We start from the raw sequence: 59,157 nt of genomic DNA on the forward strand, positions 1-59,157 counted from the left end.
ACATCTCTATATATCCTCACATGGCAGGAGGGACCTTTGGGAGGAAACTCGTCTCCTCAGGAGTTTAAAGGAACAGTTATTAAATCTTTTACTTTGGAATTTGACTCTAAACCTGTCAAATTCCACCGTGAAAGATTTAATAGCTGTTCCTTTAAATTTCTGAGATCAATTTCCTCCCAAAGGCTCCTTATAATCTGAACTTCCCTCATACTATTAGCCCCAATCTTCATTATTGCAAAAACTATACTACAAGTCTACAAAGTACTTCTGCTGTAATCATTACAACACTGTCTGCTAAACCAAGTGTACCGGGTTGGAACTTCTCGCTGTACTGCTCATTTTTTCCAAGATTTTCCAGACTTCTGTGCAGGAACTAAGCTCCACTAAGAATGTGTCCACCTCAAGGAACAATTATTGGCTTACTCCTGTTATGATAATATATTTCTGATATTATCTGTAACCACCAGGAATTGTAACATTAACACCAGGCTTTTGCCCACCTCTTACGGCTAAACAATCTGCCTGCCAATGCAGGAGACACAAGAGACACAGCTTTGATCCCTAGGTTGGGAAGATCTCCTGGAGGAGGAAATGGCAACCCACCCCAGTATTCTTTTGGGGCTTCTCTGAAGACTCAGATGGTAAAGAATCTGCCTGCAATGTGGGAGATCTGGGTTTGATCCTTCGGTTGGGAAGATCCTGTGGAGAAGGAAATGGCAACCCACTCCAGTATTCCTGCCTGGAGAATCCCATGAACAAAGGCTACAGTCCACAGGGTCGCAAAGAGTTCGATGCAACCGAGCAACTAACAACACTACACCCAAATTGTGTATGACTACCTACTCCAACAGCAAGAACAATACAATCAGAAAAGTAATCCAAGTTTTGCCTAATGCGCTGCTGTGGAAGCCCAACAAACCAGTTTAAATACACTAACCAGGGCTGTCATGGACAATCACAGTCTTTATAACCTCTTGGCAAGCCAAGGGATAGTTTGTATTTAGTTAATACTTACTGTTATCTCCATAAAAAGATCACCAGACAGGTGAGATCCTGGTGGTATTTGGTCAATGGGAATCACCAGTATAAGTCAAAGGTCTTCCTCTGAATGAGACACAAAGGCTTTATCTTCATACATAAAAGTAATAAATCCTATATTCTATACAAAAGTGCCTAACATTATCAATATTAACCTGAACAATATTAGTTACAGGAATTTTGTTAAAAATGTATGAATTTGCTGATATAAAAAGTGACAACCAACTTGTTAACTGAAAACTTTTTTTTGGCTGCACCATGAGGCTTATAGGATCTTAGTTCCCAGACCAGGGATTGAACTCCAGGCCACAGAAGTGAAGGCTCCTAGTACTAACCATTGAACTGCCAGGGAACTCCCCTGAAAAAACTTTTACTCTTAAGAAATACTAACTGAAAATAATTTCTCCATATGTAAAAATGTATAATGGATATGTTTTTCCAAAATCTCCAAATTATGATTTTCATTAATTATTCAGGCAAATTCCACTGTAAATATAAATGAAATTATAAATGCAATGTTTTTGGTATGCTATTGTGAATATGCTTTATTTTTAAGTAAAATATGAATCATAGCCCAAACAAACTGTTTTACCTCTTGAATATTTTAAGCTTAGGGGAAAAGAGTCATTAATGATGAACATGTTTTCATTTTTTAATGTTTTTAATTTTTATAAAGATCTTAATTAAACTTCATAGTCACTAAGCAGTTTTTAAACTTAGGCTTCATTGATCCTTTTGACTTCATGCTTTCATATAGTCATTATCTTCAAAACATGACAAATTTCAGAATCCATTAAAAATTATTTTATTCAAATTATGTTTTCCAAAAGAGAGGGTTCTGTGCTAGTCGTCTTTGAAAGTTTTCATACCTACAAAAGAAAAAACATCTTTATAAGAAATTTAATTAGACTCTTTCATAACCTAACAAATAACTCATCAAAAAGCAAATAACTTTACATGTTACTTCTAAAAAGCTAAGATTAAGAACCTAGAAAGTTAAAAAGTTAATTTGGGAGCTTAATTATTAATGTATAAGAAGACAGCAAGCATAGTGATTTAACTGGCTGTATCACAAAGCACACATCATAATACATTTTATTATCTTCAGCAAATCTGAGAGCTGGAAGTGACCTAAGAAAAAATGAAATCTAACTCCCCCACCCTCATTTCATAGATCAGAGTGATTTGCTCAAGGTCACATAGCTACATGATAACAAAGCTCAAATCTAATACATTCCAGACCAGTCTATTCTACATCATGCTACCACTTCTCAACAGTCTCCTTATGTATCTCCCTAACATCGGCATATTCTAAGTGAAAAGAAACATCTATAAAAGAGAAACAGAGAAAGGCTGAAGAAACAGATTTATCAGTCATTCATGTACAGGGTACAGTATAAACCACTCGGATGTCTTATACATGTTTATCAAGGCTTCCTAAATTTAGGGAAAAAAAGTTTTCATTGATATTTCAAGCCTCATATAGGGCACCTAAAATTCAAGCATATATATATATATATATATATATAAAAATATAAAAGATACAGACCTTAATTGTGGTCCCTAAAACATAAGCAACTATATTTCCTTATCTTTATAAACCCAAGATGGCTACTATATAACAGAATATTATTTGGGGCAGAAATTTTTCCTAATCTGAACTCTAAAGTACATACTATTTAATGGCATGCAAATGTTAATGTAGGCTGATATCCACTATAAAAGACAATGTTTAAACATCAAAGAAGAAATACATTCACAAGCAAAATATATATGGTTACTCAAAGCCTTAATATGAGAGCTACATAATGCCCCATACCATTTCAGAACCACATTTGCTGGAATGAACATTTCAGATGGACTTGGTGTCATCTGGGCCTGAGAGACAGCAAATGATGAAGCAAAATTGTAGAAGTTGTCCAGCATCTTTTGTGTGAACTAAAAGTTAATAATAAATAGATTAATGGGTTGTATTAAATACTGAAATATCTAATATTTTTAATTTGAAATGTTGTTGCAGGCACTTGGTTTAAGGACTAGGAGTTCTAAGTCTAATGCTGACCACTAAGGGAAGTCATAAAATGACACTAGGGCACAAAAGCCTAACCATCTGCCTTTAGTACCATCTCTATATCTCAAAGAATTTCTATGACTTTCAACTATTTTTAAGTTTCTAACAAATTCATTTTATTTAAAAAAAAAAGATAAATTTTTTTTTCCTTCAAAATATCTTCTTTTATCTCCACCTCTGGAGATTCCCCTCTCCTCAAATACCACCCTGGTCAAATTAACCTGTTTCCTCATTCAAAATACTAACCATATTTAAAAAGTCTTTTTCTCCCCAGAAAAATTTTTTAGAAGTATAAAAAAGGAGCAACTGGTTACTTGCCATCAATTACAAAGATGATACTATTCCACTTCTATCTCCTGGCCTGTTTGCTCTCACTGACCCTCAAATGGGCAAATCCACTAACACCCTCCAGGTCTCCTTGGTAGAAGCCAGAGCACATGGATTTACATTTCTTGAGCATCAAATGGGTTTAAGTACTAAACCCAAAATTAATGAACTACTAATAATAATACCTTTTATTCACTCAAAAATAATCTTCCGAACATCACTTTCTCAGATACTCAAAACTAGCCATGAAGATTCTTGCTGTCTCTTTTCTACATGAGAAGAAACATATTAACACGATTTTTATTTAATAATATAGAGATAATTTAACCCAAGAGACTCTGTTAAGGTACTTGAACCAATATGAGAGTTCAGTAAGAGCATGGACTAAAAGTTCAGTATCAAGAGAAAAAAAACCAACAGCAACCCTCCACACAAGCAACAAAAATTTTTTAATGTAACTTTAAGAAGGGCCAACTCATGACAGAAAGTCTGTAAGATACCTAGGGGAAATGCTAAGACAAGCTGACAGTAAGATATTTGTGGGAAATATTTTAAGAGTCTATTGACAGACAAGAAAGAAAACAAATGAAAGGACTTTACCATATTGAGTGGAAAGACACCATGTGTTCATGAATGGGAAGACACAATGTAATAAAGGCACATTAAAACCTATAAATCCAACGTTATTTTCAACTACATTCCAACAAGATATTTCACGGCACTTGACAAGCTGATGCTAAAATTATTATGAAAAATACTCAGGCCTGTTTTGATGATTAGGAGGAGGGTCTTGGCCTACCAGATATAACTGGCAAAGGGACAGGCAAATTAACTGGAATAAAATGGAGAGCCTAGAAACAAACTAAGTATATGTGACACATGACATACAACAAAGATGCTATTACTCAATTTAAAGAAAAGAAATGTATGTGGGGACTTCCCTGGAGGTCCATGGTAAGGAATCCGCCTTGCAATCCAAGAGACACAGGTTCAATCCCTGGTCAGGAAACTAAGATCCCAACGTGAAGCAATTAAGCCCACAAACCACGACTGCTGAGCCTTAAAGTCTCAATGGGAGATCCCACAGGGTTGCAAGGAAGATCCCACAGGCCACAACTAAGGCCAGACACAGCCAAATTAATTAATTTAAAAATAGGGACTGGGCTTCCCTGGTGGTTCAGTAGTAAAAAGGGTCCACCTGCCAATGCAGGAGACACGGGTTCAGTCCCTGATCCGGGAAGATGCCACATGCCACAGAGCAACTACACCGCAACCGAGCCCACAGTCTGCAACTACTGAAGTCTGCAAGTCCTAGAGCCTGTGCTCCGCAACGAGAGAGGCCACCACAATAAGAAGCCCATGAGCTGCAAGTACAGAAAAGCCTGCTTAGCAACGAAGATCCAGCACAGTCCAAGATGAATAAATAAAAAAAATTTTTTAAGATGTATTTGCTTTAAAATAAAGAGTTCCAAAAGGAATGTTTCCAAGACAAATTTTAAATTGCTATAAATATATATAAAGATAAGGGAATTTATACTTGGAAGAGTTTGGGCATAAATTATTAGAAATAGAAACACAGAAATCCATGCAAATGAAAAAATGAGGAATTTATTAACCAAGAAAAATAAAAAGTTATATACGACAAGAAATATAATCATAAACTCATAACACATGGCTCAGCTCTGAAAAATATTTACCAGGTCATAATACTGAAAATTTGGAATCTTGAAGATTTATATTGGAAAGGAGGGGAGAAAAGATACCTGTCTATGCTGGAGAGCAGAAGATTAAGAGAGCTAAACCATGTTGGGCTTGTGCTTATCCTCAGTCACTCAGTTGTATCCGACTCTGCAACCCCATGGACTGTAGCCCACCAGGCTCCTCTGTCCCTGGGATTCTCCAGGCAAGAATACTGGAATGGTTTGCCATTCCCTTCTCCAGGGGATCTTCCCAACCCCGGGATCAAATCCAGGTCTCCTGCATTACAGGCAGATTCTTTACCATCTGAGCTACCAGGGAAGCCCTTAAATCATGTTATGTATCTATAAGTCAATGGAAAATACCTATAACAAATAAATCAATAAAGACTCAACAAGTTTCTTCTGACACATGGACATGAATACAAGAAGAAAGAGAGGGAAAAAGTGGGACACTGAAAGTGACTGCTGCTGAGGAGCAGAATAAGAGCAGAATATTAAGAGGTACAACAGAGAACAACTATTTTGCATGTAAAACTGATTTTTTCAATCATGTGCTACTGATAAAAACTAAAGTCAAGTAAGAACAACTAAAGGCATAAATTACATACAAATTGTACTATACATATTTTGTGGGAAAAAAAAACAAAAATTTTTAAAGTACTGAAATACATAGGATACATAAAGTTAGAAGAGTAGCTACTTGAAGGGACAGAGAAAAAGAGAAGCACAGAGCAGTGGACTGTAACACTTTATATAACTCTTTAACTAGTATAAAATAGAGCAAAATGTAACAGTTAAATATAAGTGGAAGACTGTGTGCATGTGTGAGCGCTTAGTCCAGTTGGACTGTGACCCCATGGACTGTAGCCTGCCAGGCTCCTCTGTCCACTGGATTTCCCAGGCAAGAATACTGGAGTGGGTTGCCATTTCCATCTAAAGGGGATCTTCCCAACCCAGGTAAAGAACCTGGACCTGGGTCTGCTGCATTGCAGGCAGATTCTTTACCTTTTGAGCCATTAGGGAAGCCCAGGAAGATACATGGAAGTCTTCAAATATGCCCCACTATAAAGAGAGCCCTACAAGGTCAGGTACTATTTTATTTTGATACCTGTTTTTATCTATTTGTTTTTTAAAAATGCCTGGCACACAAAATGTACACAATAAATATCTGTGGGACATACTTTTCTGTATATTAAAATATTTCATAAAAAATACATGTTTAATAAAAAGGTCAAATAATTTACTATAGAGTTAAAATGTCTTCCTACCCCTCTCCAGGGATAACATCACTTTGGCATGTGTTTTCCAGACATTTTTCACATACAATCTATATGGAATAACTGTTGAGCAATGCTTCGTAACTTGCTTTTTTCAGCACAGTTTATTTTTAAATTACTGACAAAAATTTTAAAACCCAGACTCTGTCATTCTTAATTTGGCCCATTCTCCAGAGAGTGCATAACAAGTTGGCTCTTAAATTCACAGCCACAGTTCTCAAAAGTATGCTGTCCAGCAAGCCCAGAGGTTTCCCTAGTCCATTCATGCCCCTCCTCTCCTAGAGGACTTATTTAGCAATCCTTTTGGTTTAGATTGTACTGGTGTGGGTTTCCATGCCCTCCTCCAGGGGATCTTCCCAACCCAGGGACTGAAGCCAGGTCTCCGACACTGCAGGTGGATTTTTCACCATCTGAGCCAGCAGGGAAGCCCCTGGTTTACATTTCCAGTATTTCCTTCCCCCTCAATCTTAGCTGATGATCTTGCTTCCTATTTCACTAGAGAAGGAATCGAGAGAGAACCTGCACAAGTTCTCTTCAGCTCGTTTACTAACCTGCTGCATCTCTCTGTTCATACTGTAAACACTGCCCATTATCCTTTCTATTAATTCCTAATACAGTCTACTTCCTACTCAAGGATACCACTTTCACAAGTATCCCCACTCTCCTGCATCATCAATTTTTCCCTCACAAATGCTTTACTGCTGTCAAACATGATATAGTACCTATTAAAAACAGAAAAAAAAAATAAATTTCCTTGTCCCCACAGCCCTCAAGCAACCAGACCACCCGTCGGCTGTCCTTTGTAACAGCACTCACCAAGAGTCATCCATGGCCACTCTCTCCATTTCCTCTTCTCCAAGCCACTCAACCTCACTCCAAACTCCCTTTCCATCTCTGTGAATTCTTGTCGAAGTCTTTAATGACTTCTACCTTGCCAAGTCCAATAGTTAATTCTTAGCCTTCATTTACTTGATCCATAAGTAGTCAATACTACTGATCACTTCTTCCTTCTTAAAAACCAGTCTTGAAAATTGTATATATCTTGAGTTGGTTCACCGTGTTTTTCAGGTCTACTATATCCTTCTACTTCTCTGTATATTCATTCTATTAAGTTTTGAGTTTGATATTGAAACCCCAACTAAAAATCTTTTATCTACTTAAAAAAAATAACTAATATATAGTGGAAATATATATAACTTTATTTGTATTTTCCAAATCTCCTGTAAATGTGCTATCATATCTTAATAATTTAAAGAGGTAAAAAAAAAAAAAAAAGTACTTCTCTTCCAAAATACCATTTTGGGGTGGGGGGAGGTGTCTCCTCCTACTTTGGGTGTCCCTTTCATTCCTCCTGATCTCTTAAGCATCTCAACTTTGAAATGGCTCAAGCTCTGTCACTGGCCAATTTTTCTGTTTATAGTTATTTCTCAGTGATCACATTTCCTCTACAACTTTAAATACCACCTCTACACTGAGGGCACCCAAATTTTTCTCTCTCATGAACCTGCCACCTCCAGCTATCTATCTAATAGGCATCCCAAACACAGTACAACTGAAATTCAATTCCTGATTCTACTCCCAGCCCATACTTGTTCTTTGCACAACATTCCTGTGTTCCAGCTCCTGGAACCAGCATCCTTAGAGCCATAGTTGATGTCTCTATCTCAGACTTTACATGTGATTCACACTGTGAGACAGAACTGGCCCCATACTCAAATTATCTCCATAAAAGATATCAACTACTTTTCACCACCTCCATTTGTACTCCTCCATTAAACTCTCACCAAGATTTTCTCAAGAGACTCCTAACCACTCTTTCTCCGTCCATCTTAGCCTCATTACAGTTTCTCTCCAAAGATGCAAAAGTGATCCTTTAAAAACGTAAGTTAGATCATATCATTCCCCTGCTCAAAACTTTATGTATTGTCCTCCAAAAAGAACTTAAGCCAAAGTCCCTACAAAAGCCAATGGGATTCCATATAAGGAGTCTCATTATGGGGGAGCAGCTTCCCCATCACCTCCAACATCATCTCCCATCTCTCCCCCTCGCTCACTCTACTCCAGCCACAAAGTTTCACTTTATTTTTCAAACATGACAGACTTCTACCACTGGGACTTTGTATTAGCTATAACTCTGCCTCAATCATTCTCCCCTTCAGGCCTTTGCCTTATAGATTAAAAATCAACCCTTATGAAATTATGTGATTTTAAGCAACATGAGGACCAGAATCTTGCTTATTATCAGGTTCACAACTGTATACCCACAGCCATGCATATTAATTGTGAGAGGAAACGGGGGGAAAAGTTAATATTTAAACTCATTTAAAAAACCACTGAGCTATTTTATCACTGTAAAAACTAAGTATCATCAAAGCACTTATGAATTTTAAAATACCTATATAGAAGGGAGACAGACTGAAAATATTCATGGAAGCCAGTAATTTATGTCATATGTGTTCACCTTCATTTTTACATGAATTCTACCACAGGCTGTTTTATGAAGTATATAATGTGATTTGTAAACTATTTTAGAAAATGAAAGGTGCATTCCATTACCTGAGTGAATGAGTCAACTGAGGACACGGCAGCATTACCCACAGGAGTCTGCTGAGCCAGACTGTCCAACAATTCCACTGAAATCCCAATCTGAGCAACAGATGGAGTTCGGACAATATTCATGGTTCCGAACGGGTGTTGGCTTCCTTCTCCTGAAAGAAATTAACATGTGCCACATGTTTCAAACTTAACTTGTATATATATAAATTTCTTCCTAAAGATGTTAAGAACCGCTGGTTTATATGCACTAAGAAGTTCTGTCACATGAAAGTTTGTCTTTTCTCAGATAAATGTAAAAGGATGCCTCTGTGTGTTTGTGTGTGTGTGTTATTGTGTCTGACTCTTTGTAACCCCATGGATCGTGGACCAACACCAGGCTCCTCTGTCCATGGGATTCTCCAGGCAAGAATACTGGAGTGGGTTGCCATGCCCTCCTTCCAGGGATCTTCTCCACCTAGGGATAGAACCTGGGTCTCCTACACTGCAGGCAAATTCTTTACCATCCGGTCTACCAGGGAAGCCCAAAAGCCTAGTTCTTACCCTATTAAGAAAACTGAAATTTTCCCCACCAGAAAAATAGCTGTTATTTTTCTAAAAACTTATAAAATTATTACAGCTAGAAATGGAAATTAAGAGTAAGAAAAAAATAAATGAGAATTAGATAAAAGATTATCAATGCTGTGATGAAAGGATATCTTTAAAGATTTTTAGAATTAGTTTTACTATTTTCTGATTATACAAAGAAAGAGCTCTCAATTGCCATCAACAATGACATGGCATATTTTACTACATGTCATGACCCACCCCACTCAACATCTGAAGATCTATTATCAAATAGGCAATAAAGAAACTTGCAACTTATTCAGAAACTAATAATTTTCCACTTTACAATATATCATTTATAAGTATATATATATCAAAATACATAAAACAGATTACATGTGTATTTGATATACCTGATCCTCTAAGTGTCAGCTAACTTAAACATGAAAAAATATAGGTCAGTTTTGTTAATCCATATAAAACGATCATGAAAGAAAAAAATACAATGAATAGATTAGTGGTTTATCTGCTCTTTTAATAGGACTATAAAATGTCTAAACTAATACTACAGAACGAAAATCTGAGACAACATGCATTCCTAATAACCAGAACACTCACTTAAAGTATCAAATCTCTTCTTAAATTTTCAGGTATATGAATACAAAAACTTGCAACCATTTTGTTTCTGTGCTTTAAAAATACATACACACACTTCGCTAAATGTGACTGGTTTAGGATATTTTCAGTATTTTATTTAATTTCCTCATATTTGTACATTTTCCAGGTTGACTTCTGTTATTTCTATCAATGTGGTCTGAGAACATACTCTGCAATCTTTTAAAATATACTAAGATTTGTTTTGTGGCCTGATGTGTCAAGGAAATGTTCCATGGGCACTTGAGAAGAATGCCTATTCTGCTGCTATTGAACAGAACGTTCTGCTACGTCTAATCAAGTTTATAGTGTTGTTCAAGTCTTCTATTTCTTTGATGATCTTCTGTCTAGCTGTTCCGTCCATATTTAAAGTAAGGTACTGACGTTCTCAATTACTGCTGAACTGATTATTTCTCTTTTCCACTCTGTCAATACCTGACTTATGTATTCCAAGGCTGTTTTAAGTGCACACGTTTGCAACTGATACATCTTTTTGAAAGACTGACCCTTTTTGATTTCGGTTTGCATATATATTTTTTCATCCTTTACTTCCAACCCTTCTCTCTCTGAATCAATAGTTGAATCATGTCTTTTAATCCATTCTGCAAATCTCTGCCTTTTAATTGGAGAATTGAATTGTGTTAAATACTTGCTAGTATACCATTTTAACTTCTTTATCATAATTTTTATTATATTCTTTAAATGATTGCACTACAATTACAATTAACATCTTAATTTATAACAACTCCAATTTGGATTAATATCAATTTTAGTATACAAAATTTAAATTTCAGTATACAAAATAGTTTAATTTCAGTATACAAAATTCAGTACACAAAAACTCTGCTCCTATGTAACTGCTTCTCTTATGTTGTTTATTGTCACTAATTACATCTTCATACATAGTATGACTATGTTGTGGTGTTGTTAGTTGTTAAGTCATGTCCAACTCTTTTGTGACCCCAGGGACTACAGCCCATCAGGCTCCTCTGTCCATGAGATTTCCCAGGCAAGAATACTGGAGTAGGTTGTCATTTCCTTCTCCAGGGGATCTTCTCAACCCATGCATTCAATCTGCATTCTCCTGCACTGGCAGGCAGGTTCTTTACCACTGAGTTACCAGAGGAGCCCACTATATCAATAAGCAGACCATGTTTTATGTCACTGTCTTTTATATCAAATAGGAAGAGCAGAGTTACAAAGTATGTCTTAATACTGACTTTTATAATTATCTGTGTAGTTACCTTTACCTGTGTTTTTACTTAACATCTCATTTCAGCCGGAAGGACCCCCCTTTAGCATTTCCTGTAGGGTTAGTCCTCTAGTCATGATTCTCTCAATTTCTGTTTATCTGGGAATATCTTTATTTTGCCTTCATTTCTGATGGCTACAGAATTCTCGATCGACGTTTTTTCAGTACTTGTAATATGTCAGCATACTGCCTCTGGACTCAATGTTTCTGATGAGAAATCAGCTATAACTTAGTAAGGACCCTTGTACATGATGAGTTGCTTCTCTGGTCAGCTTAACATGTCCTAAAGCTAAGCCTACTTGAGTTTGTTGAGCTACTTAAGTGTAGATTAAAGTTTTCATCAAATTTGTTTTAGGGTAGGTATTTCTTCAAATATTCTTTCTACCCCTTCTGTCTCTCCTCCTCTGGGACTCCCAACACTGACATGCTTGACGGTGTCTCATGGGTCTCTAAAGCTCTGTTCATTCTTCATTCTTCTTTCAGCTCTTCAAACCTGATATTTTACCTATCTTCAAATTCACTGATTTTGGGGGGCCTACTCAAATCTGCTACTAAAACTCTCAATTTTTCATTTCCATTACTGTACTTTTCCACTCCATAGTTTATTTTACTTCCTTTAAATTTTTCAATTTTTACTTCCTTTTTCTGTTTGATGATATATCATCCTCCTGATTTCCTTTAGCTCTCTGAGCATGTCTGAGAAGTTCCTTTAAAGTCTTTGACTATTACGTCCAATGTCTCTTACTTTCCTAGGTAGTTTCTAGTCATTTTTTCTGTGAAAGGGGCTTGCTTCTTGTATGCTTCATAGCTTTTTGTTGAAAACTAGATATTGAATAATTGACAACTCCAGCAATTAGATGTTTCACCCCTTCTTATTGCCACTGTTTGTTGCAGCTGTTCTCTTGTTTAATGATTTTTCTGAACTAATACTAGAAAGTCTTTATTTTTTATCATTGTGACTACTAAAGTCCCTTATTAGCTTAATGATCAGCTAGTGAATGGAAAGAGATTGCCTTAGAAGCCTGGAACCAAATTCTCCCAATGTTTTGCAGGTGTGCTCCATGTGTTGAGACATGGCTTCAAAACTCATGCCTTCAAGGTCGGCCAGCAGTGAGACCACAGGACCTTCTTAGATCTTTCCCAAGCATGTGCATAGCCCTGGACACCCATGTGGTCATTTAGATTCCTAGGAATTCCCAGGTGAGAGAATTTTAAAGCCCTTGTTTCCTAAGTATCTTATTCACAGCCTTCCCTTCCAAACTTCTTGGTTAGTCTGATGTTTGCCCCAACTGTTGACACTTCCTCAGGCATCAATGACCTGTAAATATTTGTAATATATATGCAAATATTACATTTACCTGTAAACATTTTTGACAAGCCCTTGCAAGAAGTCACTTTAGCAGTGGAAGAGTTCCAAGTTAAATGACATAAAGGCAAACCTTTTGATTCTGTCTTTCAAAGAATCACACAACTAAATAATTACAATTAATTGTGAATGACGTCCACTGTGCTCCTTCTGGTATCAGTATCAATACCAAGAACATGGTCTGTTACTTTCAAGCCTTCCATTGAGCAGAGGAAAAAGGGTTGAGATCAGGGTGGATTAAAATACCACAAAGCTCACTGTTCTCAGAGATTTGGTGTTTTTTCTTAATAAATGTCCCTCTGGTTGTGACAAGCTTTTGGTTAGTTTCCAGGGGCCTGAAAAAGTTGATTCTGACAGTTTCTGCCAGTTTTTTGTTGTTATTGGTGTTGTTGCTTTTATGGAGGGATAATTTTGGAATCCCTTTCTCCATCATTTTAACTGTTTTAAGCTAAGAATCATGCTAAGTCCAGAAAATGCACTGCTATTTGTCTGTGTATCAGGCTAAGGAAATGACTCAATACACTTGCCTTAATTATAATCACCCAGGGAGTGATGTGCCCAAGCAGAAAGCCTTGTCATCTCTAATCTCCATCTTTTATCATATACAAGCTCTCAGCAAATGAGTGGGGTCCTAGGTAAAGCTGTCTATGATCCACTGTAAAAACTGGGGTTAAGGAAATATTCTGACTTTTTCATTTTAAAGCTCTCTGGAACCAAGACAATGTAAGGGGGAAAAATAAAACTCCAAATCTTCAATAATCTTTAATCAATATTTTCAAAGAAATCTACTGTGCAATTAAGCCATTCCTTTAGTCAATTTTATTCTCAAAACAGGTTTTGACACAGTAGTTGATACCCTCCAAGTAAAAAAATTCTTGTTTGCAAACCATAAAATAAAATACTGGGAAGAAACATTGGAACATAAAATACAAACTAACAGTGAGTGCTTAATTCTGTATATGAATTCCTGATAGCCAAAGTCAAAAGAAAAACATGATCAGTGACACTGAGTCTTATAATAAAAAATTAAAAAGCGAAAACAGCAGGGAAAGTAAAACATCTGGTCTTCAAAAAAAAAAAAAAAAATACATTGCATAAAGTCCTCAGTAACATTCCAACAGTAAAAGCAGCAGCAAATCTTTTAAGGCTGTTTCTCAAAGTATTCCTCCTCACTAACCTAACTAACAAGGCATAACTCAAGAGGAGAAATCATACAGGAAACTAGTGTTTTACGGTTAGTATACAAGGAAAAGCAGTCATCATCATTTACTATCTGGGTCTAACTGACTCTTAAAATATATATACATTTTAAGTCATTTCACAAAAAATGTTTGGAAGAATAGAGAGTAAAAAACAACTTTCTTGGCATTTTCAATGAGTAACAAAGCACAGCAAGCTCAAATACACACTCTAGATTTCCCACATGTGCCTGGTAGTTAAGTGACAATAAAACAAAATGAGCCACATTCTCTGAATACAACTGTTCATCAAGCATCACTAATAAATGTGGAATATACCCATTTTATAAGCCTGACTCCTGACTTTAAACACGTCTCCGTTAGGTTCAAGCTTATCATTACATCTGGTCCTTCTTCTAGTAGCTGTACTGTCAAAGCGCAATACTTGAAATTTTTAATGGCTCATAAATTGTTGAAGAACGGCCACCTTCTCTGATTTTTAATTTTCAAATCACTGTCATTTTTAGATTTATGAACATCTAGAATAATCAACCCAATTAACTTTTCATTTCTACATTACCTTCTCATCAGCTTTGCATTGCGTTGGCAAAAAAAATCCTTTAGATTTTTAAGTAAAGACAGATATATTTTTCATTTTCACCAAGAACTTTATTGAACCATGTATTCACTGTTTTGTCCCACTACCTTCCACCATTTTTCAGGCAACTTCATAATTCCATCTTCCTGAAATTTTTTATCTTTTTGAGCAAGGAACTATTCCAGATGCCTTTTACAGTCTTTCAGGGGCCTGAAATTTTTTCCATTAAGAGAATTTTGTAAAGATAGAAATAAATGGAAATCTGAAGGAGCAATGTCTGTGAGCACGGTGGATAAACCAGAACTTCCTAGCCAAGCTGTAATAGTTTTTGCCTGGTCAACAAAAAAAAAAATGAGGTCTTATTATCCTGATGGAAGATTATGCATCTTCTGTTGACAGATTCCATACACTTTCCATCCAGTGTTGTTTTCAGTTGTTCTAACTGGGAGCAGTACTCGTTGGAATTAATCGTTTGGTTCTTCTGAAGAAGCTCGTAATAGAGGACTCCATTCCAATCCCACCATATATACATCATCACCTCCTTTGGATGAAGGCAGGTCTTTGATGTGCTTGGTGGTGGTTCATTTCACTTGCCCCACAATCTCTTCTGTTCCACATTATTAAACAGTATCCACGTTTCATCGCTTGGCACAATTTGTTTAAGAACAGAACATTTTCATATGTCTCAGTAGAGAATCACATGCAAAAATATAGTCAAGAAGGTTTTTCTCACTTTACTTGTGTGGAACTCAAACGTCAAAGTGATTAACATAACCAAAGCAGGTGCAATGTCCACTTACAAGCTGTATTCAGTCAAATTTGGAGCCCAAAGGTAAGAGATGAAAGAATACCAGCACATATCCTTCAACCACACATCCAAGATTTTGTCACAAAATACTACATGATTAATTCCTCCTTGCTGAATGACTAAATGAGTAAGAATACCATATTTTCTTTTGGTCCTCAGAAATATACTGTTCAATCATCAATTTTTTGGTTAAGAAAATTCACTGAGATCATCATTCTTTTTTATTTACGAAGATTCAGTCCTGAGATTTTATTTACATGATCAACCACACCACCATCATAAGAGTCTAGAGTGCTGCTATTTGCCTCTTTGTATTTATTTTCCGATTCATGCAATAAATGTAAAATTTGTTCCTGTCAATTTTCTTCTTTGCCATTAAAAACATAAAAAATTATTAATTTCTAATTCTGTCCAATAAAAGCAGAAAGCAGACAATGAAGATGGTGTCTCCAGTCTCGGTTCATACTTCATAAAAGATGATGTAATTCTTTGGACAATACGACATGGAGACTGAGGGGTACTGCACTAGCAAAGTAAGGCCCATATGCAAGCCCAGCCCATCACCTGATGCAAGCTCTGGACGCGGAGGAGTTTTTACATGTTTAAAGGGCTGTTTAAAGAATATGTCACAGTGACCATCTGTAGCACACAAAGCCTAGAATATATACTATCTTAAGCTTTACAAAAATGTTTGCCAACCTCAGCTTCAAGAAATTCCACCATTCTTCCTTTTTATTATCATTTCAGCCTTTTCTCCCCCATAGTTGAGAATAACTAATGAATAATGAATTCCTTGGATGAAATAGCAAAATGTTTCAAAATATAGACAAAATAAGATCAGTAATATCTCCAAATGCATATTAGATTTATAAAATGATCCAATGGACTCATATGGTAACTGTAAGATAGAATGAACTTAAAAAACAGATTAAGTAAAATAAATGCTTTCTCTGTTCTTTGAAAGACCTCTACAAAAGAATAAAACTCATGAAATATCCATCTAAGAGTTACAAGTGTCCCCTAAAAGAAACTAAAAGTGAGTCCAGTAGTTAAGGTATTTTTGGTGTGCAAAGAAATGAGGACCAAAGAAAACTGTTATGGCAGAAATAAGCAAAAAAAAAAAAAAAATTAAAATTAAAAAAAAAAAAAAAAAAGAAAGAAGCAATTTACTATGAAGTGACATTTGAAATCTGACATATGCTAAAAAGCTACAGAAAAACAGCCTAATTATGCTTGTTGAAAATCCTTAGTATCAAATATAAATATTTAGAAATCACAAATATATATTCCTAAAACTTCTGCTTCATTTCTATGGATAGCTTGACAAGCCTGAAATACCATTTTTCCTGAATGCATATTTTAAGAGCTATGTGACTTCCAAAGGTTTATCAGCAATAAATCTCTTAAACCAGATAAACATGTTAATTTACCTGACACTGAAGCATGTCTAGAACCTGGATGTCTGAAATGTATTTAAACAATCACTATTTACCAAGTATCTAAAGTCCATCTCTGTGCTCTACACACTCAAAAGAACATAAGGTAAAAGATACAACATTCCCTACTCTCAAGGCACTTTCATTCTCATAAAGCAGTCACAATTACTTAACCTTTCTGAACAGGTTTCATTATCTGGGTGACTTTTAAGATACCTCCTAGAGCTGTCTTTCTATAATATAATAAAAATATAATAATCATTTCTTGAGCACCAACTATGTGCCAGACAGGCACTATTATGCATTATCTCTAATGTTCCCCAAAACACATGCACTGTAAGTATGATTATCCCCATTTTACCTGAATTCTCCTCTAAGGTTAAAGAACCTGGTCAAGACTACCCAGCTAGTAATGCACTGGGATTCAAAGAGGTCTAGTAAGCTCCAAGGCTGATGCTTATTTCTGTTAATTATCCTGTTTATACCAAATTCTGCAATATGAATTCTATACTGACCTTTACTCATTACTTACTTTACAATAAGCATTCAAGATACCAAGTCAAGAAGTAAAAGGTTCCCATTCTGGCTCTAGTTCCACTACATATGAATAGACTGATCCTAGTGGTATCATTGCAGAGAAGGCAGTGGCAACCCACTCCAGTACTCTTGCCTGGGAAATCCCATGGACGGAGGAGCCTGGCAGCCTTCGGTCCATGAGGTCACTAAGAGTCGGACATGACTGAGCAACTTCACTTTCTTTTTTCACTTTCATGCATTGGAGAAGGTAATGGTAACCCACTCCAGCGCTCTTGCCTGGAGAATCCCAGGGATGGCAGAGCCTGGTGGGCTGCCGTCTATGGGTTCGCACAGAGTCGGACATGACTGAAACAACTTAGCAGCTTAGCAGTGGTATCTTGAGGGGGCAGGGCGGGGTTGTCCTTTCTAATCCAATTTTCAATCCAATTTTAAAATGAAAACTAGAATCAGTTTAAACGTTTCTTCTTGGCAACTGAGCTAGATGCAAGAAGCCAAAGCGGTAACATTAAAATGCGGCAGCAAGCTCCAAAAGAGAACTATAAAAAAGAAAGTCAAATGATTTATTAAAAAACTCTAATTTTAACATTCCTTGAAAATTCTTTGGTGCTAAGCCTTTTTTCATGGATGTTCTTTGGTGCTAAGCCTAATTTCATGAAAGACAAAGGCTGAGCAACAGTGTAGAAGTGTGACAATTAAATGGACTGCATAACACTGACTAAACCCTACATAGAGGGAGGAGGAAAGTGCTATAAAGGGCATTACTGGGAAAACTAGCAAAACTTTAATGCAGAATACAGACAAGAGTACTGTATTAATGTTAAATTTGCTGAATTTGATCATTATACTGTGATTATAAAAGAATATCCTTGCTCTAGGAAACATATGCTGATGTATTTAAGAGTAAAGGGGTATGATATCTATAACATTTTCAAAATTTTCAGGGAAAAAATATCCAGAGAATCATAAATAAAATGTAACAAAATTAATGAATATGGCTCCTCTGTCCATGGAATTCTCCAGGCCAGAATACTAGAGTTGGTAGTTGTTTCCTTCTCCAGGGAATCTTCCCAATGCAGGATCACAACCAAGTCTCCTATACTGCAGGCAGATCTTTACTGTCTGAACCACCAGGGAAGCCCAAATGAATACAGAAGAAGAATGTAAAAAATTCTTTACACTATTCTTATAATTTTTCTCTAATTTTGAGATTATTTCAAAATACAGTTGGTTTAAATCTCTTACTGGAAATACCTATGGCTGATTCGTGTTGATGAATGGCACAAACCAACACAACATTGTAAAGCAATCATACTCCAATTAAAAATAAATTTTAAAAATCCCTACTGCAAAAAAAATGTTTTTAAGTATAAGAAATGATACTTCCAGAATATCATTCCAAACACTATCTCACAGCAGGGCCCTAGCCAAAAAAGAAAAAAGGTAAAGCCCCACCATCAGGTGCCTAGTTGAGGTGCATGAAACACAAAACACCAGCCTTCTCTCTCATCAGAGTATTCTAAAAAGCTCTACCACCTTCATTACTCTATTTTATTCCCATAAATATATAATTCCTCTTTATAGCACGGGTGAGTTAATCAGCAATTTCTTATTCTATTAAGTACAATCACATGTTAAAGTGCTAAAGACACAATATAAAACATTTCAGCTCCACGTCAGTGTTCTTGTTCTGTCTGACCTAGTGTCCTGCTCCCCACCTGCTCTTCCAATCTTGGCCTCTTCTGCTTCCCATTCTCCACATAATTCTCCACTGCAGATGCCACTGGGATTCTCCCTGACTGAGGCACTGAGCCACTTCCTCATTGTATCTTGAAACACTTTAAAATAGTTAACCTACAGAAAAAAGGAAGGTTTTAAGTTGAACTTAAGTATGTGTATGAAAGAATATGTAGACGTGACTTAAACAAACTTCAAATAGTATATGAACTCTACAAATATTTATCTTTGACAGACATATGCATATAAACACATATAAATATGCATAATATAAAATTTTTCAGTTACATATTTTCCACCTTCCAAGTTCAGAACTAAAATTTTAAATCTTAAAAGATAGTGTACTCATGTTCTTTATATAGCATGAATCAAAACTTCTTAAAGTCAACATTACATGGCATTTCATTATTCATATATTACAAGTTTTAACAAATGTTTACTACAAGTGAACACCAGCACTCAGTTGAATACTATATGAATGCTGAGGTTTTTAAGGTGCATCTTGCAGTTTAATAAGTGCTACTAAGGCTAGATACCAACTTCAGAACTCATGTAAGACATTTTAAGAAAAACCTTCCAAAAGTAATGTAAAAAATATTCAAAAAGTACTGTGAGATCTGATAATCATTATACTGTACAACTATAAATACTTACATGTATGTGGAAAGTAAATTTCTAATTCTAACTACAGATACCTTTTGGGTCAATGAGATGGACACAAATGACAAAGTAGTCCATCTCCCAAAAAACCTCATTAAGAAAATCAGAGATGCAGCCCAGTGAGAAAATCACCAGTACAACCTGGACCTGACCATGAAATGCTTCTCTGGACCAGATTCAGTCCAGAGCAAAGGTGAGCAGATAATCCTTTGTCTCTGTATTCAACTCTAAGGATGTGAAAATTCTGAATTTGGGGGAAAAAATATAATGTAGAGTATTTATAATAGATCTTTTGGCTTCCTATTATCCATATCTGACTCTCTCACATGCTACTAAGAGTTGCAATGGTGAACTTCAGTATGAAGATTATGAGAATGGAGGTAAATATCCTTAATTTAAAATAAATTACCAAAAAATAAAATAAAATAAAATAAATTACCAAAATGTGATTTTGCTTTTTCCAAAATGTGATCTTTGCCATAAAGCTTTTGTTGTCATATTCAGAATTTCACTAACTGGGCTAACATAGCAAGGAGAAGTAGAGATGACACCCTTAAAAAAATGACCAAATTCAGGTTCAGAGTTGTCAAATACAGATTTTATTTTGTCAGTATTAATTCATGGTACAGTGTAAAAACTTAACAACACGTATCATAATTCCTAGAGGAACCACTGAAAAAATACAAAGGTATAAACAAAAAATAGTGGAAGAAATATGAATTTTAAAAATACTCAATCCAAAAGACCTCCTTCCCTAAAAAGGAGGAAAAACAACTAGCAGATAAAAATTTAAACCTAACCATATCAGTAACATTAAGTACTGATGGTCTAACCACCTTATTTAAAACGCAGAGATAGTTAAGAGGTTAAAAAACAACCACACCTAACTATATACTATTTACAAGAGACAAAGATTTATGTCAAAGATAAAAATACAGAAAAACAGAGCATGTGAACACTAATCATAAGAAAGCTGGAGAAACTATATAAATTTTTGACAAAGTAGACATTAAGACATTACTTTAAGAAGTCTTTTTAAGAAGCATTACCAGAAAGACAGGGTACTTCATACTGATTAGAGGATCGATTATCAATCTTGGACACTCATAAAACAGTGGGAGGAAAAATAGAGAAGAGAGTTACGGCTTTTCTTTTTCTTGCCCCACTGCCCTCTTACTGCTCCTATTCAATATGGTGTTCAAAGGACTGGACGATGGAATAGCCAATAAAAACAAAGTGAAAGGCATAAAAACTAGAAAGCAGTAAAAAGTCTTTTTCATTGATGTTACGATTATCTATACTGAAAATTTTAGGAAACAACCAGAACTATTAATAAAGGGATTTTAGCAAGATACTCAATGTGCTACCCTTTCCTTCATCCTTCAGTATACAAAGTCAATAAACAAAAACCAATCCTATGACACCACCAAATGCTGGCAAGTATGTGGAGCAACAGGAACTCATATGCTGGTGGAAATGCTGGTGAAAATGAAAACTGGTACAGCCACGTGGAAGAGAATGTGGTAGTTTCTCATAAAACCAAACACACTCTTACCATAATATCCAGCATTCATGCTTCTTAGTATTCAAAGGAGTTGAAAATGTCTATATACACAAAAATATACACATGAATATTTATAGTAGCTTTATTCCTAACAGCCCAAATTTGAAAGCAATCAAAATAACATTCAGTAGGTGAAATGATAATCTACAGTACATCCAGACAAGGCAATATCGCATGCATGCTCAGTCATGTCTGACTCTCTGCAACCCCATGGACTGTGGCCCACCAAGCTCCTCTGTCTGCGGGACTCTCCAGGCAAGAACACTGGAGAGGGTAGCCCTGCCCTCTTCCAGGGGCTCTTCCCCACCCAGGGACTGAGCCTGCATCTCCTGCACAGGCAAGCTGATTATTTACCACTGAGCCACCTGGGAAGCCCGAATGCAGTATTACTTAGCACTAAAAAGAGAATAAGCTATCAAGTGATGAAAAGACATGAAAAAACTTTAAATGCCTATTACTAAGCAAAAGAAGCCAATCTGCATGAAAAGATTTCACTTGTATAATGCCAACTACATGACATTCTGAAACAGACAAACCTAGAGACAATTTTTAAAAAGTCAGTGGCTGCCAGTGGGGAGGCGAGGCAATATGGTACAGAGGCAGAGCACAAAAGATTTTTCAGAGCAGTGAAAATACTCTGTATGACATTATAATTATATATCTATATCCTTAAACACGTGTCCAAGCCTACAGAATGTACAGTACCAAGAGGGAACTCTAAGGTCAGCTGTGGACTTGAGGTGATTATGATGCATCAATGTAGCTTAGAAGAAAAAAAGCATTCTGGTTAATGATGCTGATAATAGGACAGACCTAAGCATGTGTGGGAGCAGGGGTCTATGAGAAATCTATGTAGCTCCCTGTCAATTTTGTTATAAACCTAAAACTGCTCTTTTAAAAAGCCTGCTTTTTTCCCTTCCTTTAAAAAAAAAAAAAAAAAACAATTGTACTTCTATGTATCAGTAATAAGGGCTTCCCTGATGGTTCAGCTGGTAAAGAATCCACCTGTAATGCAGCAGACCCTGGTTCAATTCCTGTGTTGGCAAGTTTCCCTGGAGAAGGAATAGGTCACCCACTCCAGCATTCCTGGGTTTCCCTGGTGGCTCAGACGGTAAAGAATCCACTTGCAATGTGGGAGACCTGGGTTTGATCCCTGGGTTGGGAAGATCCCCTGGGGGAGGGAATGGCAACCCACTCCAGTCTCCTTGTCTGGAGAATCCCATGGACAGAGGAGACTGGCAGGATACAGGCTAAAGCCCACGGGGTCGCAAAGAGTCAGACACAACTGAGTGACTAAGCACAGCACAGCATACCAGTAATCACTGAAAATTTAAAGTAATTTGAAGGACAAGAAAAAGCCAAAAAGGCAAACAATAAATAGATAAACTATAACCTATCAACAAAATTTAATTCTATACTACTATTTTAAACAATTAGTAAAAAAGGACCATACACTTCACATCCGTGTTTCTGAAAACCTTTTAATGCATATCATCTTTTGTTTTAAAACACATGAAAATCTCATCCTGTATTCCTACTTCAGCCCATCTAAAGACCAGTGTGTTTCTCACTCTACAGTACCTGACTGGTGGAAAAGGAGGGTTAAAAAAGAGAGAGAGAGGAGAAGATTAAACAGTAAATACTTTTTAACACATCAAAGTTTCATAAAAATTTTCCATATGAAATAATATTAAGTGAAAATGGCAGAAAATAGTAGTTATAAACATACGAACTATATATACATATGAAACAATGCATAGGAATGTGAATGTAGGATTCTCCTTAAATTTACTTTGGGAAGTGAAAAGATCTATATCATTTAGAATAGTGAATAAAAATCTGGGTATCTAGATTCTAATCCCTGCTCAATTTTAGAAACTCTCTGAAACTTTCTAGATCTCAAGTGTCTCAACAGTAAATTTAAGGGTTGGATGAAATTATTTCTAGGACCTTCTGTTCTAAAATTCCATGGCTTATTCTCTTATTATACTTGGCAAGGATATGCTGTTAGTTTTCTGTAGTACCAACTACCTTTCTTATGATTCTCTAACAACTGCCAAGACAATAATGATCCATTATCCACACTCAGTACATTTTTTCCAGGCCTCCTACACATTTATTTAAAAGGCCATTTTAATCCAGGAATTCAGTTCCACTTGTAGGTGTTTCTTCTACAGAATTACAGTGCTCAGAAATATGTACAAAAACATATGTAAGAATATTTATTGTAGCATTGCTATAAACAATTTTTTAAAAATGGAAATAATCCAAATTTCCATCAATGAGGATTCAGTTCAGTTCAGTCGCTCAGTTGTGTCCGACTCTTTGTGACCCCATGGACTGTGTAAGTAATCCTTTGATTAGTTAAATATTCATTTTGGTACTGCATAACATACAATTGTTTGAAAGAGGTACATCTACACAAACTGCCTAAAAGTTAACAATATTTCTAACTGAAATATTTAATTTCTCTGACATCCAGTCTCTTGAAAGCCAGAGGCTAATAATATCCACCTCTAAACGTTGTTGTTAAAGAATAACGAGATAATACACGTGAAAGCGTAGCACAATGCACTGTACGAGCAGATATTCAATGTTACCCTTTTCTTCATTCTTTCAACATCATAAAATCTTCCTAATTGGCTGCTCTGGCTCTAATCTCAACAAAATTTTCCAAGCCATCCCAGACAATGACTTGCCTAAAACACCATTTTTTAAAGTATCATTCTCCTGCTCAAACACTTGCCTACTGGAGGAAAAAAAAATGAAAACCCCACATGGTACAAGCATTGCAAAAGAGCTTCACTTTACCTGTAAACCTGACTCGCACCCCCATCTGAGACTTCCCAAATAGCAGTCTATCGTGCTACCTTAAAAGTCTCCTGCTCACTGTCACTTGAGGGTGTGGTGTGCACTACCGCTTGCATAACTTTGCTGACTTCCATAGGCAATCAACTTCCCATCCTCTCACCTCCATCCCAACCAAATCTAGTCATGCTTCAAGCTCATGCTCCAGGCTAATCTTCCACTGAGCCATTTTCAATTATCTCAGGTCACTAATCTGCTTCCTATGAACACTGTCTTGGAGTGGTTTCTAACATTCACACACAGATATGGAGACCCTAAACGAAAGCAGTCATCAATTTGAAGTGTATGTGCTAAGGATGAAGTAGATATACAACAAAGTTTTTACATAAGTATTTTTCTTCTGTAATTTAATGGAAATGTCTAAAGCAATTTCTAGTACACTTCCCAAGTTTTTAATAATTAAAAATTATAATACAGCAAAAGACCTATAGTGCCTATAGCTACCTACTTTTAAAAATCTAAGTTCAACACAAATTTTATGTTTGTCAATACTCCCTTTTATGTGCTGATCTGAGTTTGCATATAATTCCTATAAACCAAACAATTTCTTTATGTAATACTCCCAGTATTTCATAATTTTTACTAAATTTTTAATTCAATGTTTCTTCTACATTAAACACCAAGCACAGTGTATCTAAAGATAAAAACTGCAAGAGCGATTTAAACTTTCCCAATTTTCTAACCACCAAACTGTATTCCCAAAGCTTGTGCCTTTTATTTATTTACTATTTTAAGGATTTCTAGATCCCATGAAAGAAGAAAGAAGGGCAGTTTCTTCTCGTTTAATATCAAACCTTCCCTTCTACATTTTAATAGTCCCATACTAATTCTCAATCATTATCTCAGATTGTTCCAGCATCAGCCTAAAAAATGTATTCATTGTATAAACTCCTTTTCAGAACCCAAGAGTTACAAAGAATCTTCTATCAAAATAAAACTCACATTAACTGGTTTTAAGATCCCCTACCCACTGAAATTCTCTCAACAGAGCCCTCTGCTCCTCACCTTCTCCAACCAAAATCTTTCAATGCAAAATTAAGAAATCTGTTCATCATCCAGAAGAGAACCACAAACACTACCAAAGTTTAACATGAAATATGCTTCATTTGAACTATCCTCCCTACTCCAAAAAATTCTGCTATTTTCCCTAATAAATTCTCAGTTCAATCACAATTGCCTAAAGTTACTTCAGTAAGTCTCTCTTCCACCCTGCTGTGCTAATTAGCTAGATTTGCTCAATGTAATAAAGTTTATAAAAGACATCTCAAAGCATCAAAAAGAGAAATCCATTACAAGTCCACCTATTCTTAAATTGCAGTAATACACATTTCCCAAATATAAAAAGTCTAATCTTTTCTGCATAAATTAAGAATTCTAATATTTTAAACACCCAAAAAGTACTTTTCCAAACATACTAGCAAAGAACCACCACAGCATTTTATCATTTGTCTAATGCTAATAATCACTCAGTTCAGTTCAGTGACTCAGTCGTGTCTGATTCTGTGTGACCCCATGAACTGCAGCACGCCAGGATTCCCTGTCCATCACCAACTCCCGGAGTTTACCCAAACTCATGTCCATCTAGTCAGTGATGCCATCCAACCATTTCATCCTCTGATGCCCCCTTCTCCTCCCACCTTCAATCTTTCCTAGCGTCAGGGTCTTTTCAAATGAGTCAGTTCTTCACATCAGGTGCCCGAAGTATTGGAGTTTCAGCTTCAACATCAGTCCTTTCAATGAATATTCAGGACTGATTTCCTTTAGGATAGATTGGCTGGATCTCTTTGCAGGCCAAGGGACTCTCAAGAGTCTTCTCCAATACCAGAGTTCAAAAGCATCAATTCTTTGGGGCTCAGCTTTTTTTACCGTCCAACTCTCACGTCCATACATGACTACTGGAAAAACAATAGCCTTGACTAGACGGACCAAAGTAATGTCTCTGCTTTTTAATATACTGTGTAGGTTGGTCATAGCTTTTCTTCCAAGGAGCAAGTGTGTTTTCCTTTCATGGCTGCAGTCACAGTCTGCCGTCAGTTTGGAGCCCAAGAAAATAGTCTTTTCTCACTGTTTTCATTGTTTCCCCATCTATTTGCCAAGTGATGGGACTGATGCCATGACCTTAGTTTTCTGAATGTTGAGTTTTAAGCTAACTTTTTCACTCTCCTCTTTCACTTTCATCAAGAGGCTCTTTAGTTCTTCACTTTCTGCCATAAAGGTGGTATCATCTGCATATCTGAGGTTATTGATATTTCTCCCAGCAATCTTGAATCCAGCTTGTGCTTCATCCAGCCCAGCATTCTGCATGATGTACTCTGCAAATAAGTTAAATAAGCAGGGTGACAATATACAGCCTTTGATGTACTCCTTTCCGGTACAGTTGGAATCAGCCTGTTGTTCCATGTCCAGTTCTAACTGTTCCTTCTTGACCTGCATACAAATTTCTCAGGAGGCATGTCACGTGGTCTGGTATTTCCATCTCTTTAAGAATTTTCCAGCTTGTTGTGATCCACACAGTCAAAGGTTTTGGCGTAGTCAGTAAAGCAAAAGTAGTTGTTTCTCTGGAACTCTCCTTGCTTTTTCGATTATCCAACGGATGTCGGCAATTTGACCTCTGGTTCCTCTGCCTTTTCTAAATCCAGCTTGAACACCTGGAAGTTCACAGTTCATGTACTGTTGAAGCTTGTTCATGTACTGGCTTGGACAATTTTGAGCATTACTTTGCTAGTGTGTGAGATGAGTGCAATTGTGCGATAGTTTGAACATTCTTTGGCATTGCCTTTCTTTGGGATTGGATGAAGACTGACCTTTCCACAAGAGACTGCCCCAAACTTGCCCGTGTGTCCAGGAGTCTCTGGTGGAGGCGTGGGTCAGCGGTGGCCGCTGCAGGGTCGGGGCACTGAGTGCAGCAGTGTGTGCATGGGACCTTTTGAATGAGGTCGCCATGATCTTCATCACCTCCACCATATTTGGTCTCAAGTCAAACAACAGGGAGGGAACACAGCCCCACTCATGAACAGAAAATTGGATTAAAGATTTACTGAGCATGGCCCCGCCAGTCAGAACAAGACCCAGTTTCCCCCAGTCAGTCTCTCCCATCAGGAAGCTTCCATAAGCCTCTTATCCTTCTCCATCAGAGGGCAGACACAATGAAAACCACAATCACAGAAAACTAACCAAACTGATCACAGTGACCACAGCCTTGTCTAACTCAATGAAACTATAATAATCACTAAGTATATATTTTAAGTTGCTTTATTTCTCTTTAATAAAGCATTCTGCTTTACTCAGTACAAATATTGCCTTGAAATTTCATTCTGTTTTCATAACTAAAACTATCAAAAGCCATGTTATAGTTTTGGAAATGATGAGAAATAATTTATTTTTTAAAAGACAGGAGAGTAAAAGAACTATTTTTATTATCAAAATGGAAATAAATCCATTTTCCTGAAATGGATTAGGTATTAATTTCAGATTGTGCTACCAGTCCATTCTGAAGGAGATCAGCCCTGGGATTTCTTTGGAAGGAATGATGCTAAAACTGAAACTCCAGTACTTTGGCCACCTCATGCGAAGAGTTGACTCATTGGAAAAGACTCTGATGCTGGGAGGGACTGGTGGCAGGAGGAGAAGGGGACGACCGAGGAGGAGATGGCTGGATGGCATCACGGACTCGATGGACGTGAATCTGAGTGAACTCCGGGAGTTGGTGATGGACAGGGAGGCCCGGCGTGCTGCGATTCATGGGGTCGCAAAGAGTCGGACAGGACTGAGAGACTGAACTGAACTGTATTTTGGACTGTTTAATTTCACAAGAGAAATCATAATGTCACTAATTACTATTGTTAAGGTTTTGGTTAAAGCAATTATATTAACTAATTTTTGATTGCTGGATTTTCTCTAGACTGGATGAGATAGCACAATAAGGAAATGTCTGGGTTTTTATGATCTCTGAATATATGTCCCCTGCCCCTCAAACTTTTGTGTGTCACAAGAGAAAAGGGGGAAAGATAGCCGAAGGCAATAAAAGCATGAGAGGAGAAAGCAATTTTCACTATTCGCAAGGCATCTCCTTCAGGGAATATAGTGATGATCATAAATGAAAGAGACACTGAACCCCTTTCCAACTCAAAATGCTGGCACAGAGCAAAGAGAAGCAAGGGTAAGGTGACGACAACCGACCATTTATTAATAATTAGTATCTCTTCAAAACCAACCATGGATCCTGGTGTACTAGATGATGGCCAATGTTAACCTTAGGCAATGCGTGAATCTGGGTACAAAGTCAGTCTGCATTTTCCAGCTATGCCAAGGTTAACAGTCGGTTGACTACTAGCCTATTGCTATACAAACAAACCCCGCCTCTTTATTTAAGGCATTGCTACCATGTAGGAAATGGCAACCCACTCCTATATTCTTGCCTGGGAAATCCCATGGACAAAGGGGCCTGGGAGGCTACAGTCCCTGGGGCCATAAAAAGCTGTACACACCTGACGCGCACACACACATGCACGCGCACACACACGCACGCACGCACAGACACACACACACACACACGCACCAAGTTCCAAAGGCTCTTCACACCCAAACCAAAACTGTTCTCTCTCTCTTGCCCCAAGTTAGCTGCTTCTCCCCTTAGGCTGCTTATTACTATTAACATTTACCAGTATCCATGTAATCTTCTAGCATGTTTTCCAACTAGTGATTTGTTTAAACAAACGATATAATAGTATCTATTTCCATTTCTCTTTCCTTTTTAAATCAATACATATTTGTACAAACAAATATAAATATTCACTAGTTTATGCTTTACTTTAAAATGGAGCAGTTTGAGAGCTCCCAAGTGAGACGAATGCAGAAAAATGTCATTACTTCCTCTTTTTAACAAAAGGCGTTGGAATGGTTAGATATGCACTTGCAAAAAAAAAAATTGAACTTCAATCTGTACTTTCCACTAAATACAGAAATTTATTCAAGTTGAATCCCAGATATAAACGTAAAATCTAAAACTAAAAACATCTAGGAAAAAATTTTTATAACCTCACATTAGGCAAAGATTTCTTAGAGGCAACACCAAAACCACAATCCAGAAAAGAAAAAATTGAAAAACTTTACCAAAATTAAAAACATGATGCTCTATGTAAATCAATTATACTTCAATCAAGTAAATCTTTTAAAAAGATGCAAAGGAACAAATCATTAAATATCTGTAAACAAAACAAACGAAAAAACAACTTATGCTGTAAAGAGATAAACCAAAACCAGGAAAAAAATTTCAACTCATATCTCATAAATAACTTGTGTCAAGAATATACACAGAACTCTCAAAACTCAATAATATGAAAACCCATCTAAAAAAAGACAAAAACAGATTTGAACAAACACTTCAAGGAAGATAGAGAGCGAGCAAATAAGCACTTGAAAAAATGCTCATATCACCAGTCATCAAGGAAATGCAAACTTAAAACCTAACAGGATACCATTATACAACTATTCAGTTCAGTTCAGTTCAGTCACTCAGTAGTGTCCAACCCTGTGCAACCCCATGAATCGCAGCATGCCAGGCCTCCCTGTCCATACCAACTCCCGGAGTTTACCCAAACTCATGTCCATGGAGTTGGGTGCTGCCATCCAGCCATCTCATCCTCCGTCGTCCCCTTCTCCTCCTGGCCCCAGTCCCTCCCAGCATCAGAGTCTTTTCCAATGAGTCAACTCTTCTCATGAGATGGCCAAATCATTGTAGTTTCAGCTTCAGCATCAGTCCTTCCAATGAACACCCAGGACTGATCTCCTTTAGGATGGACTGGTTGGATCTCCTTGCAGTCCAAGGGACTCTCAAGAGTCTTCTCCAACACCACAGTTCAAAAGCATCAATTCTTCAGCGCTCAGCTTTCTTCACAGTCCAACTCTCACATCCATACACGACCAGTGGAAAAACCATAGCCTTGACTAGCTGGACCTTTGTTGGCAAAGTAATGTCTCTGCTTTTTAATATGCTATCTAGGTTGGTCATAACTTTCCTTCCAAGGAGTAAGCGTCTTTTAATTTCATGGCTGCGATCACCATCTGCAGTGATTTTGGAGCCCAAAAAAATAGAAGGCCTAACAGTGATCATGTGTGGGCAAGGCCAGGGATGAACTAGAACTTTCAAACACTACAGACTGAAATGTTGCAAAACAGTCTGGCAGTTTCTTAAAAGGTTAGCACAGAAGTACCCTATGATCCAGTCATTCCACTCCTAGGTATTTATCTGTATTGTATTGTGTGTACACACTCAGTTGTGTCCAACTCTTTGCCACCCCATAGACTGTAGCCCACCAGGCTCCTCTCTCCATGGAATTCTTCAGTCAAGAATATCAGAGTGGGTTGCCATTTCCTATTCCAAGGGATCTTCCTGACCCAAGGATCGAACCTGCACCTCTTGCATCTCTGGCACTGGCAGGCAGATTCTTTACCACTGAGCCACCTGGCTAACAGAAATGAATCCATATGTCCATACAGACATACACAAATGTTCACAGCAGTTTTACTTTTATGAGCCAAAAACTGAAACAATCCAAATGTCCATCAACAAGTGAATGGATACACAATGGTGGTATGCCACACAACTACCCAGCAATAAATAGCAATGAATTACTATTGTGGCGAGTTACTCCATAACGTGGATGACTGAAAAAGTCATTGTCCTGACTTAAAGAAGTCTAGAAAATGCAAACATTACAGTGACAGAAAGCAGATCAGTAGTTTCCTGGGGTAGTGGGGGAGATAGGAGGGGATTACAAAGGAGCACTAAGAAACTTTTAGGGGTGATGGATATATTCATTACCTTGATTGTGGTAATGGTTTTACAGGTGTAAACATATCAAAATTGATCAAAAGGTACACTTTAAATATGCAGGTTAGCTTAACTGTGTGTGTGCTCAATCACATCCAACACTTAGCACCCCCCCAGACTGTAATCCGCCAGGCTTCTCTGTCCATGGGATTCTCCTGGCAAGAATACTGAAGTGCTTTTATACATCTTAAATTTGCCATAATGACAAGTTTTAAAAATAAAGATACCTTACTGAATTTACTTTGTAACTTTCATATGTACATAGATATAAATATCCAAATAAATAAACTAGCTTAGGCCAAATTTCCTCTTTTATATTTTCCTCATCCCTTTTGATAAAGAGGTTATATTAGCTTCAAAATCTAAACTGGGTGACTCTACCTCTTTTCCTATTCTCTCACACATTTATATAAGATATAAACAATCTGTTTCATAAAGGTGTAACTGAACTTTTTAACCCTTTCAGTCCGAGAGTGGTATGTAGAAGGGAAAGGTATATTTTTAATTTCTTTTTTGATATTTTATCTCATCATGATTTAAATTTGAGTCAGTTTTGTTTAGTGTATTTTTCTAGAATATAGCCAATTTTATATGTTCCTTTGCTGTTCTCAAATGTACTGGCATAAAATTTCTTGTAAATTTTACTAAACTGTATTACAGTTATAGTTATGTCTCCATTTTCACATTTTCAAAAACACTGTGTGTTCTTTTTCCTAAATATACCTTTCAGTAGCTCATTATTTGTCTTTTCAAAGGATCCAATTTTTATTTCATTAAGTCCCTCCACTGTTCCTTTGCTTTCTGTTATTAATTTCTGTTCTTTAGCATTACCACTTTTGCATCTACTTCCTTAGTTTGCTTAAATACTTAGCCCACTCATTTCCATCTCTTTTCAAATACACCCATTTAAGCCTATGAGTTCATCTTTTCAGTATTACCTTGAAGAAGAAGGACTCACCCAGTTATGTCCGACTCTTTGTGACCCCATAGACTATACAGTCTGTGGAATTCTCCAGGCCAGAATACTGGAGTGGGTAGCCATTCCCTTCTCCAGGGGATCTTCCCAACCCAGGGATTGAACCCAGGTCTCTCGCATTGCAGGCGGATTCTTCACCAGCTGAGCCACAAGGGATGTGATGTTTTATTCTGTAGAGGCCTGGCATGCTACAATCCATGGGGTTGCAAAGAGTCGGACACAACAGAGCGACTGAACTGACTGTATAATTTTAATTTCCACAGTTATTTCTTCTGCAACCCACTTAACTACTTTAAAATATTTTTAAATTTCTAAACATGACAATGCTTTATCTTTTGATTTGTAATTAGACTGCACTGTGGGCTGCACAGTGATAATCTCCCATTAGCTACAATCATGACTTGCTATAAGGTCAAATTTCATAAACGTTCTGTGTACTTAAAAAATGTGTATGATCTAATTATTAGTTTCAGGGTTCTACAGCATCCCAAGATTGTTAATTCTTTATTTAAATTTTCATTCCTTACTATTTTATTTACTTGATGTATTAATTATTGAGAAGTGTGTTAAAAATACTGATTATAAAGTTCTCTATATTTGAGGTTATCTTTTATATTATACACAAATTCATGACATTTACCTTTTCCTAGAAATATTTGTCTTCCTAGTGATAATCTCATTCTTAAGGAATGAACCTCTTATTCCTTGATAATGCTTTTGCATTAGTCTCATTTTTCTTAAACACATCTATGACAGCTTCAGGGAAGTAGGGGTCCTTGCATTAGAATGTTTTAGATGCATTATTGATAAACATCACTATAATTATCTGTTTGCTATCTTTAAGAGAAATCCCATCCCAGAGTCTCCATGCTTTCTCTGGTAAGTTTATTCTGTTTACATTTATTTTGATAACTGATATATATGAAATAATTCCCACAGCTTTGTTTTCAATATACCATGCATTTTCTTTTTCTTTCCTTTTTTTAAGTTTTCCTTACAATTTTAACAGAACTACTTAAAAGTAGAATCAATTTTATTACTCTTTCTAAACAATAGGACCTCAGAAAGCTTACTCAGACTACTATCTCCTTCAATTCTTATGCATTTATTTACTGTATTGTTTTATATAATCAAACTGTCCCAATTTGTCTATATGTTTACCAATTTCTTTGCTAACTTTGAGTCTTTCATCCTCTTCTACACTCTGGATTCAGCTCCCTTCCATCAAAGTTCAGCTACCTTCGGCAGTTCTTTCAGCAACAGTCTGTCAGTAGCAAACTCTCCATCTCCACCTGAAAACATTCATTTCTCCTTCACTGTACACTGACAATAACCAATGAGGGTTATGTCATTTTTCCTCGGCACTTTGAAATACTAGAGATTTTTTACATTCATTCATGCTGTTGATAAATCTGCTAAACTAACTGCTGTTCAGTTACAAGTGACTTGTCTTCTCTCTCTGGTTCCTTTATTAGTTTCTCTATATATTTACCATCCAGTGATTTCACTACAGAGTACTAAGTTGTCCATATTTTTTCCTACTTATAGAGTGTCTATTTTTAGGCACAGTCACAGAGGGTGATTTTAGAAAGACCATTTTCTTAATTTTCCCAAAGAGTTTTCAAAATCAATACCACACTATAAGAGGCATTAATTTACTACGTACAGTGGATGTCCTAGGACAATGACTGTCAAACTTTAGAAGGCAACAGAAACACCTAGGACACCTACTGAAAAACTTGGACTCCAGCCAAGTCTTCTGATTCGGTAAGTCTGGGGTCCTACCACGTATCCCCATTTCCAACAAGTTTCCAGGCTGATGCTGCTGGTAAGGGAATCATGCTTTAAGAACCACTTCCTTAGGGATTAGGAATAATTATCTCAGAGAACTCTCACTCAGAAGGACTGCAGGAATTTGCTGTTTCTTAAATCTAGAGGATAGTCTTTACCGTCAATCTAAACCATGTTTAGCTGTAAATATTACCATTTCCCATTTATCCTCATAGAAATTCAACTATATAAATAACAGCAGCTAACAGTTCATCATCTGACCAGAAATGCTCCAGTTCATTATTCATAGTCCTCAAGGTAAAAACAGAATTTGACCCTATCATTCCCCTACTCAATTGTTTACTGGCTCCTCTACAACTACAGGGACAAGCCTTTATGAGGGAGAGACACATGGGCTTCAGAATACATGCAAATTTTTTAGTGTTTACACTATGCTTATATTACACATACTTTTTTGACACTATTCAATAGGTCTATGATCAAAGCATGTTAAAACTCGCTAACCTATTAAATTCAAATGAGTCAGTGTGATTCAAAAGCTTTTCAGCCTTTCATGACCCATGCCTGCAGCCTATGCCCCATGCCTTGTGCCATTCTGAGCACACCACGATTTCAAACTTTTATCATTATATCCATATTACCTCCACCTAGAAAAGAATGCCCAATAGGCCTCTCATAGGCCTGACAAACACCTACTCATCTTCTCAAAAGGTTTATTATCACCTCCGCCCAGAAATTTTCCCCAACCTACTAAGGGTTGCCTACTTAGTTGCTCCCTTTACCGATTCTCTCAGGACTTTGTACAAACATACACAACTACTTTTCAACCTTCTAAATAATGGTCCAAACATGTTGTCTAAAATGCGACTTTTCCTTAGACTCTATAGACTATTTCTAGAAGAAGATATATTTATAATCTAAGACTTTCCATGTTCCTTTTCATCTAGACTTTCAAAGGAACTAGACATCCATTGGGAGTAAATGTACCTAGTTCTATTTTCAGTTTCTATACAAAATACCTCAAGCATGTAAATAAGATTTGTCCCTCTAAGATCTAGCATCTGTAATGTCAATAAAACCAACACAACATTGAAGGAGTAATCAAATCTAAGAATTCAAAAATCTTCATAGAAAAAAAGGACTCTCATATTTCCTACACAAGTCTACTCGGTTTACCTGTTTAAACACTGATGTATATATACTACAAATTTGAGAAGATTCCTCTCATTATTCATTAAACACCCTCTCGTTCAAAAATATCTCTTTATAAAGGTATACACCATATAAAAAGAATCACAGTGACTGGTTCTCTCCAGGGACAAAGGATGAGAGTATGAGGTCCCTTCACTTACCATTTCTCAAATGTATATCATCCGATTTTTTTTTTAAACAATGTTACATATTACCTTAACAATCAGAAAAATATAATGAAAAGTGAAAAAAGCCATATTCTATGCTATGCTATTTAAGAAAAAAGTTTAACTATGAAACTATTTTAATATATTATTCTTACCAGATTTAAGACCTGAAATTTTGAAGATGGCACTTGGTTTCCCATTCGTGACAAATCCTAGGAGTTGCCATACTGGCATTCCATTTGAATCAGGATAGGAAAAGTAGACTGAGCCTCCCATTCCTTCAGGAAATGGGATTGTTCCCAGCATAAAAACCACAACATGGTTGATATTTTCATAATCAGGCAAGTCAAAAACAAATTTATCCTCTGCCACTTGCTGTGCAGCTGTTTGCACCTAGAAAATAAGAAACTCACCTTAGTGCAATAGTTTGATAAGTTACTAAAGCCCTTTTAGTGTTGCTGTAAGCTCTGTTAAAAGATACAGTTGACTACTGTCATCATGTCATGCCTAACACAGGGTGAATCTGATACCCTAATTATGGAATTACCAAATACACCAGAGAGTGCTAACTTTAATAGAAAACCTAAAAACATGTATCTAGGCTGAAAATGATTTAATGAATGCAATCTTTTAAAAACATGACTAAATTATTTGAGAAGTGCCCAAGAAAAGACTTTACTTACATAATAAATCACTACAGCTTCAAAATGTTATAAAAATAAAACACCACACCATGAAAGCCTTATCTTCTAGTCTGAAGGTAAAGAAACTCCAGGTAATTAAAATGAGTAAGCAATCCAGAAGTTGTTACTGTCAATCCTCATTATTTGCAGATTCCCTATTTGTCATTTTGCCTACTCACTAAAATATATTTGTAACCCCCAAATTACTAACCTTCAGTTTAAATACAGAGAATAAAACAAAGGAAGAAAGAACATAAACCCAACTGCCCATATTAGTATTAAATTCAACTTTATCGGGTTTTGGCATGCACACAATCTTAAAGGCATGTAAAATCATGGTATGTACAAATCCTCAAGCAAAATAAACATTCCTTAATGTCAGTTCTGTCAAAAGCACCAGACATTCTGTTAATTTGTACTGTGACACTCCTCAACCCGAGGTAAAAAAGGACCTCTTTTACTTAAGAAAAGTTTTCAAGGAATGAAAATTGACTTCCTAGTTTTAGATTAGATGGACTTTTTAGTAAAATAATATTGTTAAGTACTGAGGTACTCTAGGTCTCTCTGCCCTTTATTTCTATTAACATGTTCAAATACTGCAGAATTAAGAGTCAAACGCTGTGAAAAAATGTTGCCATCAACGAACCCCTCCTGGATATCCATTACAGAGATGAGGTATTAGGTAAATAGACAAAGGCAGTGCTGTAACTAAATTCCCTGCAAATTAGTTAACAACACGAATTCCATAGGGCCTTTCTATTCTTCAGAAAAACACATTTTAAAAGTCATTCATTAATGAAATTCATCTGAGTTCCGCGGGTGGGCATGTCATTTTTCCTATCAGGGGCAGGTGCAATCCAAACTTCTCACCAGTATTATCTACTACCAGCGCCAAAAGGCACCTCTCAGCCATTTAAGGGACAGAAAAATGTTCTGATAGCCATCTCCAATTTATCTCTCTAGTTCCTTACACTGTGTACAGACTACACTGTTTAAAACAAATTGATGAAAAACTTAACAGAGAAGCTGCAACATTTAACAAAGCAGGGAGAAAACATAAAAAGAACTCTTGGTTAAAAAAGAATCAGGTCTGAAATGAATCTGAATGGTTTCTACGGAGGCAAGCAAGATTCACCCTCCAGATTCCCCCTCAACAATTCCAGGTACTTATCTTATTTACCTAACAATTCATCAAGGAAGGCACTGTCTCTCTCTCTCTTTTTGGGGTAATCTCTTTTTTAACCTATAAGGAAACTCGCTGCTCACATCATTTTGGAGTCATCACAGGCACGGCTCCCGATTAAGTTTCACGAATTTCTACCAATCAACTTCAAATTACGTTAAGCCTATTTTTATTAGAGCCCTTCCAAAGGGACCCAGAAGTTAAGCACTGACCGAGCATCTTAACCTTCGACAGGCTGCATGCTACAGGCTACATGCTACAGATCAAATGCCAGTATTTACCTCGAATTCCCTTTCTGAGCTCAGGCGAGTATTTATACTGCAAAATGAAAATGAGAAGCACCACCTCACGAGTTACGGCTTAAGTTTGCGGTGCCAAACAAGCGCTACGAAGAAGGCTGAGATGAAGCGCAGTGAACAAAAGGCGTGCGCTGCCTAGGGTAAGGCACACTCACGAAGCGGCAGTGAATACTGGGACTACCATCAAGAGCGCTGGGGGCAAAGAAGAGCGCAAACCCAGCCCCCACGCTCACGCTCTCCGCCGGAAAGCAGACGGAAGGGGTCTTCCCCGAACCCGGCGCACTCGCCCCCACTCCCCGTGGCCTCGCCCTTGGGGTGTCGCCCCCTTCCTAAGACCATCCGACCCTTTCCTCACCAGCCTCCCCGCCACCAAGCAGCCGAACATGGCGGCGGCGACTCCGCTCGGCCGGCAGGGACCCGAGGCCGAGGACTAAAAGTTCTGGGGCTACTGCCGTGGTCGAGCCCAAGAACCTTCCAGAACGTGGAGTAGGCCTCCTGCACCTCCACTACATAGTGACGAGACGAGAGGCAGGAACGCCTTCTGCCTCCGCGACCTCTGACCCCCGCTTCCTAACCAGCGCGCCTCTCAGGCGACGAGTACTTCCGGGGCGTTAGGCAGGTGGGCCGTTTCCAGCTAAGACTACAAGTCCCGGAAAGCCCTGCGTGGGCTTCCAGGAAGGGAGAGCGGAGGATTTGCCCTTCGGATTGGTAGTCCGCACTCAAATGACCGGTTGCAAAGCAGGCTGGAGGTGTTGCTCACTTTTGTATAACATTTCAGCGATTACATTGCGCTTTTACAATCATTTCCCTGGATCTTTACAAAAACCGTGTGAGTTGGTTATTATTATCTGCATTTTGTGGGCGAGGAAATTGCCCAGAGTGACCAGCCCCAAATCTTCACACAGTACTCAGGGATGGAGTTTAAATCCAAGTCCTGATTCAAATCCGAGTTTCTGCTATCAGTCAGTCAGTTCAGTTGCTCAGTTGTGTCCGACTCTTTGCCACCCCATAGACTGCAGCACATCAGGACTCCCTGTCCATCACCAACTCCCGGAGCTTACACAAACTCAGGTCCATCGAGTCGGTGATGCCATCCAACCATCTCATCCTGTGTCATCCCCTTCTCCCACCTTCATTCTTTCCCAGCATCAGGGTCTTTTCCAATGCGTCAGTTCTTCTCATCAAGCGGCCAAAGTATTGGAGTTTCAGCTTCAGCATCAGTCCTTCCAATGAATATTCAAGACTGATTTCCTTTAGGATGGACTGGTTGGATCTCCTTGCAATCCAAGGGACTCTCGAGAGTCTTCTCCAACACCACAGTTCAAAAGCATCGATTCTTCGGGGCTCAGCTTTCTTTATAGTCTAACTCTCACATCCATACATGATTACTGGAAAACCATAGCTTTGACTAGAAGGACCATTGTTGGCAACCTCTTGATAAATCTTTCTGCTATATGTTAGCCGAAAATTACTGGGTTTTAATCAGCTGTTTTGAACTTACTGACAATTTTATTGTAATTCTTTACAACTTCACTTGGCTCCTCCATTTATTTGCTGTAAAAAAAAAATTGTAAGCAAGTTGTATAGTAATAATCCTTGTACTTTAATGGCATCTTTGTAAAATAAGAATAATTGTGTCTGTCTCCTAGGGTTGCTGTGAGGGTTAAATGAATTTAAGCCCTTAGAACTTGGCAGTACTTAGCTAAAGGCTGTTTTGTTGTAAAATGTCTTGTTTTGTTTTGTTTTGTCTGTGCATTTGCAGAAAAGGTTCATAGCCAGAAGAACTGGTGTCAAGTACTGACTGCCCCCAATACTGTTCCTGCGTTTCACAGCTTCAGTTCCCTTCCTCTCTGATAGGAAAATAAAATATCCCCGTTGCAAAGGTCTCTGCTCAACTTGAAATATCTGAGCTTAGTCCACCAGGCACCACCAAGTCTATCCCAGGTTGTATGTGGAGGCTCAGAGTTTTTGGAACAGTAGTCCTCTGGTCTCCACTCCAGCACCATAGACCTGGACCATGTATCTTTGTCCAGATACTCCTTTGAATAGCCAAGCCAAAGATTAATAGATAGAAGAGGATCTTTCTACCAGTGTCTCCAGCTTTCTACCTAAGAAGTCCCAGAATCTTCAGAATAAGAAGGCCATTCATATGAGACTATTTCATGACAGGCAGATAAACTGTCTGGACTCAGAGCCCATCTCTGTCATTAATTAGTTTATAATCTTAGGCCAGCTAACCTAACACTACCTTTTCCTCCTTTTCACCAGGTATAGAATGTGATAGTAATAAGGTTCTTATAAAGGTTATTACATGTAAAGTAGTAGAGTAGTAGCCAGATTATTTGTTGTTGTTCAGTTGCCAAGTTGTGTCTGACTCTTTGCAGTCCCATGAACTGCAGCATGCCATGTTTCGCTGCCTTTCACTATCTTGCAGTGTTTGTTCAAACCCATGTTCCTTGAGTGGGTGATGCCATCCAACCACCTCATCCTCTGTCACCCCCTTCTCCGGCCCTCAGTATTTTCCAGCATCAGGGTCTTTTCCAATAAATCAGCTCTTTGCATCAGGTGGCCAAAGTACTGGAGCTTCAGCTTCAGCATCAGTCCTTCCAATGAATATTCAGGGTTGATTTCCTTTAGGATTGACTAGTTTGATCTCCTTGCAGTCCAAGGGACTCTAAAGAGTCTTCTCTAGTACCACATCCAGAATCAGTTATTACTTTTCTTAATTTTTCATGTATTAATATCCATCTTGTACCCTTTGAAATAATAAATCAATATATTGGTCTCTGCTTTCTGTTTCCTACACAGGGCACCTATAATTCCCAAGTAATGAGTGCTAGGAGCATCTTTTTTTCTAATGAAGGACTCTGGGTAGGTTCCTGGGTGGCTCCTAGATGATGGTTCATCACCAGAAACATGAAGCCTGATTAGAAGCTGGGAATTTTCAGCCCCTCCCCCCATTCTATAGAAAGGGGAGAGGGTTTGGAAATAGAATTAATGGATCATGCTGACATGAGGAAGCCTCCACAAAATTCCAGTAGTATGGTGTTTGGAGAACTTCCAGGTTGATGAATATGTCCATGTACCAGGATGCTATACCCCAACTCCACCAGGACAGAAGATCCTGTACTCCCCAAACCTTGCCTTAGGCATCTATTCACCTGGCCATTCATCTTTATCCTTTATCATAACTGTTAGTAAATTGGTAAACATAAGTAAGTGTTTCCCTGAGTTCTGTGAGTTGTTCCAGTCAATAATCAAATTCAAGGGGAGGAAGGTATGGAAACCGTTTTTGTGTTTTTTGTAGCCATGTTGGACAGAAGTTGTGGGTAACCTGGGAATAACTACTTGTGATTGGCATCTGAAGGGGGGTACTGAGGGGCTGAGCCCTTAACCTGTGGGATTTGATGCTATCTCCAGGTGAGTCAGGATTGGGTTGAATGGTAGGACTGGGCTGGTGTCACAGAATTGCCTGATGTAGGAAAAACAGTGTGGTTGTAGTGTGAAAGTAAAGAAGCAGCATGGGAGGAAAGCCAGGTTTTTTCTTTTACATACTGTGACTATGTGTTCTGTGCATTTTGCTTCTCTTAACCACTTGCAGTTTTTAACCTTTATGTGCTTATGCAACTTGTTTTATAATACTTCCTTGGAAATTTCTTACGGACCCTTCCAATTGGCTCAAATATTTTCTTCAGAAACCTTTCTATGACTCACCTGTAATTAGTCATTCCTTCTCTTACATGCCAATCTTATCTAATTGATTGAGAACTAGTTATATTTTTGTAAACCACAGTTGCTGTTTGTTAATTGGCCCAACCTTTGTTATCTGGGATTTGAGCTTTTTCTCCATTTTGCTAATGAACTGTCTACTTCTAGGTTGGACAAAGAATTAGAGACAATGAGTTCAGTATCCTTTCTCCAGACTATGAAAATCAGCCTTCTGTTCACCATACTATCTTATTTTCATTTGTTATGTTTTGGGTCACAACTGCGCAGCCTGTGGGTATTTTAGTTCCTGCAGCAGGGGTGGAAGCCATGCCCCCTAGAATAGAGGCACTGAGTCTTAACCACTAGACCACCAGGGAAATCCCTTGTTTTTTAAATACAACAGTCCTTGGTAACTAAAGAGAGCAGAAGTAGATGCAGTGTATGGAAGTGAAGAAAAGTGTTTCAGAGGAAAAAAAAAATCTTTCCAATAACCAGAACTCTCTGAGATATGAATAGGCAGGCATGGGATATTCATGTGAATTCTCCCATTCACATTTATATTTTAACCAATGCTGATATCCACTTATATTGTTAAGGAGATTCATAGAAAACTTGGGAAAACTGATCTAGAACCTCAAAGGTACCTACCAGCTTTCAGACTACATGTGCTTCTGTGGACTAAGAACAAATCATAATTGAGTGTTGGCCAGGGAGTCGGGAACTGAATTCTGGTTTTACCTTTTCCATTAACTAGCCTAGGGATGAGGTAATTTATCTTTTTAGGTGATAGGTTTCCATACTTCTAGAATGAGGACATTGAATTCTGATTGAACTAAGAGATATGTGTAACTCCAAGTCACAAAGATATCAGTGGAAAGACAAGTAACTTAGCAAAGCAAAAGGTCAAACTCAAGTACCTATAGAGAAAGATAATAAATACCAAAGAAGTTCGGGAACTGTAGATACCAAAGGCCACAGAAGGCAATGGTAAGGCAGTAGACTGAAACACATAGATTGCTTAAAATCGACATCGGGTTTTATATCTGACCCTCTTCAACACCTCAGCCATTGGTATGAAATCTCTGGAATAAATTGAATCAGAGAGGCCCCAGGCACTAGGAAACCAGATACTGGGGAAAAAAAAAGATTGTGGGGCAAGGCTGCCTTGTACAGATTAGGTCTTGAAATAGAGTATCCCATGAAAGAGGACCACTTAGCTCACACTAATGTAAGATTGCCACCCAGAGTGGAGGTGGCTTTCCAAAACATCCAGTTGGAGGATGTGGGAGTGCCTTTTTCTATATCATCCATGCAGAGAGGGGTAACTCTTACTAAGTCATCCATATAGGGTGACTTTAAAAATTTATGAAACAATCCGAAACCCTTTCATGATTAAAATAAAAATTCATAAAACTTTTAGGAATAAAGGACAGCTTCCTCAAGCCGATAAAGAGCTTGAAATCCCACAGCTAACATCATACTTAATGGTTAATGTTGAATGCTTTCCTCCAAAGATCAGGAACAAAACAAAGATGGCTTCTCCAGCCATGTCTGTTCAACACTGTATTGGAGGCTCTAGCTAAAGCAATGAGGCAAGAAAAAGAAATAAAAGGCATCCAGACTGGGAATTAAGAAATAAAATTACCTCGATTTATGACATGATTTTGTACATAGAAAATCCTAAGGAATCTACTAAAAAACAATTAGATGTAACAAGCAAGTTAAACAAAGTTGTAAGATATAAGATCAATATACAAAATTCAATATTTATAAACACTTGCAATGAACAATCCAAACATAAAAATAAGACAGTTCCACTTACACTAGCATCAAAAAGAGTAACACATTCCAGAAGCTATCTAAAAAACAAAATAAGAAATTAAATATCTAAGTAAATGGAAACATCCCATTTTCATGGATCTGCAGACTTAATATTATTAAAATGGCAATATTCCCTAAATTGGTCTATAGATTCAATGCAGTCTCTATCAGAATCTCAGCTATTTTTTTAGAAGTTAGCAATTTGATTCTAAAATTTATAAAAAATTGCAAGAGACCCAGAATAGCCTGAACTATCTTGAAAAAAGAACAAACTAGGAAGATTAATGGCTTTCTAGATGGCAATAATGGTAAAGAATCCACCTGCCAATTCAGGAGACATAAGATATGCAGGCTTGATCTCTGTGTCAGGAAGATCCCTGGAGAAGAAAATGGCAACCCACTCCAGTATTCTTGCCTGGAGAATCTCATGGAGAGAGGAGCCTGGTGGGTTATAGTCCATGGGGTCGCAAAGAGTCAGACACGACTGAGCATCTGAGCAAGGAGAATTAACACTTTCCAATTTCATAAGTTTTGGCAAAACAATGATAATGGAGACAGTGCAGTATTGGGACAAAAATCAGTGTGTTAAACAATGGAATAGAATTGAGCATCCAGAAATAAACAGTTTTGTCTGTGGTCCACTGATTTTCAACAGAAATGCCAAGATCATTCTGTTGGGGAAGGAAAGGTCTTTTCAACAAAGATTCTGGCACAACTGGACAGTCACATGCAAAATAATGAAATTGAACCCTTTGCTAATGCCATATTTAAAAATTAACTCAAAATAGATCAAAGATCTAAATGTAAAAACTAAAACTATCAAACTCTTTGAAGAAAACAGGGGTAAATCTTCATTAATTTGGGTTTGGCAAAGAATTCTTAGATATAACACCAAAAGTAAGAGCAAAAAGCCAAAGAAATAGATCATCTGAATTTCATAAAAATTAAGTTAATTTAAAAAATTAAAACTCTGGTGCTTCCAAGGAAATCATCAAAAATGTGAAACAACCACCACAGAATTGGAGAAAGTATTTGCAAACTGTATATCTGATAAGGGACTTGTATCTAGATCAGATAAAGGACTTTTACAGTTTAAAAATACAACCCAATTTTTAAATGGACAAAGGATCTTGTATTAATTTTCTATGGCTGCCATAAAATATTACCACAAGATAGGTAACTTAAAGCAACAGAAATGTATTCTCTTATAATTCTGGTGTCTAAAAGTCATGATGGGTGTCAAGAGAGCCACATGCCCTGTGGAGGCTTGAGGAAGAATCAGTTCCACGCCTCTCTTCTAACTTCTAGTGGTTGCCAGCAGTGGTGGTTGTAGTTTAGTCGCTAAGTCTTGTCTGACTCTTGCAACCCCAGGAACTGTAGCCTGCCAGGCTCCTCTGTCCTCAGGATTCTCCAGGCAAGAATACTGGAGTAGGTTGCCATTTCCTTCTCCAGGGGATCCCCCCGACCCAGGAATCAAATCCAGGTCTCCTGCGTTGCAGGTAGACTCTACCTACTGAGCTTTAAACAAAGCCCAAGTAGTTGCCACTAGTCCTGGGCATTCCTTGATTTAAGACCCTTCATTCCAAACTCTGCCTCCATTTCATATTGTGTTTCTCCTTCTGTGTCTTTGTGTCTCTTCTTATACAGACCTCATTCATTATATTTAGAATCCTCCCTAATCCAGTATGGCCTTAACTTAAATTGATTACATCTGCAAAGACCATAGTTCCAAAAAGATCACATTCACTGTTACCAGACTGACATATATTCAGGGGTGGGGTGGGGGGACTCTATTCAATTCGCTATAGACATCTGAATAGACATTTCTCCAAGAAGATATACAAATGGCCAGTGAGCATATGAAAAGATGCTGGACTCCACTCGTAATTAGAGTAATGCAAATAAAAACCACAGGAGATACACTTCACACACTCTGAAAGTCTAGAATCAGAAAGTCAGAAGCACAGATCTGGAACCCTTATACACTGCTAGTGGGAATGTGAAATGGTGCAGCTGCTTTAGGAAACAGATTGCAGTTCCTCAAATGATTAAACATAGAGCCACCATATAACCTGTAATTCTGCTCCTAGGTGTATACTCAAGAGAAGTGAAAACAGATGTTTACACAATAACTTGTATGTGAATGCTTATAGCAACATTATTCATGATACCCAAAAGGTAAAAACAAATGTCGACCAATGACTAAACAGATAAGCAGAATGTGGTATGTTGTACAACGGAAAATTATTCATATAGTAAATGTGATTCCACCCATACGAAGTATGTAGAGAAATCTACAAAGACAGTATATTAGCAATTCCTTTTGGCTGGGGTAGGTGTGGATGTGGAGATGGTTGCGAATAGCTAAGCCTTATGGGTTTGTTGCTCAGTAGTGTGCAACTCTTTGTGATCCCATGGACTGGAAATCTTAGCAGGTTCCTCCGTCCGTGGAATATTCCTGGCAAGAGGACTGGAGTGGGTTGCCATGCCCTTCTCCAGGGGATTTTTCTGACCTGGAGATCGAACCCAGGTCTCTGGCATTGCAGGCAGACGCTTTATCCTCTGTGTCACCAGGAAACAGTCGTAACTATTTTTAAGCGTACAGTACAGTAGTATTCGGAGAAGGCAATGGCACCCCACTCCAGTACTCTTGCCTGGAAAATCCCACGGATGGAGGAGCTTGGAAGGCTGCAGTCCATGGGGTCGCTAAGAGTCGGACACAACTGAGCGACTTCACTTTCACTTTTCACTTCCATGCACTGGAGAAGGAAATGGCAACTGCTGGGGTCCAGCCCCGGTGGATCCAGGGAATTTGAAGGTGGGGACGGCATCGGCGTCCTTGGAAAAATACATATTTAATTACAGATATATAGAGAGATTAGAAATGGATAGTGTAGTAGGAGAATTAGTGGAGAAAAGGAGGCTGAATCTAGATGGAAATTCAGCCAGAGAAACGGGAGCAAGAAAGAAACGACATGGGGGAGTCAGTCTTTCCGGAAACTGATCCGATTTCTTTATTTTGGGGTTTGCTTATATACCTTTTGTTACACGTAGGGATGAATAGAGTCACGCGGGGGTCAGCAGTCCTGACCTTTATCAAAATCAGGTACTTCACATAAATGTATAAAAAAAAAAGGTCTTAGGGATATTACATCATCTTCTGGCCATGAGTGAGACCTGCTGACATTTTATGATCCTTTCTTTCTGATAACCAAAAAACTTATTTTTTCCAAGGGTGTTTTTTCTTAAACCAGGCACCACCCTCCAAATAAAGTTACATTCCTATAGGGTGAGGGTGTAGTGAGTTACAATCAAGAAAGGAATTTATTTAACCCAAGGTTAACATGATTAATCTTAAAGGTTAATACTTATTTCTCCTATATGTTAGTTATATTCATTATAAGGGCAAGGAATATGGAGATTTAGCAGCAAACATCAGCCCAACAAATGAAAATCTTTTCACCAATGTTCCCCTTAAGATCTATTTAGTCTTAAGATAGTGATAAAGTTACATTTTTACATAGCAAGGACACAGTGATTTAGAACAAAGTACAGTGATCTATTACAAAAGAGAAAATTCATTAACTCAAAAAGTCTAGTATTGCTAACCTTAAAAACTACTATATTTCCTTTTCTATATTCCAAATACAGTCATTAATATATTCCCAGGTGCCTAAGGATATGGAGGCCTGGCGGCAATCATTGACTCAACAATGAGAAAAGCCCTATGCTAATTAAGACTTTCAAAATACTCCAAAACTCTCTGTGCTGTTTATGGTTAAGAGGTAGTAAACAATCATGTGGCAGGAGTATGGATAATCCTGTCACACAAGCTAGTCTGTCAGCAGAGAGGTTTGACCGAAAACATCCTTGTCCCACCTAGGGCAGGGAATTAGCAGCAATTATTGGCACAACAAATGAAAAACCCTTCACCAATATAATTCCTAACCAACCCACTATACTAATAATTTCTAACTGCCCAAAAGAATTTGCCTTTAGTAAGTCTAAAACACCTCGTGCCTCTCAGATTGGGAGGCTGTAAACAATCACATGTGGCCTATACAGGACGAACATATACAGGCGGGCTAGATAACCTTCAGAGGAGTCCGTAAGCTGAAACACTCTTGTCATGCCCAGGAATTTTTATTGACTTGGAGCTGAAAGTTAACTCCTTCTCTGAGAGAAATGGTTATGGGGGAGAGCCCCCCGTAAAGTCAGAGGTGTAGGTGAGAGCATAAAATAGACTCTGGTTTGGGGGTACATGCTCGGGAACAGGGGGTTTCCTGAGGCTTGATCACGCCTTTGCGTATGCCAAGCCTCCTTCCTCATGACCTTTGCCATGGGCGGAGTTCCTCACGCTGGCCCTCAGCAGGCAACCCACTCCAGTGTTCTTGCCTGGAGAATCCCAGGGACGGGGGAGCCTGGTGGGCTGCCGTCTACGGGGTCGCACAGAGTTGGACACGACTGAAGTGACTTAGCAGTAGCAGCAGCAACAGTAGTATTAACTGACAACCTTGCCCTGCAGCAGATCTGTAGAATTTTCTCATCTCGCAAAACTAGAACACTGTGCCTGTTGAACAACTGCCCTGTTCACCCTCCCCTGGACTTCTTGAGGTGATGAAAATGATCTGTTAATAAAATCGACACTAGTGATTTTTGCATATATCTGTGAATATACTAAAGACCATTGAATTATACTTTTTTTCTTTTAAAGAAACTCCTCTTTATTAAACCACTGTTTGTTGGATAAAATGGATCTGTTTTTTGTTTCTGACCCCATTACTCTGCTTGTGAAATCTTAGTTCCCCGTCCAGGGATTAAACTTGAGCCCGTGGCAGTGAAAATGTTGAGTCTTAACCTCTGGCCCGCCAGAGAACTCCCTGAATTATACATCTTAAATAGATGAATTGTATAGTATGTGAATTATATTTCAATAAAACTATTTTTTAAATCAGTACCATTTACGATAGTATTAAAATAACAAAAACCTCATGTAAAGGTACCTATAAGCAAGTAGTTCGTCCTGGAGTGGACTATCCAGTTAGTCCTGGATTCCATGAAGGTCTCCCCCTGCCTGACTCTACAATACTGACATCAAGGCTCATATTCTCCAGGTAGGAGACTGAAGCATCTTTCTCAGGAAAAACTGAATACCCCAGAGACACAGCTATCTTGAAATCTAAAATGACAAAATTGACAGACTGCCTAAAAATAGTGAAACATTCCAGTAAACAGCCTCCCCACATTTTTTATTTATAAATAAATAGAACATGCCTCTAAGGATCAACACACATATGAGGAAATTCCCTATCATGAAAGAGAAAGACCAAGGTAAATTAATATTTGGGGCAGTGGGAGCAGGGGAGCAGTTTCAGTAGAAACAAAATAGCGCAAATAGCAAAAAAAACTTAATAAAACCCTGCAGGTATTATCCAGAGAGAGAAACAGACTGTGTCACTGAAATAAAAACTGAATGTTATAAAAGAGGAAAATCAGAGAACAAGAAAGAACCCCATAGAACTTAAAAACACTAGGGCTAAAAAGACAGTGTTTAGATTTTAGAAGTTTGTAAAATAAGGTCAAGGGACTTTTCAAGAGAAGAGAGGCAAACAAAAGAAATGGAAATAAAAAGAGAAATGATCTAATTAGAAGATCAGTATAGGAGGCTCACTATTTGACAGTGGGAATTCCTGAAAGAATAAAAAAACACTGGGCAGTAAATTATCAAATAAATACTATTTATTAAGATCCCAGAGCTGTAGGATATGACTCTCCAGAAGGAAAAAGGCTCACTGAATACCTACCAATATAAACAGAACCCACACCAAGGCTCAGCCTCATGAAATTTCAGAACATAGAGCTAAACAGAGATTCCATGAAACTAAAATAAAAAATTATATACAATGATTGCAGGCCAAAGTGAACTGACCTCTGTGTAGCAACCCTGAAAGCTAAAAGATAAAAATGCTTTCATTATTCTGAGTGCAAATTATTTCCTATATTGAATTCAATATTCATCCAAAGTTATAATCCAAGTATAGGACAGACTGGGCTCCCCAGGTGGCACAGTGGTAAAGAATCGACCTGATAATGCAGGAGACACAGGAGCTCCGGGTTCCATCCCTGGCCAGGAAAGATGCCCTGGAGAAGGAAATGGCAACCCACTCCAGCATTTTTGCCTGAAATATTAGATGGACAGAGGAGCCTGCCAGGCAATGGTCCACGTGGTCACAAACAGCCAGACATGACTGAGCCGACTGAAAATGCATGCAAGGACAGACTAAAGATATTTTCAGACCTGCAAAATCAAAAAAAAAAAAAGCCTCCCATATATCTTTTTCTCACTAAGTTACTGGATGTGCTCCTCCCAAACAAGGGAAGAAACAATAAAGAGAAAGACGTCAGACGAGATCTAGATTCAGAACACTAGAGATTCCACTAGGGAGAAGGATAAAAAGAATTTCAAAAGTGATGGCAAAATAGTCCCAGTAGATAATGCCCGGAGCACCCAATTCAGGAACTTCTTGAGAGGGATTTTTTTTTTTTTTCAGTTAGAAAAAAAATGAATCAATTATTTGACATGTCTGACAACATGAAAAGTTATACAGAGAGGTGTTTCCTGGAGCTGGTGGATGGAGGAAACCTTAGCCTAAGTCAGATATTCAAAGTAAAGCTGAAAAAGAGGCAGTTCTCTAGGCCAGCGCCAATAAAATGACTTAGCACCCAACAATATTTACGTGAATGTATTTGTTCTGTATGGCTGCTGTAACAAAATGTCACACATTTGGTGGCTTAAAGCAGCACACATTCTCTTACTGTTCCAGAGGTCAGAAGGCTGAAATCAATCTCCCTTGGCTGAAAACAAGTTGTCACCGAGACTGTAGTTGTCATCCAGAGGCTCTAGGGGAGAATCTGTTCTCTTGCCTCTTCCAGATCCTAGAGCTGAGTTCTTGGCTTTCTTCATCTTTAGAGTCAGCAGAGGGGCTTCTTGCTTCAGTCCTCACATTGCCTCTTCTGTCAGATATCACTCTGCTTCCCTTTTAAAAAGATACTTGTGATGGCATTTAACGTCCAGTGAAATAATTCAGAATAATCTCCCCATCTCAAGATCCTTAATTTAATCACATTGGCAAAATCTCTTTTGCCAAATAAAGTAACATTCACAGGTCATGACTATTTAGGATTAGGGATTAGGACCTGGCTATTTGGAGAGAGCATTATTTAACCTGTCACCACTATCTTAATAAAAACTCCAAATGTGGGTTAACTAGACAATGTTAAGAAGATGGGAGAACAATGGAAAAATAATATGAATACGAATCACTTCACTATACAACAGAAATTAACATTGTAAATCAACTATGCTTCAGTAAATTAATTTTTTAGAAAGATGCGAGAAAAGAAAGGACGTGTGGATAGCTAAAAGCCTCTTCTAACATAGTCAAAATATGTCAAAACTAATGAATGAAACAGGATAGAACAACAATTGCATATAAAGAAGGCGATGGCACCCCACTCCAGTACTCTTGCCTGGAAAATCCCATGGATGGAGCAGCCTGGTAGGCTGCAGTCCATGGGGTCGCAAAGAGTCGGACACGACTGAGCGACTTCACTTTCACTTTTCACTTTCATGCATTGGAGAAGGAAATGGCAACCCACTCCAGTGTTCTTGCCTGGAGAATCCCAGGGACGGAGGAGCCTGGTGGGCTGCCGTCTATGGGGTCGCACAGAGTCGGACACGACTGAAGCGACTTAGCAGCAGCAGCAACAGGGTAAATACAAGAAGAAACAGCTAAGAATGTTGAAAGTGCTTGCTTCTGGGGAATAGATCATGAGCAGAAAACCACTGTATATTGCTTAAAACTTTTCTACCCTGTTTGATTTTTTAAAATTGTATATATGCCTATATTATATTAATAACAAAATCTGATTTTAGAAAAGTGAGAAAAGGAAGTGGACTGTATAATCTTTAAAATTACCATCAGTGAATATTCCATGAGCCTCTACCTCTTTACATTATTGTTTTCAGTAACAGCATCACAGCCTCTGAACTTCCGATGCCTAAAACAAATCATTAATAACAATCATATGGTGCAAGAAGTTCAGCTCAGAAAAAGATACATTGGTGGTTTGAAACTTTCCACATGATAGTTCTGACCTGAAGGGAGATCTGAATGGCTTTCTCCTGTTGCTCATCTTATCACCTGTGTATGCGTGCATGCTAAGTCACTTCAGCTGTGTCTGACTCCTTGCAGCGCTATGGACTGTGGCCTGCCAGGCTCCTCTGACCATGGGATTCTCCAGGCGAGTACGCTGGAGTGGGTTGCCATGCCCTCCTCCAGGGGATCTTCCCAACCCAAGTAGATTGCAAAAATAGCACAAATTGTTCCTCTTCCTGTGTCCATGATCTTGCAGTAAGACGTTCCAGAGACAGAGTCTGTCTGTTTACCCTCTTAGCCTTCTTACTTGATTTGAGCCAAAGAATACAACAGAAGTGATGTTATGACATTTCCATGGCCACACCTCAAAAATATTTGCAAGCGGATGCTCTAGCTCTTAGAACTTTGTCAGTCTGCTGCAGGAACAGCCCAAGGATAGCCCACTGGATGACGAGAGACATCTGGCCTCATTACGTCAGCCAACAACCAGTCCAACCCCAGGAGCAGAGCTACCTGACTTGAAGCTGATCAAACACGTGAGCGAACCCTGTCAAGACCAGAAGAACCACTCAGCTGAGCTCAGCCCAAATAGAATCATAAGATAAATAAATTTGAGATGTTTTGTTATGTAGCAAAAGCTAACTTCTATGGAGTTCTGTCACTATCTGTAATCAATATTATTGATTAATTTTCCTTCCCTATAATGAAGACTGGTAGTTATGTATTTAACATCCATTTGCCCCCTTCTTCCTTGTTAACCACAGTTTGGTTCAGGAACCCCTCCTCTGTGAGTCTCAGGAGCCCCAGAAGAAGACCCTGCTTAATCTAATTGACAAATTTCCATTCCTTTGGCAGTGACTGTTTTAGGATCAATCCTATAACCCAATTCTGGTCAGCGACACCTGAGAGGAAGTCTGCTGGGAGCTTTTGAGAAAAGTTTCTTGGTCTTAAGAAAGTCACACGAAAAGTTGGTCACTTTCTCTCTACATTTGATATATCTGAAAATGACACCTGGAGTTGTAGCAATCATCTTGAAACAACCTGAGAACAATCTGAGAAAAAAGCACAATCAGGAAGGCAGAGTAAACAGATAAAAATAACTTTGTTGTTACAGCTGATGTTCTAATGAACATGACTCTCTCTAGACTATAAGCTCCAAGAGGGCAGAGCACGTGTCTGTTTTGTCTGCTGCTGTATCTCCGGTGACAAGCCCAGCATACCCTCTAGTAAGTGCCGAAGAATTGATGCTTTTGAACTGTGGTGTTGGAGGAGACTCTTGAGAATCCCTTGGACAGCAAGGAGATCCAACCAGTCCACCCTAAAGGAGATCAGTCCTGGGTGTTCTTTGGAAGGACTGACGTTGAAGCTGAAACTCCAATACTTTGGCCACCTGATGCGAAGAGCTGACTCATTTGAAAAGACCCTGATGCTGGGAAAGATTGAGGGCAGGAGGAGAAGGGAACGACAGAGGATGAGATGGTTGGATGGCATCACCAACCCGATGGACATGGGTTTGGGTGGACTCCGGGAGTTGGTGATGGACAGGGAGGCCTGGCATGCTGCAGTTCATGGGGTCACAGAGTCGGACACGACTGAGCAACTGAACTGAACTGAAGCATCTTATTTGCTGAACGAATGGAATTATATCAATAATCACTGAGTATGTCTACATTTGACACTTGATTAGATTTCATAAAGATCTAATTAGGGAGACTATACTTTTGAATATTTATTTATTTGTTTGGCTGTGCTGGGTCTTAGCTGTGGCACGTGCGATCTCTTTAGTCACAGCACATGGGATCTAGTTCCCTGACCAGGGATTGAACCCGAGCAGTTTGCATGGGGAGCATGGGATCTTAGCCACTGGACCACCAGGGAAGTCCCCAAGCCTGACTATTCCTGACAGTGAACCCTTCAGGAACAGGACTCTGCTCCCCAGTACCTTGCAGATAGTAGATTCTCTGCACGTTTGTTGAGATGGTTTGTGTTCCCGAATATTCTGCCAACTCTCCAGCAGAGGGTGCACATGGCCAGGTGTTCTGGCACTAGGCACTCTCCTTTACCTGCTCATCCAGCCCTCTTTCTGCCACCTTCCCCACTAGAAGCTAAAGACCACACCAATGCCTGCGTGGGAGCTCAGCAGGGGCTTTTCCGTAAACTCAGAACCTCAGCGTCTGTGCTGTCCCAGCTTCCAGCACCTCTTAGAGAAGGCTGAGGACGTGCTTCTGTCAACTGAAAAAATTCTCTTTAGGTCAAGATCAAATAAATGTTTTTCTGTAAAAGGCGAGGTACCAAATGTTGTGGGCTTCCTGAGCTAGAAGCTCTTTGTGCTGACATGCCCTTGTAATACCAAGACTTGTGGAGCCAACCAGCCCCAGAGACCACCCTCCCTCTGTGCTTCTGGTTATGCAAGATAATACATTCCTTTATTGTTTAAGCCAATTTTAGCTGACTTCGTTGTTAATTAAAGCTGAGGATAGAATTAACACGTAGTGGTTATCACGTTCGCCTAACACCGGAAAGGTCCCCGGTTCGAAACCGGGCGGAAACAACTTCACTTTCCTCCAAACTTTTGGGCTTCCCTGGTGGCTGAGAGGTTAAAGCATCTGCCTGTAATGTGGGAGACCGGGGTTCAATCCCTGGGTTGGGAAGATCCCCTGGAGAAGGAAATGGCAACCCACTCCAGTACTCTTGCCTGGAGAAACCCATGGACAGAGGAGCCTGGTGGGCTACAGTCCACGGGGTCGCAAAGAGTCAGACACGACTGAGTGACTTCCCTTCACTTCACTTCACCCACAACTAGAATATAAGTTCCAACAGGGCAGGGAACTTAAAAGTATATACATGAGAGAATAAGTAAAATAAGTAAAATGAAAGGTGTGGCTGTGTCCTGAAAACTTGACCCCGAGGACTGCTGGCCAGAGTCCGCTGAGCCTGCTTTAGGTCAACAAAGCAGTGGTTTTCAAACTTTCAGGTTTGTCAGAATCAACTGTAGGGTATGTTCAAACACTGATGGCTTCCAGCCTTGATTCAGCAGGTCTGGAGTTAGATAATTTTAATTTCTAACCAGTTAAGAGTTGCCAGTATCTTTAACGTGAATTCCAGATAAATGGTGAATAACTTTCAATTATAAGTATGTTGTACATGGGGCTTCCTAGGAGGCACAGTAGTAGAGAACCCTCCTGCCAATGCAGGAGAATCAAGAGACGTGGGTTCCATCCCTAGGTCGGGAAGATCCCCTGGAGGAGGAAATGGCAACCCACTCCAGTATTCTTGCATGGAGAATCCCAGGGACAGAGGAGCCCCGTAGGGTCACAGAGTCAGACATGACCAAGAAACTGAACACACACACGCTTGTTGTTAATACTGGATTATTTGTTGTTTTCTCTGAAATTCAAACTTTATTTGGCATCCTGTGTCTTATTGCTAAGTCTGGTAGCCCCTAGGCAAGTCACTAAGAGTCGGACACAACTGAGCAACTTCACTTTCACTTTTCACTTTCATGCATTGAAGAAGGAAATGGCAACCCACTCCAGTGTTCTTGCCTGGAGAATCCCAGGGAAGGTGGAGCCTGGTGGGCTGCTGTCTATGGGGTCGCACAGAGTCGGACACGACTGAAGGGACTTAGCAGCAGCAGCACGCAAGTTTGCGAGTGATGCTAATGCTACTGGTCCGGGAACTGCCCTTTGAGAAACACCAACCTGTGTAATCTTATACACACTAGAGCTTTCTAGTTCAGAGGTCTTTTTTTTTTTCTTAAATGACAATTTCTTTTAAAATGTATTTATTTTATGGCTGCGCTGGGTCTTTGTGGCTACATGCGGGCCTTCTCCAGTTGCAGTGAGCAGGGGCTCCTCTTTAGTGCGGCTCACCGCAACTCATTCCAGTGGTTTCTCTTGTTGCAGAGCACAGGCTCTAGGCACGTGAGCTTCAGTAGCTGTGGCTCTCGGGCTATAGAGTGCTGGCTCATTAGCTGTGGTGTGTGGGCTTAACTTTCTGGACCAGGAATCAAACCCGTGTCCCCTGCACTCAGGCAGATTCTTTACCACTGAGCCACCAGGGAAGCCCATTCAGAGATCTTAAAGCTGGAGTAAAGTAAATACCTACCACCCCTATTCAAGAATCTGAACACTCAGTCTGTACAGGTGAACATGTTCCTCCTTTATTCAGAAAAGGATTTTTTGCCAAAACTAGATGCTTTAAATATGCACTAATTTTTAAACAAGTATCCATTTCTTGTGCACTTACTATGGGAGAGCTTGTTTCTAGGCTCTAGATATAAAAAAGGAATAAAGGAACAAGGGTGATCAGGCCCCTTGCTCCAGTAGAGCTGGTGTTTGATAGCTGTCCAGGGGTAGATATGACTGGGCACCCGTCTGAGAAATTACTGGTCTGCACATTGTCAGATATTTACTTAAAACACATAAACTATGTTGTCTGTCATCGTGCCTATAACCAGGGGCCCTGGAGTTAGAAATCAGTTCACATCTCAGCCCTGCCTGCCACTTACGACTCTGTGGCAAAGTATTTAACAACGTTACTCCTCCGATTCCTCATTTGTAAAATTGGGACGATAATTTACACTTCATGAGGTTGTTGAATGGTAAGTAAAATAATTCATATAAGGAAATTAGCATAGTACATGGTAGGGAATAAGATGGTCAGTACTCAACTAATAGTACAGCTACTAGGATGGAAAATTCAATGGTTTTCAGAGTGTGGTCCCTGGGCCAACAGCATCAACAGATTCATGATCCTGTTAAAAATGCAAACTCTCTGGCCCCCACCGCAAACCTACTGAATAAGACACTCTGGGATGGGGCACAGCAATGTGGCATTTACCAAACCTTCCAGATGATTCTGATGCATGTTAAAATTTGGAAAACATTGCTAAAGAAAATAGAAGAAGCCAGGCATTGCATGTGCTAGGGGTTAAGAATATGAAGGCCAGTGATGCACAAATCTTTTTTTTTTACCCCAGGACAGCTCAATATAGGCTTAGTGGTGTTTATGTCTCTGTTCATAAACCGAGTGTGTGTTTCTGTGTGTGTGTGTTTGTAGTCCATATGCCTGAAACCCATTAGAAATTCACTTAAGCAAAGATTTCTTAGCTCATTTTTCTTGGGTTTTGGTTTTTCTTTCAACACTAAAAAATGTTTTTGCTTCTTATTTTTTGGCTGCACTGGGACCTTCTTGGGGTGAGAGGGGCCACCCTCCAGTTGTGGTTTGTGGGCTTCTCATTGCAGTGGCTTCTCTTGTGAAACAGGGGCTCTAGGTGAACTAGCTTCATTCGTTGCAGTGCATAGATTCAGTATTTGTGGCTCGCAGGCTTAGTTGTCCCATGGCATGTGGAGTCTTCCTGGACCAGAGATCAAACCCCTGTTCCCTGCATTGGTAGGTGGATTCTCTACCACTGGATCACCAGAGAAGTTTAGCTCATTTTTCATTCATTCCGCATTTTGTTGAATGTCTACTATGAGCCAGTGTGTTGAGATTGAGATTCAAAAAATAAGGAAACATTTGTGTGTTTCAATAGCTCTTTCTCTAGCACTGATTTCATAACATAGGAAAACACAACAGTGCGTGCATTTCTGTGGGATGCTAAAATGAGAACTTCAACAAGAGATAATATGAAGGGAAGTAGAAGAGAAGCAGTAACTCAGAAAGGTAGAAATTCTTTATAAACATTTAACCGAATGCAGAAAACAACTTGACTTCCTGGAAAGCCTCTGCCCAAGCCTTTCAAGGGTACCAGAAGAAAAGAGAAAGGACTTTGGCTAAGTGGGGGACCCCTGGCCCGGGAGAAGAGAGAGACCCGTCTATGTGGGGCCTTGAACTGTCCCTGCCAACTTCCAGCCTATTGGCAGCTGCCTTTCTTGGATGTCCTGATCTTGGCTGTGGCCCAGAAGACTAGAGAGAAAGGCTGTAGAAAGAGGGGAGTCCTGGCAGGAAGCTGAGTCAGGTCCCAGTCTGAGACCTGAGACAGAAACAGTGCTAAATCCCAGATACAGAGGTGACTCAGCAGACAGCAGGTGTTAACAATTCTCCTCCACTCCCACCAGTAACACTGAACATGCGTCTGGGAGGTACTGGTTAGCCACATGAGAAAGTTTCAGATGACTATAGAAAGTTGTGGGGGGCTGGCTTAAGGTAAGCACAATCTGTGTATCAGGATCACCTGGGTGAGTTTTTGTTTTTTTTTTAAATACTGAATTTGACTCTCTCAAGTTGAGACTCAGAGATAAGTCATATACTCTCTAATGAGTCTGGTGCACACACTCCACAGACCAGCATGTGGCAACCATCGCAGGGCACAAGTTAATACAGTGACCTGATTAATGAAATGCTTTGCACACCTGGCCACTTAAGTGTATCGATAAGCGATTCTCTCCTGTCTACTAGGAGTTCATACTTTAAGGCAAAGGTAATAAATTATTATTTTAGAGGGTGCTTCACAAAGGGTTTTGACTTCCAAGAGTTAACAACCACTGTGGCAACCAGCTTTATTCCGGGACTTGAGGCAAACAATGAAGTGACATAGGTAAGCTACTCACAGCTGGGATTATGAAACCTTGGTTTGCAATTAGTCTTTCAGAAAGATAAATATTTTTTATGCAAAATTTTAGCAATTTTAAAAGTGACGTTGTGAACTTCCCTGGTGGTCCAGTGGTTAAGAATTTGCCTGCCAATGCAGGGGACATGGGTTCCATCCATGGTCTGGGAGGATCCCACATGCTGCAGAGCAGCTAAGCCTGTGCACGGTTAACTACTGAGCCTGTGCTCTAGAGCCTGGAGTGCAACTACTGAGCCCGTGTACTGCAGCTACCAAAGGTCGCAGGCCTAGAGCCTGGGCTCCACCAGGAGAAGCCACTGCAATGGGAAGCCCTCACACTGCAACCAAGAGTAGCTCCTGCTTGCCATGACTAGAGAACACTTGTATGCAGCAACAAAGACCCAGCGTAGCTAAAAATAAATAATTTTTTAAAAGTGATTTTGCATCCCAAAAAATCAAATAATGGCCAATACAGTGCTACACATTTCTCACAAGGATTTTCTGACAACCCAAGATTGAATGGTTTTAGAATTAAACACAAATACACACTCCCTCACTCATCACACAAAAATGTCACAGAAATCAACCAACTTGTTATCGGGTTAGCCAAAAATGTTCATTCGGGTTTCTCCATGTGGCTTAAAAACCCGCATGAACTTTTTGGCCAACCCAACACATTTCGCATCAGTCTGGGGTGACTTAAGCGAGGACGGTGAAATGAGTCTGCTTTTACATCCGAAGTCTTGCTCTACATCAGAAAATAACCGCAAAATACCAAGAATCTCTTCAGAAATCCACCAGCTCAATTCCAAAATGACAGTCATCTTCTCCAAATCACAACAGGGGAAACCCACAGGTGATAAATGAAAGTAGGGGAAGTTACAAACTTTACAGGGTTAGAGATACGTTCAGTAGTTAAAGAGACCATGTGGCATTTTTTTACTTTTGCTTGTAAAATGTGGGCCTGCTCCCAGTCTCCTTGGTAAAAGCCATCTAGACTCATTTCCTCTAGATCAGTGTGTTTCCAACTGTGGACCGAGATCCATTCTCGAGCTGTGAAATTAATGCAGTGAGTCTCAACAAAATTACAAGAAAAAAAGAAAAATTCAGAATACATGTAAAGTGTATCATTTAATGGACCTTTTGTGTGATTGACTCATGGAACTTATGTGTGTGTGTGATTGGGATATACTATATATAGTCTATGTGTTACTGTGGGTAGCATTTTTTTTTTTTTAGGTTTAAAAATTACCATCCTAGATTACCTCATCCTAGTTTGAAGATGAGATTAAGCAGAATGACTGTCCCCTTTGCCTCAAGTGAGCACTTTCTTTAAGAATGTTTGGACAAGGTGACCATTAATTCTTTAGACCTCTGCCCTTCTCAGGCATTTGCTTTAAAAAAAAAACAAAACACCTTAATAATCATTAATTTCTGTAGCTGAATGATACACCTAATGCTACATCCTGCTGCTGCTGCTAAGTCACTTCAGTCATGTCCTAGTCGTTGCTTAACCCATTTCTTGGGACTCTGGTCTCCTCCCCACAGAGCACAGTATGGTTTCCAGCTTCTCCCCAATTTCCTACTGCTAAAAGAAACACAATTGCTTTTCTTTGGGGCAAATGTG

At 38.7% G+C, this 59,157-nt stretch overlaps 1 protein-coding gene across 2 annotated transcripts; it reads right to left on the reverse strand.

Annotated features, from left to right (window-relative positions):
• Positions 1 to 1,680: 1,680 nt before the first annotated feature.
• HIKESHI (heat shock protein nuclear import factor hikeshi) lies at positions 1,681 to 37,915 on the reverse strand. Of its 2 annotated transcripts, XM_040255511.1 has the most exons (6): positions 37,645 to 37,893; positions 35,280 to 35,517; positions 19,057 to 19,192; positions 8,970 to 9,121; positions 2,858 to 2,976; positions 1,681 to 1,907 (listed from the first exon to the last, which is right to left on the reverse strand). In XM_040255511.1, the coding sequence occupies exons 2-6, from the start codon at positions 35,322 to 35,324 to the stop codon at positions 1,853 to 1,855; spliced, it is 507 nt and encodes a 168-aa protein (XP_040111445.1). In that variant the 5' UTR covers positions 35,325 to 35,517; positions 37,645 to 37,893; the 3' UTR covers positions 1,681 to 1,852. The 2 variants fall into 2 exon arrangements, with proteins under 2 accessions (XP_040111445.1, XP_040111444.1); XM_040255510.1 differs by lacking the exon at positions 19,057 to 19,192 and having other exon boundaries at positions 37,645 to 37,915.
• Between the last annotated feature and the right edge of the window lie 21,242 nt (positions 37,916 to 59,157).

This window comes from Oryx dammah, unplaced genomic scaffold (genome assembly GCF_014754425.2).
Source record: "Oryx dammah isolate SB20612 unplaced genomic scaffold, SCBI_Odam_1.1 HiC_scaffold_15, whole genome shotgun sequence".
In the NCBI taxonomy this organism is placed as follows: domain Eukaryota; kingdom Metazoa; phylum Chordata; class Mammalia; order Artiodactyla; family Bovidae; genus Oryx; species Oryx dammah.

Bases quoted from the DNA above. Each gene is read 5' to 3' on its own strand.
- HIKESHI (XM_040255510.1), bottom strand. From the start codon at position 37,674: ATGTTCGGCTGCTTGGTGGCGGGGAGGCTG. The intron at 9,122-35,279 runs GTAAGAATAATA...AATTTCTTTCAG, and splicing joins AATTTCAGGTCTTAAATCTG to GAGAAGGAAGCCAACACCCG. The intron at 2,977-8,969 runs GTAATGGAATGC...ATTAACTTTTAG, and splicing joins CAGTTGACTCATTCACTCAG to TTCACACAAAAGATGCTGGA.